This window comes from Lygodium microphyllum, chromosome 5 (assembly GCF_053477565.2).
Source record: "Lygodium microphyllum isolate KBCC chromosome 5, Lygodium_microphyllum_v1.1.10, whole genome shotgun sequence".
NCBI classification, from domain to species: domain Eukaryota; kingdom Viridiplantae; phylum Streptophyta; class Polypodiopsida; order Schizaeales; family Lygodiaceae; genus Lygodium; species Lygodium microphyllum.
This window is the reverse complement of record NC_141139.1, coordinates 145027856-145099944: the sequence shown is the minus strand read 5'-3', so window position 1 is coordinate 145099944 and position 72089 is coordinate 145027856. Positions and strand designations below refer to the sequence as shown.

General features: G+C 39.6%; 1 protein-coding gene across 2 annotated transcripts; it reads left to right on the top strand.

The window, feature by feature from the left end:
* The first annotated feature begins 36922 nt into the window (after positions 1 to 36922).
* On the top strand, positions 36923 to 45327 carry LOC148036492 (putative folate-biopterin transporter 3). 2 transcript variants are annotated; one of them, XM_087678484.1, is made up of 6 exons: positions 36923 to 38009; positions 41035 to 41294; positions 43112 to 43216; positions 43706 to 43876; positions 44325 to 44477; positions 44823 to 45327. In XM_087678484.1, exons 1-6 carry the CDS (start codon positions 37367 to 37369, stop codon positions 44928 to 44930), a joined length of 1440 nt encoding a protein of 479 aa, XP_087534610.1. In that variant the 5' UTR covers positions 36923 to 37366; the 3' UTR covers positions 44931 to 45327. The 2 variants fall into 2 exon arrangements, with proteins under 2 accessions (XP_087534610.1, XP_087534609.1); XM_087678483.1 differs by having other exon boundaries at positions 36925 to 38009; positions 44325 to 45327.
* The last annotated feature ends 26762 nt before the right edge of the window (positions 45328 to 72089 follow it).

The following is a 72089-nucleotide window of genomic DNA, read 5'->3' as shown; positions in this document are numbered from 1 at the left end:
CCAAAAAGCATGTAAGAGAACTCACTTTTAAACTATGCAAGTATAAGCTTTGGCCTGCAGCTCTTTCAATGAAAATAAGGAGCTTACATGAAGCTAACATGGAGTCTCTTAATCGAAGAGATGTAAAGAGATTTTGTAACAATATAATGGAAGCCCATAGATTGGGAAAATTTGGTGGAAAACCTACTCTATGGGACTTCTTGCAAGACATAGCTACAAATGTGTTACGATCAAAGGGAGACCAATGATATGGTGCAAATACCAAAGCTTTGTTTGAGGTTGCAAAGATGTGGGGTGGACCAAGGTTGCATTATTTCCTCACTACTAACCTCAATGGCCCTTCGCTCTCAACAACAAAGAGAGCCCATAGACAAGCCACCCACTTCATACCTAGTATACATGGATATATTTTTTACGCCATTGCTAAAATATATCGAAAGGAGAAAGAAAAACATGGCATTGTAGGAAAGATTCCCTTTATTTTGGTGGAAGATGAGACTACCATAAAGAAGTGAATAAGGTAAACATATTGCAAAATTTGTTTTTGGATCTTGTAAAAAATATTCTCGATCAGCTTTTAAATTTTATAACATTTGCTGTTTTGATTGTAGGTGGAACCCTAAAGATGATATGCTTATTGGATTTGATGGATACAAGTCTTTAGACCATGAGTGCGGGACTTCATGAATGATTAAAGTTGGAGAAGGAAAAGCAGCATATGATGTAATTGTTGATGCTTTTGAGACTTGTATCATTAGTTGTTATGCAAGAGTCTTTGTTGCAAATCCACTTCATGAAGCACTTCCATGCTTAGTTGTGGCTACTTATTGCACATGCAATCGATTTGATGCAAGTTTTGTCCAAAGACGATGGAGTGAAATCTCAACATTGTGGGATGAGAAGCTTCCCTCGACTATAGGTCCTATTATTGGACATGCATCAGATGGAGATAGTCAACGAAGAAAACTAATGTTAGCTGATTATGTTCACAAACATGGCACCAGATACAAGATTGAATGGGATGGATGGCCTCTCTAAGCCAAATTATCAAATGGAGAGGTTTCGGGTCTACATGATCAAGATTTTATACATAATGGAAAAAATCTTGTCAATATTCTTGACAAACCAAAGCATCAACTAGCTCTTGGTGATGTTTGGGTTACCTTGAATCATGTTGCCATTGTTTATGATTCCTTTTTAGTTGACAAGAATATGCTCAAGTAAGCCGATATCAAGCAAGATGATCGTCAAATTTGGGTTGCAGCACAAAGATTGTGTAGTAGGCAAGCCCAATGGTATTTGGGGGAGCTAGCAAATAATGGAAAACATAGAAAAGAGAGGAGCATGGTGGAAACACAAGCTTACCTTGAAATTGTAGGAGACTACATTGATATTTTCTTGTCTCCACACTTCAGCTTGGTGGAGAGAGTCCATTTAGCAACAAAAGTGGCATTCTTTTTTCAAGTTTAGAGATCTTGGATTATGAAACATGTCACATATACATTTTCAAAAAAAATTATTAGTAAGGAGGCATTCCTAGATGTACAACTCTCGTGCCACTTTGTTGTACTGCTTATAAAAGATTTTAAATACTTTCATTCAAATAAGATGCTTCCAATACATTTGACTGGATCTGGTGCAGTTGAAATCTTCTTTAGCAAAGTTGGGAGCATGGTTGGCAAGAGTGCACTTATGATTTGATGGGCATGCTACATAGTATAGGGATCTTGAATAGGCTTAAATCATATTTTGAGTGCAAGGAGAATAGTGTGAAATTTACACGTGCCCATAAGAAACAGGAGCATGTATGGAGAGAGTTGAATCTCAAGGAGACCATGGAAGAAGCAGATTTAGGTGATTACATATGTGTTTCGACTGATGAGAAGATAATTGATGCCTTGAAAAGGGGATTACAAAGTGCTCACAACATTTGTGAGCGTTTACAAATGAAACCAAAAGGTAAAAAGGATAAGCAATTGTGGTTGGAGCATTGGTCCAAATGTTTTTTTAATTCTTACATGAGTTAAAATTTCCAAGATTCCGATACAGATGAGGAATTTTTAGCTCCTACAAATGATGGAGTGGATTCAGAGGAGGATGTATCCACAAGTGAGATAAGACATGTAGTAGATTCTTTGTTAGACGAAAGGACAAAAGTAAATCCAGTAGTGGAGCTTGACAATAAAAGGTTTCTTTTTAAATCAACATTGGTAAGTCAACTCAATGGCAATCCCACATTGTCCAAAGATAGGCTTACAAGGGTGCAACAAGGAGTATACTATAGTAAGGAGGAGAAACATCATATTCAAACAAATGACAATCTATTTGGCATTGGTTCAGATTGTGTTGTGTTCTTCCAAGAAGAGCATACCAATGGGAAGATCACAAGGCCATTGATAAGATCTTCAAAAAGTATTTAAAAAAATAAAAGCCAAAGTGTGTGGTACTCAGGATGAGTTCAAAAGATGAGAAGAAAAGTTGGTGGTGCCTATGTGAAATACAAGAGAGGTTTTAGCCTCATAGATAGGCCCTTAGGAGTGGAAGTTCAACTTGGATGGTGTCAAAAAACAAAGGGAACACAGAGCTTTACATATGATTTGACAGACCTTGATATGATAGATATTGAAAGTATGATTGCTCTTGCAAACCTCGCATATGATTATAATAATAACAAATATGAGCTTGATGAAAATGATTGGAAGATCTTCAATGAACTCGTAAACGACCATTGAGGATAGGTAGGCAAGCATTATTTTTTCTCTTTTTTAGTATTATTTGCTATGTAAATTGAGTGAAGGAAAAAAGTCGTGTATAGTGATTTTTTGGCATTTTCCTTCATGTTAATGTTTTATATTTGTATGTATGCATCAGGAATGCGACTAGTGGATCATGATAATGCATCACTCCATGTCAGAATCAACATGGAGTCTAGCTTTGAAATTGCCAAGGTCTTGAGTAGAACACACTTATGGATTGGAGAAAATTTTTGTATATCACATTTTTTGTATAGCTATATCTACTTTGTAAAGGAATACAAAATAAATTTTGTATAAATGCAAAAATCAAAACCATATTTTTTCATTGAATTATCATGTGTATTTTGTATATTCATATTTTTTGTATAGTTATATTTACTTTATAAAGTAACACAAAATAAGTTTTCTACAAATGCAAAAATCAATTATGTGGATTATTCTAGATTTTATTTGTGGGCTATAGAAATACAAAATATTTCTAATTTTAATGTACCTACCTCCTTGAATTGCAAATCAAGCGTGGCTTCATTGTGTTGCTTGAATTATGGATTGAGTAGCATTCATCGCTTGTCATCTCCAAGAGAGAGAGAGAGAGAGAGAGAGAGAGAGAGAGAGAGAGAGAGAGAGAGAGAGAGAGAGAGAGAGAGAGAGAGAGAGAGAGTGTGTGTGTGTGTGTGTGTGTGTGTGTGTGTGTGTGTGTGTGTGTGTGCACATGCATGTATGTGCAACATATATGCCTTTGATCTAGAAAAGAGGAATGGTGGAGAGGATATTTTGAGATGAACTAGATACAACAAATATAATGATATACCTTGCTCAAGCCCTACTACCACCATAATAGTGCAACATCAAGATCAATATTGCAATGTAAGCGAGCCCTAAGATAGTAATAGGATGGTCAAAGTATTTGTTTTTGTATATTTTTATTAAAGGCCTCTAAGACTAACTCTCGGCTAGTCTAGCTTCCTAGTAATTGTGCAACATAGCTTTAGGCAATGCTAGCCATAAAGATACTAATGTGAATGCCCTTTGCTAATGGGTTGAGAATTGCATGCTCTAGTTATATACTTTATGTCTCTATCTAGAAATTATTTTAAAATATTACTTTTATTGATAAAAGTTTGCAATCTACCTTTGGATGTCGTATATTACAATGATATTTTCATAGTCACTAGAACTACTTAGAGATTTTTATGAACCATTGGGAGTTCCTTTGTGGTCAATTCTATATTGTGGTATATTGTATCTATTCTATTACATAAGGACCTATTAAATTCTAAACTTAACAGAATAAACTCACAATAAGGGATTTATAAATATTGCCAAAAAGTCACATAAGGGTCAATAAAATTTTACAAAATAGGTTACATAGGGATATATAAAACATGCTTTGAATGCACGTGATGCCTAGGATTTATACATAGTAACTTACACGAGCAAATTTATAAGATAGATAAAGAAAGAGAGAGTATGTGCACATCCATGATTAATCAATCAATCAACTTTTCTCTCACTCCCTCCCCTTCTTTCCCATATTTGACTAATTAATAATCTTCACCCATGTTGTCATCAATAATGATGAGTGAGTTCACTTTTAATTGGTGTACCTAAGTTTGTATGGTGCACACCATACAATATCCTTTCTTAGAAAATCATGGCCTAGGGATGCAATACTCCCCATTCTTGCCAATAAACCTATATCTCACACACTAAACAACTTCCTAAGTTTAAAAATGTAAATAATAGGTTTTTAATAATGCCCTACGAATCGCAATAAGGGAGGCAAAGGATAGTTCTATCTCTCAATAATGAAAGTCATGAGTAAATAAATAGTATTATAATTTAGCTCCACTCTGGTGCCTTTAGGGATTGACAATATAATACATATCTTAAAGTTATTACAGGATCTTCCACTGCATGTTTAAAAATCAACGTAAAAGTTATCTTCCACTCCATGTCTTAAAACACATATCCTAAAATGTTTGTTCCAATCCAATGTAGATCCTCGTATTTTAAAGTGCGTGGGTGGGTATTCTCTATACAAATCCAACATTAATAAAAAATCCCACAATTTCAAAAGCTGAGAATCACACACACACACATACGTACGTACGTACATAGAGCTTGCCTACAAAAACCAAATTTAAACCTTAAACTCAAATCAAAATTTCAAACAGTGGAGAGAGAGAGAGAGAGAGAGAGAGAGAGAGAGACGTGTCTCACACACTACCACCTATCTATTAGAGAGCAAGAGAGATAGATGTGCTCTCCCTCCCCTCTCCCTCTCTCTCCAACCAACCAACCTACTAACAAAACTAACCCACTTCATAACTTATCAACAACACAAACAAAACTAACCTACTTCATAACTTATCAACAGTACAAACTAACTAACCTATCAACAAAACTAACCTACCACCCCACCAATAACTAACCTACCAAATTATAAGATAGATAGAGAAAGGGAGAGCATGTACACGTCCATGATTAATTAATCAATCAACTTTTCTCTCACTTCCTCCCCTTATTTCCCATATTTGACTTATTAATAATCTTCGCCCACATTGTCATCAATAATGATGAGTGAGTTTGCTTTTTAATTGGTGTACCTAAGTTTTTATGGTGCACACCATACAATATCCTTTCTTAGAAAATCATGCCCTAGGGACAGAACACTCCGACTCCTGCCAGTAAAACTATATCTCACACACTAAATAACTTCCTAAGTTTAAAAACGTCAATAATAGGTTTTTAATAATGCCCCATGAATCGCAATGAGTGAGGCAAAGGATAGTTCTATCTCTCAATAATGAAATTCATGAGTAAATAAATAGTATTATAATTTAGCTCAACTCTAGTACCTTTAGGGGTTTACAATATAATACATATCTTAAAGTTACTACAGAATCTTCCACTCCATGTTTAAAAATCAAAGTAAAAGATATCTTCCACTCCATGTCTTAAAACACATCCTAAAACGTTTGTTCCAATCCAATGTAGATCCTCATATTTTAAAGTGTGTGGGTGGGTATTCTCTATATAAATCCAACATTAATGAAAAACCCCAGAATTTCAAAAGTCGAGAGAGAGACACACACACACACATACGTACGTACATAGAGTTTGCCCACAAAAATGAAGTTTAAACCTTAAACTCAAATCAAAATTTCAAACAGTGGAGGGAGAGAGAGAGAGAGCTACTTTCCTTACTCTAATGTATACAACATTTCACCATATCTATTTTTTTTCAAACATTGGAGAGAGAGAGAGAGAGGGAGAGGGAGAGGGAGAGAGAGAGACGTGTCTCATACACTATGACCTATCTATTAGAGAGCAAGAGAGACAGATGTGCTCTCCCCCCCCCCCCCTCTCTCTCTCTCTCTCTCTCTCTCTCTCTCTCTCTCTCTCTCTCTCTCTCTCTCTCTCTCTCTCTCTCTCTCTCTCTCTCTCTCTCTCTCTCTCTCTCTCTCTCTCTCCAACCAACCAACCTACTAACAAAACTAACCCACTTATCTGCAACACAAACAAAACTAACCTACCACCCCACCAATAACTAACTTACCAAATTATAGGATAGATAGAGAAAGGAAAAGCATGTGCACGTCCATGATTAATCAATGAATCAACTTTTCTCTCACTCCCTCCCCTTCTTTCCCATATTTGACTAATTGTTAACCTTCGCTCATGTTGTCATCAATAATGACGAGTGAGTTGGCTTATTAATTGGTGTATCTAAGTTTGTATGGTGCACACAATACAATATCCTTTCTTATAAAATCATGCCCAAGGATGCAACACTCCCCATTCCTTCCAATAAAACTATAGCTCACACACTAAATAACTTCCTAAGTGTGAAAACATCAATAATAGGTTTTTAATAATGCCCCATGAATTGCAATGAGTGAGGCAAATGATAGTTCTATCTCTCAATAATGAAATTCATGAGTAAATAAATAGTATTATAATTTAGCTCCACTCTGGTACCTTTAGGGGTTGACAATATAATACATATCTTAAAGTTACTACAAAATATTCCACTCCATGTTTAAAAATCAACGTAAAAGATATCTTCCACTCCATGTCTTAAAACACATATCCTAAAACGTTTGTTCCAGTCCAATGTAGATCCTCATATTTTAAAGTGTGTGTGTGGGTGTTCTCTATACAAATCCAAAATTAATGAAAAACCCCACAATTTCAAAAGCCGAGAGACACACACACACACACACACACGGACACACACATACATACGTACATAGAGTTTGCCTGCAAAAATGAAGTTTAAACGTTAAACTCAAATCAAAATTTCAAACAGTGGAGAGAGAGAGAGAGAGAGAGAGAGAGAGAGAGAGGGAGAGAGACATGTCTCATACACTACGACCTATCTATTAGAGAGCAAGAGAGACAAATGTGCTCTCCCCTCCTCTCTCTCTCTCTATAACCAACCGACGTGCTAAGAAAACTAACCCACTTCATAATTTATCAACAACACAAACAAAACTAACCTATTAACAAAACTAACCTACCTCCCCACCAATAACTAACCTACCAAATTATAAGATAGATAGAGAAAGAGAGATCATGTGCACATCCATGATTAATCAATCAATCAATTTTTCTCTCACTCCCTCCCCTTTTTTCCCCATAATTGACTGACTAATAATCTTCGCCCATGTTGTGGTCAAAATCAATAACATCAACATCAATATTATGTTAATTATTAATATATTTATTAATATATCAATACTAATTTTTATTTATTTATTTATCTACCCTCACATCTAGGTCAAAAGAAAGAGAGTCCACAAACAAGCAACAATCAACAAAAATAATAATTGATTATTGATTAAATAATAATCAATTATATTAATAATTAATAATTTCGCATTATCTCTTCCTCTACGCAATGAACCAACCCAGTAACAAAACCAATCAACATCAACCAACCTATTAGCTCTCTCTCTCTCTCTCTCTCTCTCTCTCTCTCTCTCTCTCTCTCTCTCTCTCTCTCTCTCTCTCTCTCTCTCTCTCTCTCTCTCTCTCTCTCTCTCTCTCTCTCTCTCTCTTTCTACCAATAACAGAAACCAACATTGAAGGAGATGTTGAGACTTCAAGCTCGTGTGTGTGACTGTCGATAGAGTCTTGGCTATGTCCAGCTATATCAGCAAGTGTGGGACATTAAATAAGTTGGTGAATTACAGCTATGTGTGAATGGTCTTACAGACCTTAGAGTATTGTAATCACTTTAGTTATATGGGTAATTGAATATGAAGAAAATGAGTGGAGAGCATATGGCTCCTCTCAGTGGCTCCAATCCTTCTATCTCTATCTCTCTCTCTTCTAACATGGTATCATAGCCATGAATGGGATCTCTATGAAGAGGAGCAGGCTACCATTACTCATGCTGAGTAAGTATCGGGTCATTTGTATTCCTTTTTTACTATTGGATTATGCCAAGGTCCTATTTGGAGCATTGGGAGGCTTCATTGGCCACAGTACAGAGAGTGTTAATCATCAGTGGGCTGAAGAATTGTTGAATATACCCCCTGACTGCATCATGTGAATTGCGCCTATTGTCCTAACTGCTCCCATGGTTGCAAATCAGTAAAGTAGTCACTGTTCAAGTGATCTACAGCTTGTATACCCATTCTGGAAGGTACTTGGAGATTCTAACATGCAAATGCTTGGTCTGGAGATGATATATGAGCTAGAACAATTAGTTATAGATCTAAAACTACTTATAATAGAGAATATATAGCATATGCTTTACATTGGAAAGGTTTTGGAGCTCTTGGACATGTCTAGAAAACCTCATTAGAGCATAGGTATGCTTGGGGAGACATATACATTGGTTGTCATGCCTATGGGTGGAAATTTGTTGACAAAAATACTCAGATTTGGAGGTATCTGACCTAGAATTTCCAGCACTACTATAGGGCACCATTTGATCCATACATGCCTTGGAATGCTGGTTATGACTAGCTAGAATGATGGGTGAATGTCTAGGCAATACCTGTATATCCTTAGGCATGATTAAAAGGATTAAAAATTTAGTTTTGGAATGCATTTACAGATTTGAAAATACATGCTAAAAACTATCATAAAACTGTGGACAACAAACATGATCTTTGCCTAAAGCACTACATGACATTGATTGGTCCCTATCAAATGTATGGTTTGGGATATGTCTGGGAATGTTTCGAGCATTAGGACAAGCATTGAATGCTATTGAAAACTGAAGTTTGGAGTTGAAAACAAATGCATTTAAAGTTTCTTGGCTGGTTACAAACAATAAATGCAATCCATGACATTGTTTCTTGAAGGCATAGTGTCTATGGTTGTATGAATGGTCAAGTATTGACCCCGACACACTGAAGAAAATGTATGAAGTGATTTGAAGACATTTTGGAGCTGGATAAACCTTGCGTTGCTGAATATTTGCTGACTGCAACCTAGAGGCAAGATATTTGACACTTGTACTTGATGTCTATGCACTAATATGTGCCTGAATGATCATGTATGGAACCCTACATGTACTAGCAGCTCTGTCTGTGAGCCGTTGGGACATGTATGACATGCATACACCTTATTTTTGGCTGTAAATTAGCTACTAGTCATTTACAATCTACAAATTTTAGATTGTATGTATGTACCCTGGCAATAAGGTTGCATGATACAGAGTTAAAGCAACTACATGGTCTATGTACTAGCTGATGTACCTACGAGTTATGCCACATGTTTGTGGGTGGTTTTGAGATGTTGATGGGCTGAAATACTCTAGTTTTAAAAATGAATTTGTTGCAGAAAACAGTCAGGGCATTGTTTGCAACATGGCAAATGTAGATATAACCAACAATATAACCCAAATAGTGGGGGAAAAGCTTGATAGCAATAATTATGCCATATGGAAGTTCCACATGGAGAACTTCCTAACAGGTAAAGGATATTGGGACTTGGTGACAGGTGTTGAAGCTAAACTTGAAATTCTAAAGAGGAATCCTACAGCTGATCAAAGACAAGCGCACCGAGCTTGGTTGGAAAGAGCTCGTAGGGTGCTACACTGTTTATCTTTTTGTATCTCAGATGCTATGGTAATGCTAATCATGAACTGTAAGTCACCAGCAGATGCATGGAACATATTGATTAGGTACTATGGCACAACTACCAGTGCCAGGAAGATACATTTAAAGCAAAAATTCAACAACATGGAGAGAAAAGGCAGAACTATACAGGATTATGTCACAGAGATTAATACTATTGCAGATCAGCTGGCATCCATTGGCACACGGGTTGAGGATGAAGACATGGTTGCAGTGACATAATTGGTTTGGGGTCTGAATATAAGTCATTTGATACTTCCATCTCTGTGCGGGCTGATATTGTGGATTTCAATTAGCTGGTTGCATTGCTTATTCATGAAGAGGTTAAACTTGGATTGGCTACAAGTTCTAGCAGCTCCAAGAACAAGGATTCTGTCTTTTATTCGAATCAAAGCGGCCATGGCAGCCATGGTAGAACTTATGGTTTTGGCAGAGGAGGCCAACAAAATGTCTCATATGGCAATAATAACCAGCAAGGTTCAAATGCACAAGGAGGTGGAAATTTCAAAGGCAGGGGGGGATCTAGCCCTAGGGACAGAGGCTCCTAGTAGCAGTAGTGTCCTTCTAACAATCCTAATAAGGATAAGGATTGTCACTACTATGGAAAGTATGGTCATATTGCCAAGGACTGCTGAAAGAAGCAGGGTAATCAAAGAAGCAAACAGCATGGACATTATGCATTGTCTAGTCAGGCAAAAGATGCGTTTGGGGATAGATTGTTTGCCATGACATATGTGAAAGACATGGCTATTGAGAAGTCTCATGAGGATGCAGTTTGGTACATTGATTCGAGGGCATCGAATCATATGACACCTCATGGTGACTAGTTTATTGACATGGTGCCTGAGAGGAAGCAGTGGGGAGTATGTGTCAAATGAGTTTGAGAGTTTTTTGACTGAAAATAGCATACGTAGGCAGCTTACATGCAGCTACACTCCACAGCAAAATGGGATAGTTGAACGAAAGAACATGGTATTGATGGAAGCTGCTTGGGCAATGATGAATGAGAAAAGTATAACGCTCTATTACTGGGTTGAGGCTGTTATGACAGCCATGTATATCTTGAACAGGACTCCCACTGCATGTATTCATGAGATGACACCATTGGAGAAACTTTATGGCTACTAGCCTGATGTCAATCACATGAAAGTATTTGGCTATCTTGCTTATGTGCATATCTCTGATGAGAAGAGGAAAAAGTTGGATCCGAAAGCACATAAGTGTATCTTTATTGGATATTCGCAGGAGAAGAAGGCATACAAATGCTATGATCCCTCCACTTGGGATACATTAGTAAGTAGAGATTTTATCTCTAATGAGATAGCCTCTTGGTATGCATCACCGACTACAATGCCATCGGATATGCCTTCTACACATGTTTCTACAGTTGATTCGCAGCAGAGTACTACAGTGATAGGCCCTAGTGGTACAACAGTATCTCCATGGATAAGGTGATTGTGGAGCTCTGGCTCACCGTCCCACTGACACCACTATGTTAGGGAGGGGGAGATATGATGTGGTGGGCAGCAAAGGAAAAGAAAAAGTTATTGATGATACATCTAGCGTGATGACACCTAGCAAGATGACTTCAGGTTATGACTCAACTGAAAGTCTAGACAGTGACCTTGGTATTCCTACCGTGTATACGCCTGGTACTAGGCAGAATAGGTACATTCCGCCTCATGAGAGAGGGGAATCGAGTAGTGCACCATAGCTTAGACAATCGCAGAGAGTCAAGTACCATGTGGATAGGCTAACTTACAGTGGTTACTCTGCAAAGTATTTTGCTTATATGACAAAGGTGATAGAGGTTAAAGAGCCTGCTACATTTGCTGAAGCAGTGATGGATAAAAATTGGTGCACATCTATGGATGAGGAGATAGATGCTTTGGCTAAAAATAGTACTTGGGATCTTGTGCCACTGCCAGAAGGAAAGAAGACCATTGGCTGCAAATGGGTCTACAAGATTAAATGCAAGTTAGATGGTAGTGTAGAGAGGTACAAAGCCAGGCTGGTTGCTAAAGGATATGCTCATCAGCAGTATGGGTTAGATTATGAGGAAACATTCAGCCCCTATTGCCAAGATGGCAACCATACGAACAGTGATCGCATTGGTTGTTGCTAAAGGCTGGAAATTGCAGCAGATGGATGTGAAAAATACTTTCCTCAATGGTGACTTGGAAGAGGTTGTTTATATGGATCAGCCTGAAGGGTATATACACCCTGATTTTTAGCATTATGTATGCAAACTGAAAAAAGCATTGTATGGGCTGAAGCAGGCTCCGAGAGCCTAGCATACAAGGATCATTAATTACTTGCAAAGTTTGGGATTCGCTATTGGCAAGGCTAATCATAGTTTGTTTGCGAAAAAGACAGGGTAATGCTTGTTATCTATGTTGATGATTTGATAATCACATGTGATGATGACTTTGGGATATAGCAATTTATGCAAATGTTGAAATCTGAATTTGACATGAAAGACTTAGGTGAATTGAAGTATTTCTTGGATATTGAGGTGATCAAGGCTGAAAATGGTTTATGGCTGATGCAAAAACACTATGCCATGGAAATGCTAAAGAAATATGGCATGGCTGAATGTAAACCATTGGATACACCTCTTGATCAGAATGTCAAGTTGGACATTAGCACTGGAGCTGAAATTGATGATGTGACTATATACAGGCAAATGGTTGGTAGTCTGATCTACTTGACTATCACTGGACTTGAGTTATGCAGTTGGGCTCATAAGTCAGTTCATACAGAAGCCCAGAAATCCACATTTGGATGCTGTTAGACAAATTATGCAGTATGTAAAGTCCACTGTAGATCATGGGCTAATACTATGAGAAGGATAAGGTCATGAAACTCATTGGTTACACATATGTGGATTGGGCAGGATGCTATGATCGTCGATCTACAAGTGGTTATGCCTTTGGATTTGGAAGTGGAATGATCAGTTGGAGCAGCAAGAAGCAACCAAAGGTTGCATTGTCTAGCACTGAGGCAGAGTACAGGGGTGTTGCATTGGCAGCATGTGAGATTGCATGGCTACTCAAGCTTATGGCTGATTTGGACATACAAGTGGATGCTCCAGTGACTTTGTTATGTGACAATCTCAGTAGTGTACTCCTGGCAACAAATCCACTATATCGTGCTAGGACTAAATACATTGAGGTACACTACCATTTTATCAAAGAGATGGTTCTTGCAGGGAGAGTAGATCTCATGCATGTGAAGACGAATGAGCAGGTAGTAGATATCTCTACCAAGTCTTTGGTTAAAGATAAGTTTAGTGTTTTTCGACAGTTACTTGGTGTGCAAAGGCTGTCTTGAGCTTGAGGGGGATTGTTAAGACTTCAAGCTCGTGTATGTGACCACCGACAGAGTCTTAAATGTGTCCAATTGTATCAGCAAGTGTGGGACATTAAATAAGTTGGTGGATAAAGGCTATGTGTGAATGGTCTTACACACCTTAGAGTATTGTAATCACTTTAGTTATATGGGTAATTGAACATGAAGAAAATGAGTGGAGAGCATACGGCTCCTCTCACTGGCTCCAATCCTTTTGTCTCTGTCTCTCTCTCTTCTAATTGGAAAGAGACCACCAACTTGAGCAATAACCACAAAAAAATCACCCGAAATACACATGGTCGCAAAAAATACTCGCATGCTCACAAATGTGCAACCAAAACACCAACAAAGACAACAACATCAACCAAAGCCTTAATCAAAATCACAAATATAAGTAATTATAAGTAAATATACATACGAATTAACAAAATAATTAAAAGTGGAGGAATTAAATTTAAAAAATATAAATTAGTCAATTAATCAACCAATTTTAATTTAATTACCTAAGTAAATTTAACTAATAATAATAATATATAAATGAATAATAAATATTTAAAATAATTAATTAATTAATTAATCTATTTAATTAAATAATATAATATATTTAATAAGTTAAAATAAAAAATTACCTATTATATTATATATATTATATTAATTTTTATTATTAATATTAATATAATTCAATTAATTAGTCAACTAATCAATTTATATAAGTAATTAACTAACTTATTTAACTAATAATTAATTAGCTCCTTATTAGCAATTCAACTAAGTAACTTGTTAGTAATTTAACTAATAAGTAATCAATATATATATATATATAACTATTATAACTATAACCCTATTATAATATTTATATTTATAATATAACTATGATTCATTCATTATTTTAATTAATTAATTAATTAACTTGACTATTATCACTAATATTAATATACTAATCCATCTAATAATAATAACTATTAATAAAAATTATTATTATTACTATAACTATATAATATTATAATATATATCCTCTTTATTTATTGATATTTAATTATTTATTAAATTAAAATTAAGTAATTAATAACTAATATTTATCATGTTAATTATAATATAATATAAATACTAATATATCTATCGTATTTAATTACTAATAAAATAAACTAATAATACATACAACTAATAATAATAAACTAAAAACTAATATCTATATCTAAATAAACTAATTTTAATAATACCAATAATTAAAAATAATATAATAAACTAATAATAATAATAATTCTTAATAAACTAAGTTGAATGAACATGAACAATAATAATAATAATAATAATAATAATAATAATAATAGAATTAAACTAACTAAATATATATATATCTATAACTAATTATTAGTTATAGTTTTATAATAACAAATAACAATAATAATAACTATAACCAATTATTATTAATTTGAGTAACAAAATAATAATTATTAAAGTTAATAATCTGAATAACAAAATAATAATAACAATAAATTAATATCTATATCTATATCTAAATAAATTGATATGAATATAATATAATCATAATCATAATAACAACGACAACAACAATAAACTAATAATACATACAAACATACAACTAATAATATAATATAACTATAACAAATAATATAATAATTATAACTAATTATTATTAATGTGAATGACAAAATAATAATTATAATTATTAAATATTAAATATTAAATATTAAAGATCAAGAAGTAGTATAGATAACAAAATAATAATAACAATAAACTAATAATACATACAACCAATAATAATAAACTAATAAAACAACTCATAATAATAATAAACAAATAACAACAACAATAATATAAAACTAATTGAGATCAATTAATTAATCTATATTCTATCTATATATATCTATACTAAGGTGAATGAACTATTATTATTATTATTATTATTATATTAATCTCATCATATTATCTGTTCTATATATATCTATACTAATAAAATAATAACAAATGACTAATAATACATACAACTAACAATATCTAAATAAACTAAGTTGAATGAATGAATTGAATAATACTGTAATAAAATAAAATAATAATAAACTAATAAAACAATCAACTAATAATAAATTGAATAACCAAAAATAAAATAATAATAACAATAAACTAATGCACATACAACTAATATACTATTTAAATAAACTAAGTTGAATAATACCATAGTAAAATAAAATAAAATAATAATACATATGAATGAATGAACTATAAAAATTAAAAAATATACTAATATTATATTATAGTATTAATCACATTATATATATATATATATATATATAAAATAACTAATAACTAATAATACATATAACTAATAATATCTACAAAAAAATAAGTTGATTTGAATAATACCATAATAAAATAAAAAATAATGGATACAACAACTAATAATAATAAACTAATAAAACAACCAACTAATAATAAACAAAATAACAATAATAAAATAAGTAATCTTCTAATATCTCTCTGAGATGGAGTGGAATTTCTCAAGCCCTCTTAGTTGAGGTAAGTCACCTATATGACCAACAAATTCCCTATGATAACTTGTGGAATAATGCTTATAGTAGGGAGAGAGAAAATGTCCAATTTACAGCATCAAAATTTGCACCAAATCTGCATTCTTCAACAATGTCGAGATGTATGTTGCACAATGTCAGGCAATTTTGGACTGAAAAAATGTGCCTTGACCTAAGGAACAAGTCTTGAGGAGAAAGCTCAAAAAGATATGGCTTAGTTGAAGAGATATGGCTACTCCAACAGAGGTAGGTAGGTGTTGTCTATGGCAACCAAGAGAGAGAGTGAAGATGGAGGTGGAAGATGAAGGGTTTATGTCAAGCTGAGCTAACCAAAGATTGAGAGGAGCTAAAGGAGTGATTTGTAGAGTTGAGCCATGCCCGATTGGGCTCTAATACCATGTAGAAAATGTTAGATCTAGAGCATGGCTATGGAGATTGAAAGAGGAAGAGTGAGCTCATGAGGTAACAGACGTCAAGACCAAATGTCACACAAGTGAATTAGGTTCCAAGATGGAAGCTTGGACTCATAAACACAATCTTGTGTAGTGGACTAGCAATGACACATACACTTTGCTAGAAGTACAAAAGTACTATGACATTGCATTCAAAATGAGAGCAAGTACAATGCTTTATAAGAATAGACTAGGCTACACTTTCCACCACTATGCAAATGGGATTTTGCATCCTAAGCTCACACTGCTCCATACAAAGAGGCTAAGCTGAGAGTGATTGCCAATATCTCAACATAATGTCACCCTAGCCAAAGGAATGAAAGTGCGGCCATTTGGAGTATTAAATAATGGGCCATTGAAGATCACAGTGTTCCAATTCTCTATTGACTTTATAGTCATAAAGGAAGTGGACTATGACATCTTGTTAGGCCGGTCCTGGATGTGTAATGCACGGGTCATAGAAGATTGGGGTAACGATCTAATCATCTTAGGCAATCGAACGGAGGCAATAAAAGTAGAGATGGATACATGGAAGACCATACGAGTCGACCTAGATGCCATCTCCACCATGATGAAGGGTGATATGCAAGTTAGGAAATAGTACGGGCAACTCACCAAGTACATTCCTTGTCCTAAGGACACTACTCCAACAATGTCCCCAAACTTACCCATACCAAGTCATGTGACAGAAAAGACACCAATGCCACAAACAACTCAAACTACAAAAGGCATGGAGCCTCAAATATAGGAGCTGATGGAGACTAAACAAGTCTATCGACTAGAGCCGCTGCACTGCCTCAACCCTGCCTCACTAGAACTAATCAGTCCAACCCAAAGATTAGACCCACAATGGTCACCTTTTTGCCATCCGGTCACATAGACCTCATCTGATATACAAGTTAGGACTCAACTAATGTCCGGGCTCACATTTGGCTTCTCCTCATAATGGGGGCCTTACAACTTTGAGCACCATGGATCATTGGTGGCACCTAATGAGGGTGGGGCATTGAGCATATCTAACAAATCTCCTCCTATAGCAAGAGCAGAGTTACTGCCACAAGCCAAAAGCAAGCTCCACATGCTAGTTAATAATGACTCATCCTTCTTGAGGAAGTGGTATGCTCTCAGACTCCAGTGGGAACAAGAAGGCTATCAAATCATGAACAATGCTGAGCAGCAACGTGCCATTAAGACCTCTCTGAATATAATCACACTTATGTAGCTCCAACCTCCTATAGGGTGGCGTTGACCACCATTCATAAAATCGACCCCTAGAAGAGCACATCATGGCTCACCCACATTTAGATAGAATTCTGATTGAGGAAGAGTTACACATTGCTAGCAGGATCGACTCCGGTGACTTCCTCATGGATGTTCTCACCTACATCACTTAAGTGGCATCCGTCCTTTCGATATGGACCGCTATGCCAATCTAGAATATAATCCAAACTTCTATGCTTGGCTCATGTGGAAGTGAAATGTCACAAGCCATTGCTAAATGCCCTTGACCTCTCAACCCTTAATGATAGAAAGGATTTTGAGGCAAGGTGAAATCAAACATGGAAACAAGTAAGGTGAATGAAACGTATGGATAAACCACCATTAATGTCCAAGAGCAGAAGAAAGCGAATAAAAATCAACTCACGATTGAGAAAAAGTCATAAAGTTTTGAAATGAATGGATTGCTTGAAGGGAAAAATGCTCTTTTTGTACTTTAACATGTTATTCTTCCTAAGAAAGCATAATCAAATCTTGCTTACTTTTTCCAGTAAGAAGTTACTTTAAGGACACTAATGGTGAACTATGGCATCATTACAGGTACCCACAATGGTAGGTCAAGAGAAAAGCAGGAAACTTCCATTCTCGGAGGAGGAGCAGGCAAAGTACGGCCTCTCATTGGAAACGAGGGCTTACAATCAATTCAGATTCCAACATATCCTAAAATTAGAAGACCTGGTCATGGAAGAGCCTGCCATCATGCAATTGGTGAAGCAGTGCAAGCTGCAGAAGTACATGGAGAAGGTGGACCAAGCCATCAAGTATGAGAAGTGTGCCAAGTTCCTTCAGACCTTCAACAAAAACTGCGAGACACTATTATGGTGCACCTAGAAAATGAAGTGGACGTCAAACCAAGCCCTAAGCTGGTACAAAAACCACGAGGCACTGTCACAGTGCACCTAGAAAATGAAGCTTGCCAAGTGGACGTCGAACCAAGCCCTAAGTTGGTACAAAAATCATTGGGCCTACCAAACAAAGTGGAGAGACGACCAAGAAGGTGTTGAGATATCGAGCTCCACTCGTGATATACCAAGGTGACCGTTGTGCATTTATGTCACCGACTTGTTAGCTGCAGATGTGGTTGGTACACCGCCCATGAATAATAGCTAGATGACAGCTATCCTTATCTACTCTAGTTCGTGGCTCAGTTAGTATGCCACCTTAGTTAGTTGAGTTTGGTTTGAGACTCATATATAGGGTTCTTCTATTTCTTTGTACTAGAGTTCTTTTGGCTTACACAACTAAGAAGAGGAAAACTGTTTTCAGCCTCCACTTTTGTGTGTATTCCCCCATTATGTAAGCGAGAAAGCTACAAGTGAGACTCCTTCCTTCTCTCCCACAATCTTGACATGGTATCAGAGCCTGGTTCGTGGTAAGGAGCTCAAGAAATCAAACCAAGTTCGCGGCGTTCTGGTAAGAGGACCAGTGTTGCTTTCATTTTTCGAGTTTGGGAGCAAGTCTCTGCAGGTAGCATAGCCGAAAAGTGCAAGAGTGCATTGTCTCAGATTGAGACGCCCTTCGCAGTGTAGCAAGAGGGCAATATATGCTGCGGGAGAGGGCTTTAGTCCTAGGTTGCCTTGTTTTTTTTATTCGAGGCCATTTCGGGGCCTGTTTTGGAGGCGGAAGTTTTCCGTACGCACTCAGGAAAAGGCCCTGTTTTTTGCTGTGCGACCACTATTCTACAGGTCAGTGAAAAGTTACCATAAAAATTGCATCGTATGCCTGTGCGCAGAGACATTGGGAGTTATAGAATCATCCTTGTTGCCTGTTGATGCAAAATCGTCACTAGGAAGTGACTGTGTGGTCAAATACCACTTTCGTCAGTTTTGTAAATTTGCCCTTGTGAGGCTGAAGCTATGTTTTTTGCAATGACAGAATTCTTTGCAGTGTTTTTAATGGAGTCTGATTCTCTTTCACAGATTGTCACTGAAAATCTTGACAAGAACAACTTCCAAGCATGGAAGTTTAGAATAACGAATTTCCTTATGGGAAAAGGATATTGGGAATTCGTTACAGGAAACGAAGAAGAACCAGTTCTTCCTGATGTTCCCAATCAACAACAAATGCAGGCATTTAAAGGATGGCATGAGAGAGCCAGAAAAGTTATGTACTGGCTGTCTATCAGTATTTCAGACTCTATGATTGTGCATATTCAAGATGCAAGTACGCCAAAGGAGGCATGGGATACTTTGTCAAAAATTTATAGCATAAATACGCAAGCCAGGAAAATGCAGCTCAAGCAAGAGTTGCACAGTGTGCAAAGAGAAAGTATGAGCATCAATGACTACCACATGAAGGTGAAGAAGATTGCAGATGCACTTGCTTCCATTGGGTCGCCAGTGGAAGATGATGATTTACTTTCTATGACCTTGAATGGTCTAGGAAAGGATTATGCACAGTTTCGAACATCGATTTCTATCCGTGAAAGATTTCCTGATTTTGAGGAGTTGATTGCTCTTCTAATTTCTAAGGAGCAGAGAAATGGTGGCGCATCTTCTTCAGGAGGAACTTCAAAAGAAGCTGTCTTCTACTCAAATGCTGGAAGAGGTAGAGGCAGAGGTAGAGAAGGCCGATCTGGAGGCCGTGGTAGAAATCAGAATATGTAGCAAACTCAAGAAAACCAGTCCTATGGAGGAGGACGTGGTAACTCTAGAGGCAGGGGGAGCCAAAGAGGTCGTGGTGGATGGCAAAGAGGCCAAAATGCAAACAACAATATTGAATGCTACTACTGTGGTAAAATGGGTCATATGGCTAAAGACTACTATAAAAAGCAGAATGACATCATGAATGGAAAATTGCAACAAGGGAATTATGCATCTTCTAGTAGACTGGGTGATGATAGAAATGAGCATTTGTTTATGGTGCAGCACATGACCAATTCTCTGACAAGTGCAAAAGAAAGCAACGATGTGTGGTATGTTGACTCAGGTGCATCAAACCACATGACAAGTCATGCAGAATGGATGTAGGATGCAAGGAAAATGGAAAAACCAGGATTTGTGGAGATTGGTGATGATACTGCACATCCTATTGTGTAGATTGGAAAAATTCCTTTGTCTATGAAGGATGGGAAAAAGAAATACCTGTCGAATGTATTTCATGTCCTGAATATCACCAAGAACTTGGTTTCTGTTGGTCAAATGGTTGAGCAGGGCTTGTAGGTCAAATTTAATTCTCATGGATGCTTTGTTGAGGATATGAAAAATAAAGGTCGCTTGATAGAAAAAGGAAAGAAGAAGGGCAGAATGTTTACATTGGATGCAGACATGCCTGAATTGAGTACAACAATGTTTGCACATGGGACCAGTGTAGTTGCAGATATTGATATCTGGCATAAACGCATTGGTCATGTTAATATACAACAACTTAAATCAATGCAAGCCCAAAATATTGTTGCAGGATTGCCTAAATTCAAGGTTGCAGAAATGCATAAGGTATGTGAAGCCTGTCAATTTGGAAAACAGGCAAGGAAACCATTTCCTAGACATGTTCAAGAGAGTAAGAAGCCATTGGAATTAATCCACTCTGATGTGTGGACTACTAAAGCTGCATCTATTGGAGGCTGTCATTATTTTGTCACTTTTATTGATGACTATAGCAAAAAAGTTTAGGTGTATTTTATGAAAAAGAAAAGTGAAGTGTTTGGGCATTTCAAAACTCTTAAAGCTATGGTTGAAAAAGAAACAGGCCTGCAAATAAAATACCTAAGGTCAAATGGAGGGGGAAAGTACCTCTCAAATGAGTTTGCAAGGTTCCTGCAGGAGCATGGCATAAAGCAGCAATATTCATGCAGTCATACCCCACAACAAAATGGAATTGCAGAAAGGAAAAACAGGCATATTGGAGAGGTATCTCGTGCCATGCTCAATGAAAAAGACTTGCCAGATTTTTACTGGGCTGAAGTAGTTGCTACAGCAGTCTACATAATGAACAGGACTTCCACTGCAGCAATACATGGGATGACTCCAGAGGAGAGGTATACTGGTAGGAAACCAGATATTTCTCATTTGAAGATTTTTGGTTGCATTGCCTATGTTCATGTGCCAGATGAGTTGAGATCCAAGTTGGATCCAAAAGCTGAGAAGTGCATCTTTATTGGTTACTCTCTGTAGAAGCAGAAAGGGTATAGATGCTATAACCCTTCTACTCGTAAGTTTACAGTGAGCAGAGATGTTGTTTTTGATGAGATGAGCAGCTGGTATAAACCAGTAAATGTGATTGATGATGTAGATGCACAAAATGGTAATGTTGCACAGAATTCACAGTAGCAGTCACAAAATATTAGTGGACATGGAGCGTCTTCTAGCAGTGGTTCACATTCTTCGCCATAGACAGGCAGATTGAGATCAGGAGAATCTCCTCAAAACAATGCAGATAGTGGTATGCAGGTTTCACGAAAAGGAAAAGATAAGGTAGATCAGCCCATGTTTGTTGTGAATGCAGGTCACTCTTATGTGGATGGTGAATCCAGTGGCTCAGAACAGAGCATTGATGATGAGTTGGGTATTCCTTCTATTGTTACACCTGGAGTAAGGAAGACCAGGGATGTTTTGAGAGCACCTGGGAGTGAACCTACTTTGCGCAGGTCTACCAGAGCTAGGTATCCTGTGGATAGGCTAAAATATGATGGATTTACAGCCATTCACTATGGCTATATGGTCAAAGTGATACAGGAACCAGAACCCACTTCTTTTGAGCAAGCCATGGGAAAAGAAAAATGGTAGAAAGCCATGGATGAAGAAATGGATGCCTTGGAAGCAAATGCTACATGGGAATTGGTACCTTTGCCTAAAGATAAGAATGCAATTGGTTGTAAGTGGGTTTATAAGGTGAAACACAATGCAGATGGTTCTGTGAATAGATACAAGGCAAGATTAGTAGTCAAGGGGTATGCACAAACATATGGCATTGATTATGAAGAAACATTCAGTCCGGTTGCAAGGATGGCAACCGTAAGAGCAATCATTGCTATGGCTGCATCAAAGGGATGGTCTTTACATCAGATGGATGTAAAGAATGCCTTCTTGCATGGTGATTTGCAAGAAGAGGTCTATATAGAGCAGCCACCAAGTTATGTGCATGTTGTTCATCCTGAGTTTGTTTGTAGGTTGAAGAAAGCCTTGTATGGCTTGAAGCAAGCACCTAGAGCATGGTCTTACAAGATAGGACACTATCTTGTCACTATTGGCTTTCAGATTTCCAAGGCAGATTTCTCACTTTATGTGAAAAAAATAGAGAAAGGTATTATGCTACTTGTCATTTATGTTGATGATTTGATTATGATAGGTGATAGTGATGAAGATATCCTTCATGTGAAAATGCTATTGAAGCAGAAGTTTGAGATGAAGGATTTGGGAGAGCTGCGTTATTTCCTGGGCATTGAGGTGATTAGATCATCAAGTGGGATACAGCTCTTACAGAGGCAGTATGGATTGGACATGCTATCCAAATATGGGATGATAGGCTGTAAGCCTATTTCAGTTCCTTTGGAGCAAAATGTGAAGCTGAGCGCAGATGCAGGTGAGCTTTTAGAAGACCCTACTATGTACAGACGCATAGTAGGAAGTTTGATTTATATGACTATTACCAGGCCAGATTTGAGCTATGCTGTTGGATTGGTAAGTCAGTTTATGCAGGCTCCAAGGAAACTGCATTTGGATGCGACTAGACGCATACTCAGGTATGTGAAGTCCACTTTGCAGTATGGACTATTTTATGAAACTGGGGTTCAGATACAGTTGCATGGATACACTGATGCTGATTGGCCTGGTAGTATTTTTGATAGACGATCTACCAGTGGATATGTGTTCTCTTTTGGGAGTGCTGCAGTCACTTGGAGCAGCAAGAAATAGCCTATAGTTGCCTTGTCGAGCACAGAGGCTGAGTACATGGGTGCAACAATGGCTGCATGTGAGGTAGCTTGGTTGCATAAGCTACTTTATGATATGCATCAGCCTACAGATGGGCCAATTGTCATTTATTGTGACAACATGAGCAGTATACACTTGGCAAATAACCCAGTCTATCATGCTAGAACAAAGCACATTGAGGTGCATTATCACTATGTGCGGGAGAGGGTTTTACTAGGTCTTATTGATCTAGTTTATGTCAGCACAGAGGATCAAGTAGCTGACATTTTCACGAAGGCATTGGGCGCAGAGAAGCTGCGAAAGTTCAGAGACCTGCTTGGTGTGCAAGAATTGGAATTGAGCTTGAGGGGGAGTGTTGAGATATCGAGCTCCACTCGTGATATGTCGGGGTGACCGTTGTGCATTTATGTCACCGACTTGTTAGCTGCAGATGTGGTTGGTACACCGCCCATGAATAATAGCTAGATGACAGCTATCCTTATCTACTCTAGTTCGTGGCTCAGTTAGTATGCCACCTTAGTTAGTTGAGTTTGGTTTGAGACCCATATATAGGGTTCTTCTATTTCTTTGTACTAGAGTTGTTTTGGCTTACATAATTAAGAAGAGGAAAACTATTTTCAGCCTCCACCTTTGTGTGTATTCCCCCATTGTGTAAGCAAGAAAGCTACAAGTGAGACTCCTTCCTTCTCTCCCACAATCTTGATAGAAGGGATGTATACGACATGTTGGGAATGGACAAAGTGATTGTCCACACCAATGATGACATTAGCCTGGCTGACATTCCTAACCTCGAGGTTTAGATCCAGGCCAAAATGGTGCATGCCCTGTTCTATAGTAAACAACATAATGCATTGATGAACAGAATCAACGTGCCAATGCGGGAGAGCATCATTGCATGTTCCTTCAACGAGGTAAATCTAAATGGCTTCGTAAGGAAAACGATAGAGATGTCGGCAAAGGCATTAGCCACTAGCGGAAGACCTGTGAATGGGGGGAGAGTCCCCAGTCTCCAAAGCTAGGAAATCGTCATTCTCAAAGACATCCACCATTGGCTTCGGAGGAATCTTGACAGCCATCATAAGAGAGGCACTCAGGAAAGCACAAGTCGACAAGGCAGTCGGTGTGAGGCCAAACATATCCCCTTTGCACTGAGGATAGGAGCAGTCCAGCAAGAGGATTGTGAGTGAGGACAAGGAGAGCAAGAGGAAAAATCTGGCCAAGGAAGGGCCAAGAAGTCAAAGAAAGAGACTCCGCAAAAGAAGGCCAAAGAGGATATGGGGAAGAAGGAGAAAACAGACCTACACAGAGTACAATGAGAGCCCAAAAGCACAAAAGAAAGAAGAAAGGGACGAGGCAAAGAGAATAAAAGAGGAATCCAGAAGAGCTGAGGATGAGAGAAAGAGAAAAATTGAGGAGGAAGACATAGCTCTCACTATTCGCCTCTCAATGGAGCAACCTTCAAGACAAGAAGACTCCAAAAAGTTTCTATACTTTTCCGTGCCAAAACTTGGACATAACCATTTGATTCCTATATCTCTGAAAGCTTGTAAAAATGAGCTAGCAGCCACCATGAGGCCACCCCGACACGAATGTCCAAGCACCAGCTCCAAGACACCCAAAAGCCTACCACCCCCAGTGAGACCGAGGGAAAGGGCAAGGGTTTAATCCACCCGTCCTATTGCCCACCACCCCAAACAATGTACCCACCCAACATTCCTCTACTGCGGTAGATGCCAGCAATCTTGTGTTGGAAGAGAGGGAGAGAGACAGAGTGGAGTGGAAGATGAGCCTCAGCTCATTGTTGTTCTTCTTTCATTCTTCTTTCATCATACTAACTGAAAGAGACTTACACACATAGGTATGGCTAACCATGACTAACTGTGGTTAAGTCACTGCTAACTACACCGACTTGTTGAATGTCACACACGTGTACAACTGTATCCAGCTAATGTCGGTCACACACATAAAGATAGACTGATTGAAGAGTAATAGGAGCTTGATATTCTAACACCCCCCTTAAGCTCAAACCATCTGATAAACTCCAAGTAGCTGTCTGAAGTATATGAACTTTTCTTTACCAAGAGACTTGGTAAATATATCTGCTACCTGGTCTTCAATCTTCACATGAATTAAGTCAATCTGCCCTATAAGAACCATTTCTCTAATGAAATGGCAGTGAACCTCAATATGTTTGGTCCTAGCATGGTAAACAGGATCGCTAGTCAACATAACACTGCTAAGGTTATCATAATGCAATCTCACTCTGCTTTCCAGCTATATTCCCAAGTCTCTCAGTAGTTTCATTAACCAAACTGGTTCGCAAGCTGCTAAGGCAGGTCCTCTATACTCAACTTCTGTACTAGACAATGCAACAATAGGTTGTTTCTTACTCTGCCAAACTGATCATACTATTGCCCAATCCAAATGCATAACCACTGGTTGACCTCATGTCATAGGCACAACCACCCGAATCAACATCAGTAAACCCTGTCAAGTCAAGAGATTTTCCATATACACGAAACAATCCATAATCTGTAGTACCCTTTACATATCTCATGATCCTCTTGACTACATCTAAATGTGGTTTGCAAGGCTTCTGCATGAACTGACTAATCAGCCCCATTGCATAACATAAGTCAAGACGGGTAATAGTCAAGTATATCAAGCTACCCACCATCTGTCAATACATGGTCACATTCTCTATGTCATTCCCAATATCAACCTGTAGCTTGACATTTTGATCAAGAGGTGTCTCCATAGGCTTGCATTCAACCATACAATACTTCTGTAACATGTCATGAGCATACTGCTTCTGTAACAGCCATATACCTTGAGGTGTAGACACTACCTCAATCCCAAGAAAATACTTTAGTTCACCATCTTTGACTTTGAATTCAGCCTGTAAACACGATTTAATTTCAACAATGCCCTCTTCATCATCTCCAATGATTATAAGATCATCTACATAAACCACTAGAAACACATATCCATGATCAGTCTTCTTCGTGAACAAACTGTGATCTGCATCACCCAATCTAAATCCATGTAGCTGTAAATAACTGCTAATCCGAGCATTCCATGCTCTAGGTGCCTGTTTCAATCCATATAAAGCCTTTTTCAACTTACATATATGTGTAGAAAAGTCCGTGTGAACATAGCCTTCAAGCTGCTCCATATATACTTCCTCAACCAAATCATTGTTCAAGAAAGCATTCTTGACATCCATTTGCCATAATTTCCAGCCTTTGCATGCTGCCAAAGCAATGACAGTTCTGACTATTGCCATTTTAGCCACCGAACTGAAAGTCTCCTCATAGTCAATGCCATATTGTTGTGCATACCCTTTTGCAATCAGCCTAGACTTATAGTGTTCTAATGAACCATTTGACTTGCACTTAACCTTGTACACCCATTTGCAGCCAATGGGGACTTTGCCTTCAGGCAATTCAACCAATTCCCATGTCTCATTTTCAACCAGGGCTGCATACTCCTCATCCTCCATGGCAGCACACTAGTTATCATCTGTAACTACATCATCAAACTTTGTAGGTTCTTTGTAACCTGTCACACTAGCCATATATGCATAATGGCGCGCTGAATAACCAATGTATGTAAACCTATCAATTGGTTTTCTGACTCTCTTAGATCTCCGTAGCTGGCTCACATGAGGCAGTACATAATGACTCTGCCTTGCTCCAGGCGTCGTAATAGATGGAATGCCCAACTCACTATCCAAACTGTCACTATTAGATGACTCATAACGTGTTGTAAGTGGACTTGTCACATCCTCAAGCATCTTTTCTTTTCCCTTATCCAATCTCCCCCTCACTGACATATACGTGTCAGTGGACGTAGGAGTATGACTCTACAAGCGTCCTGACCAAGGACTTACTATAGGTGACCCATCACCTGTAGGACCACTCATAGATGTACTCACTGTAGGTGTATTTTCAGTATTACTAATGCTGGCTGATCCATCAGTAGCAACTACAATAGGATTACCATACCATGATGCCAGCTCATCAAAAACAACATCTTTGCTGATCAATGTCTCATGTGTAAATGGTACATAACACTTGTAAGCTTTCCGGTCTTGTGCATAACCAAGGAACACACTCTTGACAACTTTAGGATCCAATTTCTTCCTCTTTTTATAAGGAACATGCACATATGCAATGCTGCCAAATACCTTCAAGTGTGAAATGTTAGGTTTATGACCATACAACCTCTTATGTGGAGTTACATCATGAATCCCTCCTCTAGGAGTTCTATTTAGCACATAGACAATAGTCACTACTGCTTCAACCCAATAACCATTTGGCAAACTCTTCTCATTTGGTATAGCTCTTGCCAATTCCATCAGTATCCTATTTTTCCTTTCTACTACACCATTTTGTTGTGGTGTATAGCTGTAAGTTAACTGTCTTCTGATCCCATGTTTAGCAAGGTACCTGTCAAAGTAATTAGAGACATATTCTCCACCTCCATTTGATCTAAGACATGAAATTTTACAACTCAACTCATTTTCAACATGCTTCTTGAAGTCCTTGAATGCATCAAACACATCATCCTTATGTTTTAGTATGTAAAGCCAAGTATATGCTGAAATCATCAATGAAGGATACATAGTATTGAGCACCACGAAATGAAGCATTATGAGACGGACCCCATACATCTAAATGTACCAACTGCAAGGGTCGTGAGCTATTCCGTACATGTCTCATAAATGGAAACCGTGCTTGCTTTCCAAACTGACATGCATCACATACATGTCCAAAGTCATGATACTTGAACTTAGGTAGTCCAAGCACAATATCCTTATGTTGCATAGATTTCAGCTTTTGTACATTCACATGGCCAATCCATTTATGCCATATCTCAACATCCCGTATAGCACTATCATCATGTGCAAACATGGTTGCTTTCAATTTTGGAACTGACGTATCAAGAGTAAACATTCTACGATCTCTTCAGCCTCTAGCCATCAATTTGCAGCCATTACCATATTCTTCAACAAAGCATCCATCTATATTAAATCTCACTTGCAGATTCTGTTATGCCATCTGTCCAACTGACAAAAGATTCTTGGTTATTGTAGATACATGCAGTACATTTTGCAGGCTCTTTTTCTTGCCATTAGGCATCAACAACGGAACAATTCCTGTGTGTTGAATGTCATGTTGGGTGTCCTCCCCAGAGCACACATAACCATGTGAGCCTGCAACCATCTCATCAAACCATTCTCCATGGGGTGTCATATGATTTGAAGCCCTTGAATCAATGCGCCATCTCTCATCTCTGTTCTGTCTAGATGCATTTTTAGACACATGTTGCATGGCAAACAACCTGCCAACCTGCATCCTTTGCAATGTGTCCATAGCTAGCACAATAATGAAAATCCTTATCTCTATTTGACTAATCATTTGACTGCCATCATGAACCAGATCCACCACCTCTACCATGGGGTGATCTCCCCCTACCTCTAAAGCCACCAGATCCACATTGGCCATGTGTATTTATGCCATGCCAAGCATTCTGCTGATGCTGTCCATAAGTGTTTCAAGTGTCTCCTTGACCTCGAAAAGAGCCACGGCCTCTGCCACCTCTACCATGCTGGCTAGAGTAAAGAACAATGTCTCTACTTTGAGATGTACTAGAACCTGTATTCAACCCAAGCTTATTAACTTCCTCATGCAACAGCAAAGCAGTCAACTCATCCCAATTAGGGGATTCATCTCTCACAGAAATAGACGTATCAAATGCTTTATACTCTTTGCCAAGTCCATTCAATGTCACTGCAATCATGTCATCCTCAGACATTGAAGATCCAACGGTGCCAAGCCGATCCGCTATGTTCTTGATCTCCGTAGTGTAGGCCTGAATGCTTCTGCCATTCTTAGACATGTTATTGAACTGTTGCTTTAGCTGAATCTTCCTTGCATGTGTTACATTTCCATAATTCTTCGTAAGTATGTCCCATGCATCCTTTGGAGAAGTACATCCAGTAATCTGTATAACCATAGCATCTAATATACATAAGGAAAACCAATGTAACACCAACATGCTCTCTCAATCCATAGCTTATGATCCCTTTTCTGATCATTTGTTGGATTCCTTTCATGTATTTCAAGTTCAGCCTCATCACCTATACATAAGTCCCAATAACCTCTGCTAACCAAAAAATTCTTCATATGGAACTTCCATAAAGTAAAATTTTTGTTTTCCAGCTTTTCTCCCGCAATTTGAGTGATATTGTCAGTGCCTTGAGCATTTTCCATAGTTGCAGCTTAGGTATTCAGTGATGTATACAACCTGTAAGTATCTGACTCCTTTTCCTATAGTTTAGGACCAGTTTCCTGCTATTCAGGACAGTTTCCTGTAATTCGGGACAGTTTTCCAGACAACCTACTTGCTGTAAACTGTATTCCAACAATGAAAAAACACAGTCAACTAAGCATAAACCAAGCTCAAATCAGTTCAAAACATTCTATGGTAGTGGCAAAACATCCAACTAGCTTTGGTTTTCTTTCTTCCTAGCTTTTGCCTTTTTCCTTGGTAATTATTTACCCTTCTTGGCGTCACCTTTACAGCCCACTGCTATAACCAGTAGTATTTTCTTTGTTAAAACAAGAGTATTTAGACCTCAAAACAACCCCAAAACATCTCATTCAATTGCCACTCTATGTAGGAGTTGATACATGTCCAACCGGTCAAAACATATTGCATGTATGTCAAGTGAAGATGATAGGTATCCTTCCTGCAGACAATAACCAGTCAATACTTGGTATAACCAGCAATAAATCAGTCCAAACTTTGGACTTTCAACACTCACAATATCCCAAAAAACATCTACCACTCAAGCGGTACGATCCAAGCATTTGTCAGTAGCAAATAAGCATCACAGATACTTCAACCTTGTAGGTATATTGTTTCCAAATTCAAGACAGCAACCAGTTCACTGTTTCCAGCCTACAAATAAGCTCCAAAACTAAGCATTTAACACTCCAATATCATGCTCAAATGCATGATAATAAGGGCATATACATTGTTAGGATGAAAGCCACCAATGCCTTGGAATCACCTGTTGTTTACTGCAATAAATAGCCAGTCTGCACAGGTCTGTGCTGAATATCTCAAAATCTGTGAGGAATTTGAAAAACTTTATTCTATAAAGTTGTAGACCACGTCGAAATGGTCAGGAGTACAGGGCCATTTCTCCAAAAACCGTTTCATAGCAAGACATAGCTTCTGTAAAAAAAAGGGCTACATGGACAGTCTCCTTTGATGACGTTTTCTTCAAATCTGATGTCTTGATGTCAAATGGCTACTGCCAAGTCTTTAGGCTTCAGGTGTTCAACTCTGATAACATGTTGGAAGAGAGGGTGAGAGATAGAGTGGAGTGGAAGATGATCCTTAGCTCATTGTTGTTGTTCTTCCATCATACAACTGAAAGAGACTTGCACACATAGGTATGACTAACCAAGACTAACTGTGGTTAAGTCACTAACTACACCAAATTATTGAATGTTATACATGTGTACAGTTGTATTCAGCTAATGTCGGTCACACACATAAAGATAGACTGATTGAAGAGTAATGGGAGCTTGATATTCTAACATCTTGTGGCTTGGGTGCAATTCCTGGTTAACAAAGAGGAAACTCGAGGTGTGAGTGCAGGAACCCCTGTAACGGGAGCAAGAAGACATGTAGCTGCTGCAGATGTGGAATTTAGACCTGGGACCTCAAACGGACGAAGATAGAGGCATCTACAACCACAAGTCCCTCTGCAAGCACTATTGTTGTCCACAACCTATTATGCCTATGTGCAGGAACTCCTATCATAGCTCGAACGGGCAAAGAAAGACAATAAGATAGCCATAGTTGAGCTTGAGACCACCGAAAGGGAGACTATGGCAACCTCTCAATTAGAGAGAACCCGTCAAGTGGCCATCTATCAAAGAGAGATCAAGGAGGTAAAAGATAATCTCAAGACCAAGGGAGGAGAAGACGAGAGATGGCAAGCAAAACTCACGGCAAAAACACATAGTCTCATGAGCCTACAACGCAATTTTGATGAGCTAGTGGTATTGTACAAGGATTTGCAAAAAGAAAATGAAAAGATCTGACATGCCGTAGGGTAGCTAGAAACGGTAGAAAAAGAGAGAAGCCAATGGCACCAAAATCATATAACAAATTTGGAGCAAAGGCTAGCCTCAAAGCTTGATGAACAATAGCACCTGGAAAGAGAAATCGAAGAGCAGGAGAGGAGGCTAAGGGCGTTAGCCTGCAAGCACAATGAAAGCCTGGAAGATATGAAAGAAAAAAGTAGATGACTAGGTGAACAGGAGCAAAGAAAGAGTGAGCACCTTAGTGCGCCAACTAGCCCTTGCAAAAGGAGATAAGGAGCTCGCAGAGAGCAGAGCAGAGGCCGCACAGGTGACCTTGGAAGCCCAACAACGTGCCTTCCTCCGCACTCTCTTGGATGCTATAAAATCTGAGAAAGAGGAGCCTGTTGAATCCTTAAGGAAAAAGCTGGAGATCACCCAGAGGGCTCTAAGGCATGGGCTATATGCCCAAATGCAATTTGCGGGGCCCATAGACGCAGAGCAAGAGAGGCAAAGGCTGACTAAAGACGTTGGGCCAAGTTTTGAAAGGGGATAGCAAGCGGCGGCTCCTTAGTGGGAGGTTTTTACAACAAGAATGCCCCCCACCACTCTTTTTGACCTCAAAAGCCGGCATAGATATCTATGCAATGGCTAGATCAATGTGTTTAAAAATAAAAATCATAGGCAAAAGCAGTTAGCTCCACATTGTTCACAGTCACTGCACCTAGGGGTCCTCAAGTTAGGCGCCTCCGGTGGCCTCAGTCAGCAAGCTTTGTCCCTAGCCCCCTAGCCCATTTTTGCTTCCCCATCCCACGCTTAAGGCACCTCAAGGGCAAAACTTCCAAACCTATCTCCCTAAGCTGCACATTGCACCACACCTCTAATGATGCACGAACTAGGTCCTCAAGTGTGGGACAACACCCAAGCTCGTCCCAACTCCTAGTTCCACTAGCACGAGCACAATGCACCATATGGTAAGGTAGACATGCTCCCAGAAAGTGCACCTTCTTTTCTTTTTAGGTAAATACAAATGCTGCAACCCAGCAACTTCGAGGCCCCATCATCCACTCAATTCACTCTCGGCCCCTAGGATCCATTCCCTTGAAATCCTATCACCATCAACTTCCACAACTGCAATCACACGATGTGTCACCATGCAGTTGAAACAAAGCAAAGCAAGACCAAGGAATCCCAAGTCAAAAAGTGAATGAAGAAGCTCATTCTACTCAGGTAGGGAAAAAGGCAGGAGATGGAAACCGTAGAAACAACATGGGGGAAGCTCTGCCTCTTTTGAAAAGGTCCCCTCAAGAATGAGCAAAGTCCTATCAAGGATAAAGGATGCTCTCTCAAGGACGGAAGAAAGCACCGAATATTCTAGCAACGCTCTCTCAAGGATGAGGGAGCACCTCTGAAGGCTCTTGCAAGGAAAGTGCGAGGTGCAATGTAATTCATTTCATAAAAAGTGCCAGGTTTCCTTCTATGTAAGTAGTCAAGTCTAAACAACCACCACGATGAAGGGATAAGGCAACTTGCAGGGAATAGAGAAAAGCCATGTTAAGCTCCCAGGGTGCGTGGAGGATCCGTCCAACACCATCGTTAATTTCAAAGACAAATCCACCCACCTGCCAACCTCTTGGAGGGATCTACCCCAACACCATATTCAATTTCAAGGGCCGGTCCAGCCAACACCATCCCCTGCAAGGGCTTATATACAAACTCAAAAAAGCCATACGGCTACACCCATCCCACCTTCCAATTCCTGCACATCAGCACCATGGGAGTGGCACTAGGCTAGGAGGGGGGTAATGTTAATCATAGCACAACAAAAGAAGTAGAAAGGAAAATGGCCAAAAGCACAAGGGCAGCCTCAAAAGCTAAGGCAAGGGCAAAAGTGCATTTTTAAATGCAAGGAGCCCCTAAAATTTTTTGTAAAAGAGTGCCAAGCTCCCTCTTGTGCAAACTGTAAAGGTAGATGGGGATAGGAAGGAAGCTAGGAAGATAGGAGGACAATGGGAAAAATGGCCCCCCAACCTGGCCATGTAAAAAAGGGGATAAGGGGATGACAGCCCAAAAGGGATTTAGGGTTTTGTATATAAAGTTGAAAAGTGAATGAGGAGCTCATTCTTTAGTGTGTGGCAAAGTGGACTCATCTTCTTCTCTCCTTCTTGCTTGCTTGTGTGTGCTTGAGAGAGGGAGTGAGTGTGTGAGGGTGAGGGATCAAGGAGAAGAAGCTCTCCATCATCTCCTCTCTTCTTCTCTTCTCTTGTCTCGCGCGCGGCCATGGAGGATGGAGCTTGAAGGTGGAAGCTTGAGGTTGCTTGAGCTCACATCACGAATTGTGGAGCTACCAGTGTGCTTGAGGGAGGAGGCAACTCGTTTAGGCATCAAGGCAAGCTCACTACACCCCGGTAGGATTGAAGGTGCGTCAACTAGGTGAGAGATAGCCATAGGTGTTCACTTAAAATGCTTGAACAATAAGTGGTCCGTGGGTCTTGGTGGTTGAGTGTGAGCTCGCCTCTATAGTCCTACTAAGTATCTTGTGTTGTCTTTGTTGAGGCTGAGTTGTAGATGTTATGTTTTTTGGAGGAGGATTGTTCCATTAGAATGTCTTAGTTTTTAGTGACTTAGTTGGTTAAGAATTCTTACTATCTATATTAGTTTGTGATCTTGTAATAAGAGACCCAATGAATTGCTTTTTTCAATGGGGTGGGCCCTTCTAGTGTGCCGACATTGTCATTTAGTACTCATTTTAGTTACAAGGTGTCATACTAAGTTTGAATCACGTGTGATTTGGAAAATTGCTAGTGGATATATAAATAGAAACTACCTTCTAGATCCTAATTTTGAGGAAAGAGTATCCTATAACTAGTGGAAGTATAATGAAATAAAATACTCCAAATGTTTCATAGACCAAGTGCATTGGCATTGGGCCACATTTAGAGCCTTATATATCTTTTTCCACATTTACTTTATAAATGATTACTTATAGTTGCTCAAAAAATAGTATTAAACTTTGTTATTACATGGCAAATAATCACCAACTACTGCATGGTTTGTTGGGCTAATTACCTCGATATTGTCAAAGCTTATTGGCTATAAACAATAAAAACTAGAATAGAAAGAAGTAAGACTTTGTTATTACATGGTTGATCCCAACTAGTGCTTGGTTTGTTGGGCTAATGGCCTTGATATCATCGAAGTTTATTTGCTAAACTCAATAAAAACTAGAATAGAAAGAAGTAAGACTTTGTTTAGATTATAGTACTATCTTCTTTGATTTTGATATGCAAGCTCTTCAAGCTTACATCATAACATTGTCAAGTCCAAGATTCTTGAGTGTGGTTGATTGAGAGGTACTCCTTGAGGAGGTAGACCCATATGGTGGAGGTGTTGAGTAGCATGCGCTTTTACAAATATATATTGAATATGACATTAGTAATCAATTTCTTTTGTATAATTCAAGTACAACTTTTAAAGGTTACGTAGAACGTGGGGTCAAGGTCTTATGTTTTGATATAAGTACAAGGTTCAAGAGGAAGTTGTGATAGCCAAACCCCTTATTATATTGACATCATTAATATACATGTAAAGCCTTAGGCTTCTCATGCTTACACAGAACTCAAATACATTATCTTTTTCCTTTGTAAATAGTCTTTTACTATCTATCCAAACTTGAGGAAATAAATGTCACTCCAATGTTTTATTGCACTTTTGCTCAGTACATTTGCAAGTCCAATATTGAGTTTTCATAAAAAAAAGTGGATATTGCAAGTAAAAAATCCACACGCTAAGCAGTTACTAAGTAGTTACTCTGAGTTAAAAATCCACACAACAATGTAAATTCGTTCGCAAAAAGAAGGTCATCCAATGGCACATTTCAAACTATCACATTTTGAATCAACCTCCACATTTACTTACTTTTCTTATCTTGAAATGCATTTAACATGGGCCAAAAGTATGTAGGTATGACAAAGTTGTGGAACATCTACCCCATCTAAATGTAACATCATTCCACCATCCATGGAGGGCTCAAAATCATGGACTAAAGGCCTCACTTGGATATTGACCATGTGCACCTAAGAGTAAAGGAGTTTGCATGCAACATTGTTCAAAACGATGTGTACTAATGGGGTTCACGACCACATCAAATTGACATGCATTCCATTGACCCCTCCATCCTTGCAATTGATTTGTATGCTTGAGGTGTTACACTTAAATACATTTAAGCAGGGCCTAAGCTCGGTTGAAGTGTTAGGGCAAAGAAATGACAAGTCAAGGTTTTACTATTGATGGTGCACCTTAACGAAAGAAGTTTCCAATAGTTAAAGCACTTGGCTTTGGAGAGGAGGGACCAATCTTCTATTGTTGATGTTTTTTCTCACCTCCATATGAAATTGGCAATATAACTAAGAGTTGATTAAAGTTTTGGACAGGTATGGTTGCATGCAAATCTAAATAAAAAGTAACTTTGACCTCTTGTAATTCTAGTGTGGCCATAGATACTTTTTGGACTTGAAAGTAACCCTTGAGAATTTTTATATTTGTGAACAAATGGGGTTTCTCATGTGGAAAACACAATAGTGGTTTTGAATTAGTGCTTGAACTAGTTTGGAACCACCAAAGGGGATGGTAACAAGTTGCATGAGTGTGTGTGTGCGTGCCATGCATGTGATGTGGTGCTCATTTTTAAAGATGTGCATTGTGATGGATCTTAAGATACAATCCTTTGATATCAACTTGCAAACAATTCTCTTTGATTAACTTCATGCCCAAATGGTAAAACACTAGCTTGGTGGCTAGGTCATAACAATATTGCTTGGGGTGCCAAGAACCGCTAGCTCAAGTAGTAGCAAAATGGTGTAATAAACCGAACGTCGTGGATTCCATTCTCACGGGCAGTGGTGCGGCACCTTGAATGATGTATGACATAAGAAGTTGATTATGGTTGTCACTTGCAAGATAGATGTTGTAGTGTGACCACTTGTAAAATGCATGGACAAAGGTTTGGGTGCCCAGTGACCACAAGTATCTATGTCAGCTCTGATATTCAATTAATATAAGCTCTGATATTCAATTAATATAAAATCATTTTGCGTCTGGCAATATTGCTTGGGATGATTTTGTAAAGATGTAGCATCAAGTTGAGTGGAAACGACAAAGTTAGAAGATCAGGTATACTTGCTTAAAAAAAATTCATCCATAAGCCAAGTTTTTAAATGTTGCGTTAAAGAAAAAGAGGACCTTGCTGTAATATTTCAGCAGGAAAGCTCATGTGCATGCACGTCGTTCAAGAGGGGGTGCAATTTTTTAAATGCAGAAAAGAAATTAAGAAATTGAAAGCTGGCCATTTTTTATGTGGGGGGGGGGGGGGGATGCGATATTAAAATTATAAAAATTCAAAATTGGCTTCCTCGTTTGTCTCCTTTTGTTTTTCTCGTTCGTGTATTGCTGTAATAACAATGGGCCGAGAGCCGATGCGCCGATGATGACGATGACTATCATCTCTTTGGCAATGGTTACCCACCGACAGCCAATCGCACCCCAGCCAGCATCACCAACGTCCTCTAGCTCACCTGGCTGTTTATCCCCCATTATAATGTGGACTTTGGCAGGGCAGATACTGAGCTCTTAATCAGATTCATTAACGAGGCTAATCATGAGATAATGGGCACTTAATCAGAGCCATTAACAGATTCAGATCATTAGCCCAAACACAAGCCGGGGATGTAGAGTATCAGAAGGCATCTAGAAGCTCATCTGCCCATTGTCTCCCGTGGAATGGGCTCTAGAGCACAGTCAATAGCAGAGACTAATGACATGCCATTACAAATAGCATCATTAGAAAGCATTTGAAAGTTGATCTGACTGTAGTATACCACAGCAGAACTACTGGGCAGTGCATACAATGGGCAGTCAATCACATCCAAAGACAGAGGCAAATCATATGGTAAGATATGCAGCAGCGGCGGCAGCAGCATCAGAAAGCACGAATGGTAACTCTGGCATGGGGAAGATGAAGTATGTGCAAGGGGAGGAAGGGGAAGGGGGGTCAGAAGACCACATCACAAGGAAGCTTCCACAAGAGGGGGAAGGAGGAGGAGGAGCTGGAGGAGAAGAAGAGGCACTGGTCTATGTCAGAAGGAAGCTGTTACAGGGAGAAGGAGGGGAAGAAGAAGAGGAGGAGGAGGAGGAGGAGGAATTAATCCAGAAGAAAGGCATGCAGCAGGGATGGGAGCATGGGCTGATGGTAATGTTGACGATGGTGATGAGGCCTGTGAGATGGGCTGGGATGCTGTCAAGGGAGGTGAATGGGAGCTTTGTGTTTGGGGTGATGGTGACCTATGGGGTGAGCCAAGGGTTTGGGGGTGCCCTGTACAGGATTGCAGGCAACTACTACTGGAAGGATGAGCAGGGGGTGCAGCCCTCTGTGTCGCAGGTCTACCATGCCATCATTGCCAGTGTCTGGGACTGGAAGCCTGTCTGGGGCGTCCTCACTGACATCCTCCCCATTGCTGGGTACTACAGGAGACCTTACTTCATCCTCTCAGGTATGCCCTGCCCACTTCCTTCTCTCTCTCTCACCCACCATCACCATCTCATTCTTCTTAGAGCAAATTCCTCCTGTGGGTTCTCAATGACAAGCAGTTTTTTATTCCCTGGTTTTGTGTGTGCGGATCCTATAGGTAGAAACTGTGTATTTTGTCTTCCACTGGGCTCTCAACTGAAGGGATTGTTGTGTCCCTGCATATCTCGATCTTGTGAATTGGGAAAACCGGTTTGCGTAAGGAATTGTTTGCGAAGAGAAATGTAATATCCATCGCTGGATGTTCAGTTCGGGAGTGTTTGCGATGGATTGTATAATGGGTGAGGTGATTTTCGGGAAGGGGGGGGGGGGGGGGGGGTTTAGGGCAGGTTCTTCGTGGAAAGATGATCCCAGGGTGTGTGAGAAGGTCACAGAGGGAGATGGGAGGGGGAGGGGGAGAGGGAGAGTGGGTGATTAGTCGGTGAGACACAGTGTCGAACCCCAGACTCCAGAGAGAGACACACACGTGCGAGAGACACACACACGCACGTGCGTGTCTCTCTCTCTGGTGCGTGTGTGTGTCTCTCTCTCTCTCGCTACTCGCCTCTCTTTCCTGTCTCTCGCATTCTTACATGGTGGCCTTTTTCAGCGACAAATTTGAATTTTATGGGGCCCACATATTTGACAAATTTTTTTATGACGTCATTTTCTTCATCACACACCCGTTTGACCTTTCGTTCATGCTCCATCATCCATGGAAATAGTAATCCCCAAGAGTCCAAGACGTGTGAGTTTTCTACTTCTCATGGTGTCCGGCCACCTCAAGGGCTCATAACTCCCAAATGATTCTCCTAGTTGTTCCATGCCCAAGCGAATCTCACATCATGTTGATAATGGGTGTCATTCAATGGAACATGTGTGCACACCTACCACAAACTCCTAAGAGCTATGTCCCGCGAGGTATAATGGTGGTACGAGGAAGACACCAAAGGTGTAAGCTTTCATTCAATGATGCAAGGTGTTCAAGGTAGCTAGAGTGTTTGCATCTGTTAAGCACAATAAATGGTAGCTATGAAGATTCTTCACGTTGCCAAATTTTCATTGCTTTCTTCATGTTTGCTGATAGTCGATCCTTCCTCTCAATTGCTAGAGTTGCCAAAGTTTTCTTAAAATTTCCCTTTTGCATTGATTCTAGCAATGCCTATGGGGTTTCCTAAAACCCCACTCGCCCTAGTTTGTCTCTATGTGACCCCTCCCCCCAAAAAGGTTTTCCTTGGGGCAAACCATTAAAAAGAGCACCCACATTTGAGGGGGTAACTCTTGTGATCAGCTTGAGTTAACAATGACATGGCACATGGCTATTGAGGGCTCATGCCACTAATCCTTTCACCACCTCAATTGGATGGGGTCCATAGTTGTTTGAACTTACTCATGGACTACTTAGATATAAATGGCCTAGGTGAGTGGACTTACCCAGGGGCACACTCACCAAGACAATCACTTCAAATTAATAAACTTGTGATCAAACAAATTTTGAAAGATAGAGTGGCCATCCAACATGTTCTAGTTTGAGAAAGGTTTTTATCCTTGAAAGTATGATGGCATAGATCCAAGTAAAACTTAAAAGAGGCATGCTTGTGATGAGATGCAATGATTTGGCACTATTTAACTAACATAGGTAAATGGATATGCTTTGGGTAATGTGCCATTGATTCAAGTAAAGATGATATGGCTATGGTCAAACCTGATTATGTGGTGCCTTTAAGGAAAGAGCCAAGGAGGTAGTAGTAGTGGAACACTAAACCATGGCTAAGGGCATAGTTGCTTTGCTCTTGCTTTGATGGAGAGGTCAACAATATGTAAGGACATCATTGTGATCATAATGTTGATGTATTGGAACATCTTCTCAACTCCATTTTCTCATTAGTGATTCATATTACTTGCCATATGAAAACAACATTTTGAGAATGCCCCCATGGTCCATCAATGAGTGAGAAATGGATGTTTGTGAAGGTGACATGACATGTAGTCACCTAGGACATTTTTATTTGTGAGTGTAACACAAGTTCGTTGTACTACAATTGGGCTTTCTTCTCAAAAAAGAATCTTTTGAGGATGCAATAATTTGGGTAAAGAATTTACCTAATGTAAGATGATGAGTTTCAAGTTAGGACCTACATAGAAGGTATGTTAAACCCTTAGAAAAGTGTACAAAGTACTTTTTTTTTTTTTGGGGGGGGGGGGGGTAAACAAACACAAATGAGTGTAGACTGTATTGTTCTTACTCAAAACCTTGAAAACATGACTTTGATGGTGCTATTTAACATTTCCCAAAGCTAGAGTTAAATGTTTCAACTTCATCATTTGGCTTTCCTCACGAATTGAACCTTAATGAGGGTGTGTTTACCTTGATTTTTGGCGTTTGTGTGAATGATTTACTCATTATGTTCAAATGCATGTGTTCACCACAAAATGTAGTATGATGAGATGAGCTTGCATAGTATATGTTTCCAAATTTATAATGTAACATTCAAATTGACAAGTACTAAGGGATAGATATTTGCATGGCTTTAGGAAGTGATATAGATAAATACTAAATAATGCTCAATTGCAAGGCTATCAATTTGCATGGCTTCGACTACTACGCAATTGTTGACTATACATTAAAGGATTTAGATCGCAATAAGACACAAGTTGCAATTGATGTGAATTGGTAAAGAGAATATTTGTCATATCACCAAAATGCAAAGCCTAGAGAAGCCTTTCAACAAATAGATTGTCATCTTGATTAGTTTTTAAACGCGCATGAAAAGATATCCAAAAATTAAATATTGGGGGAATCATGTTGTGTGTTGTAAGAAGGTAAGTAATCCAAGCATTGAGCCTGAAGAGGAACTCAAATAGGATGCAAAAATCTTCTTAAAGTGGCTAACATTTTCATTAAGTTCTTTGAAGTTTTTGTGAACCATTTATAATTTCTTGAATTCAAAGCACTCTTATTATTATGTTCTCAAGAGATCAATTACCTACAATATTGCAATTGAATGCAGGGCTTTTATCCTTTGTCTCTCTCATGGTTTTGATGGTTCAAGCCAAGGTGCATGATGCAGTTGCGGTTATATTATTTCTCTTCTACATGCTAGGGATTACGATAGCGGATGTGACAATAGATGCTGAAATTGCAAAGCAAAGTCGTGAAAAGCCAAATCTTGGAGCAGATATTCAATCATTATGCTCCATAAGTGCATCAGTGGGGTCATTCATAGGCTTTTCCACAAGTGGTTTCATTGTCCACATGATGGGAGCAAAGGTAAGACATATTGTTCCCTGTACATAATAATCCATTGTTGCACCACATATCAACTCAAGCATTAAATTACAAATCACATATACGTGTCTTCTCTAATTCTCTCCTCCTCAATCTTCCATGCACCCATTGAACCATACATGATGAAACATATGGAATCGGGATTGAACTTTCGATATACAAGGTAATTCTAATGTCATTTTGATAACTATTAGTAGTGACGTAATACAAATTTTTGTCTCATGCTTCTTAAGACATATTACTTGAAAGACATCCAGATTGAATGTTGTTGGTTTCCCATACAATGCTAGTACACCAAAACATAGGCAACTTTTATACTTACTGTTGAAAGCCATAGGCCTAGAGGTGTTTTAATGAGTCCCTTTTTCAGGAATCCCCATGGGTAGTTAGTATATTATGTGAAATGTCTGGTGTAATGCAACCTTAGGTTTGTACTTGTTCCCTTGCTTTGTAATTCGTAGGGAATGTGCAATGTGTAGGCATAGTATTGCGAAATGACCTTTTATAGTTACTATGCTTAGTTCTTATTCAAGCACCATTGTTAGCCTTTAAGATTGAACAAAGATGAGAGAGTGGGTCAATTTAGGTGGGATCCAACTACTAGAGGTGATTGGGAGTTGCTTGGCATTTTCTAAGGCCACATAGACCTTGGCAAGAAGTATGGGTGATTGGGAGGTGCTTGGCATTTTCTAAGGCCACATAGACCTTGTGCTTGCAAGTAAGCTTGCAATCACTCCACCAAAATTTTAAAGGGAGGAGGCCTACCCAAAATATCCTTGCTAAGGAGTAGGTCAAAAGGCAATTAGTAATCAATTTGCAAGTAGTTTGAGATATGGCTTGGGCCGAATAACTGATACTCATGCCTTGCCATGCATACGTCCATCATTTATATCTATGATACCTTTTGATGGATTCGGAAAACTCGAGCTTTTAGTGGTTTGAGTGAAATGCCTTCTAATCTACAAATAGTAGGAATATCAAATCCAATGTTCATGTCATATCAAGGTTTAGTGTTAAGTGGATTGTTAAATTCGGAAAAAAAAAACATCGAACTCTCGAAGAGAAGGTTTTGTTCATTTTTAGGATACGTGGTCATTCTAATTATAGTAGAACTATGGAACCTACAAAACCTAAGAAAATACTTGCAAACGGGCAAAAATGAAAGTTTTTGTATTGGCTGCAAGAGTCGTGTTTCGTGAACACTTATCAAATCTTAGAATAGTAGGAAAACAACATTAAAACATTTAAGTTGAATGTTATGAGCTTGTGGCCCATGTAAGACTCTCCACTTCAATAGGTTTTGGGTAATTTAAGCAATTGAGCCCTTTATTGTCACTAAAGTTTGTAGAGAAGAATTTTTGGTAACGGATATAAAAACCTTCAACTTACAATTTTGGAGCGATTTATTGAATGAAATTGCACATATGTCTCAATTTTATAACTAAAAAAAGTTGCAAATTTCAAGGTTTTAAACCTTCTTTGTTTAAATTTAGAAGTATTTTTCTTTGAAATCTTTGCAATTTATTATTTTACATTAAACCTGGGTATTCAGGGAACATTGAAGTTTTTACAAAAATGGTTTTTGGTAGCAAATTTGAAGACCTTTTAACTTAAAATTTCGGAGGGATTTTCGAGTCTATTTCATACAGTATTTTTATTTGAGAAAGAAATTCTTTTTTCAGACCTTAATTCTTTGTAAGGTCGAAGCTTTTGGAGATAAAAAAATAAAGTATTCAGCCGAGTTTGCTGCTGTGCTTCTGCTGAGAGTGAATATTGACATGCCAATCTCTTTGGAATAGAATGCGTTAGGGGTTTTGCTGGTGAGTGGAGCACTGTTTCTGTTGCTTGGGTTCATCTTGCATGAGGCCAGGCGATCCTCGAGCCAAGTATTTCTATACAGTCAGGTATGCTCGCTCGCAGACAAGAACCCACTTTGCTTCATTTCATGATCTTTCATAACCCTTTCATATAGTGTTAAGTATGAGACCCTGTGTATCTATGGTTTTGACCCACCTGCGGCATCATGTATGTATACCAGCAAGTGTTGTCAAAACACATCACAATCTGTTGTATATATATGGGTAATAATATGCACATGGCATGTCTTGTGTATTTATGGTTTTTGTTCCCCAGGTATGGTCTTTGGCCCACCCCAGGCATCATAAGTGTATTGTAGCTAATGCCTTTGAGAACAATTATACAATCTTTTTTCAATCTATGGCTAAGTGATGTGCACATGGTATGTGCCGTAGTAGTGTCTTGTGTATTTCCATCTCCATGCCAATGCGCACCAATGGCTGGAATTTGGGTAATCTTTCTGCACATATTGCATGTATGGGCGGAAGAGAGACATATTCAGGGGCAAGTAGGCTTACATTTCTGTGTTTTAACAGGTGGGCAAGAAGTTTGAGAGAAGCTGCAAATACATATGGAAGACAATAAGCTGCCCTCAAGTTTGGAGGCCTACTTTGTACATGTTCATATCTTGGGCCACATCTCCATCAATTGCAGAAGGGAAATTCTACTGGTATACAGATCAAAAACGCGGCCTTGGGTTCAGCCAGGTCAAGCTTTCACCCTCATCTGTATTGCATGTCACATCATCATTTCGAGTCAGCCTTAATATAATAATCAGTAGAACAAGGTCAAATAGAAACTGACCAGTAAAAAGGTCAACATGTGGTTGCCTGGGATGTATCAAGTCCATGCTTAATATAGCCAAATATTAGTCCCTTCTGGTTTAGGCAAATTCGGTACACAACGAAGTTGTATGTCGAGATAGGATGAATCATCAGAGGAGGTCTGTTTAACAGTAGCTCCGGCCCGAAAGATCGAGCGTTTCTCATCACAACGGTTTTTTGTAGCAGTAGTCTTTACTGGGTCTCCAGGCAATTATGTTAGTTTGGTAGAAACCATTAAAGGATTTCAAATGATTCTTTCTGGAGAATCAGATACCTCTCTAAAGTTGGATAGGTATGCACTAATACCTGTTTTTGTTTGCTTGTTTGACAGGAATTTGTGGGAATGTCTTTTGCCATAGGTTCTGTGGGGTCATTCTTGGGCACAGTGGCCTACCAAAATTTTTTGAAGAAATGCTCCTTCCGCAAAATATTGTTCTGGGCTCAGCTACTTGTCTTCTTTGGTGGCACAATTGATTTGTTTCTGGTACTACGATGGAACCGTAAACTGCACCTATCAGACTCTCTGTTCTTTCTCATAGATGAGATCTTGATTCAATCAGTGAGCAGGCTCAAATGGATACCGCAACTAGTCCTTTGTGCTAAGCTATGTCCTGCAGGCATTGAGGGGACCTTCTTTGCCCTCCTGATGTCTGTAGACAATTTGGGGCTCCTTACTGCATCTTGGAGTGGAGCACTCCTACAGCATAGCCTAGGAATCACCAGGGATAATTTTGATAATCTATGGTTGGCAGCAGTTATCAGAAACATATTAAGACTGTTGCCATTAGCGGTGTTGTTTCTTGTGCCTGATACAGATCCTTCATCACAGGTGGTTCCAGATGAGCTGATCATACTGGAGGAGAATCAGGTAGAAGCTGGTGAAGAAGAGGATCAGATAGAGCTTGTTGAGAAAGGTCAAGAAAAATCAAGTGGGTGACAGTTCATGAAATGGCAAAATGGGTTTTGCCACCTCCAAATATCAAGGCAGCCTCTTGATAAAGTGGTCATTGAATGCAGCATTGTGTGTATTTGTCAGCCTTGTAACCCATCATGCCTTTCTCCTCCCAAAACCCTTAGTGTACACTGAGGTAGAAGTCAGGAGCAACATGTAACAAACAGATACAATACAAGTTCCTGTTCTCTCAAACCATGCAATTCAGAAAGGGAAGAACCAGATGTGTACGTACAGGGTTACTGCAACTTGACCACATCCCACCATAGGTGAGGAAAAAAGAGAGCAACCTCCATTTTATAACCCAACATTCATGTGATCCCATTTCCATGTTAGTCCACTATTTTTATTCTGGATGTGCATTTGATGACATTAACCTTCAGAGCTATGGCATGTTTTCTGGATATGCATTTGATTACATTAGCCTTTAGCTATGGCTTGATCGCCGAAGAAAAACAAAAATATCAACCTGCAATGGTAAATATGATACAAGACCATGTAAGTTGGCCAAATGGTCTGAATGAACTAAAAATTTGTCCATGAAAGACATCATCATTATGACAAACCATCTGGTGCCTCTTTCCTTCAAATGTGCTCTTGTTCACATGACATTCATGTGTGAAGTGTTCTTTCTTGCTATCTATTGGTAGTAGCATGACATATTTATGCTTCTTAGACTCTGGAGATCTATTTGGCAGGACCATTTGCAAGTTACAACTCATAATTTCTTGAGTATATGGTGTTGTCATCTTTCTTCTTTCAGATATGGAGTGGCTACCCTACTGGTAAGCCATTGAGTTATCAAATTTTAGAGCTGCTTTTCTTTTTATTCCTATTACTAGATGACCGAATGGATATGGAACTGAACTCAAGACCTCTCTCTCTCTCACACACACACACACACACACACACACACACACACACACACACACACACACACACACACACACACACACACACACACACACACACACACATGTACAGAGGAATAGTTCATACCATGTAAAAAGCTCTATTCTCTAAAAAGTGTGTATTCAATTTCACAAAAACCAAATAGAAGAGAGGATAGGAGGTGGTATAAATAAAAAGAGAACCTTGCAGCACACATTTCTAATTTTCAAGTTTGAATACACAAGGTTTGGCATATTGGAATTGTTCTTGTTGAGTAAAAGCACTCCTTTGCAATGGTTGTGTATATAAGTGCCTCTATCAAAACTAGAGATTTTATAAGGGTCCAAAGCATAGGATTGTGGGATATGCCTTAATGCATCTTGGGATTGTTCCTACCACCTTAAACTCTCTCTCTCTCTCATGTCACTGAAAAAAGGGATATTCATGGTGAGGCTTAGGGATAAAGAGGCTAGTACTAGTATTGTGGAAGGCTAGCTTTTTGTCAAATATATGGATTTGATCCTAGTGATGGTGGTTGCCAAAATTGTAATCTCATTGATGCCATCAAGTACTTAGCTTGCTATTCCATAGTTTTTTGTTTGGCTGACAATTTTTCTTAATGTAGAAGATAGAATAAAAGTATAATAACAATTTTTATTTCTTACTAACAATTGGTGATTTTGAATAGTTGCAACTGTGTGTGTGTGTGTGTGTGTGTGTGTGTAATGGGCAATTATATTTGTAATCACATGAAAAATACAAAGAGGCACGGCATTTGAGGAAAGGAGTTTGCCATATGCCAAGAAATTAAGTCCTTAGGGAGAAGACCAATGTGTGGAAGAAGATCCATTTTCCAATGGAAAAGACCCTTTAGTCTAGCAAGATGACTTTGAACCTTGGAGGTAGAATAAAGGATAAAGGATGAAAGCATTTCAAGTGACCCAATTGTGCTAGTAGTCTCAAAAACTAAGAAAATGAAATTATTGGCCTTGTTGGAGACCCAATTCAACGGATGAAGGGAAGGTCACACTAAATCCCTCCAAATGTCATACAACATGGATCAAGTCATATTCTTTCAATGTTGCTCTTTCTCAATCCTACTCTTCCCATGTAGAATCTCAACATGGAGCAAGGACGGAATTGGTTCCATCACATCATAGATGGAGGTTGAGGCTTTTGTTTCTCAAATAGAGAAGCAATGTAGTTGGTTTGGTGTGAGGCGTTTTGAAAAGATATGATCCACAATGCTTAAGAAAAATGTCTTTTCTTCCATGGACTACTAAATAATCTTTCCACCCTCTCTCTCTCTCTCTCTCTATGAAGATACATACAAGGCGTTAGCAAAAGAGCTTCTTGATGAATCTTCTTCCTTAGGGTAGAGGAGCTAGTGGAAAAATAGTTGCTTGATGAATATTATTCTTTAGGGTAGAAGAGCTAGTACAAAACAATTACTAGATATGTGGCACTTTATGGGTATTAGTGGGAGCTCATAATAGAGCATACTCAGACCATTGAAATGACACGATTGAGTTATTTCCCTTGTAGTTCATGTGATGTGTCTTGAAATAGAGGCCCCTTGGTAGATAGGGGTTCAATCCTACCATTGGGAAATTTTATAAGGTGCCAATTTGTAACTCTTTTAACAACCCTTTTCTTTTACACATTAATGAAAATATGTGGTTTGATCATAGTATATCATGCATGAATCTTCAAATTGTTATATCACCAAGAAGAGAACATCAATGTGCATTGTGATACATAATCTTTTTGGTAGGTCAATGCAATCATTTATTAAGCGACATACCATGAGTTAAGTGCCATTTTATTGGTTCCTCTATCCCACTTCTTTCTGCCTTTTGCTTTACACTTTGCCCATTCCCCTAATGTACTTACTTATTTGAAAATGAATCTTTTTGATATTGCTATCAATTTCCTAAAAGATGGAGGTAACTCATCAGTCATCTATTTTCTATCATTTTGAACTCCTTCATGATCTGGCTAATTTTAATGTCTAATCCCCACCTTTGTCCTTTTGGTTCATTGATTTGCCACAATGTTACTCTAGATGACTCCTTGAGATACATCTTTCTGAGTTTGCTAGTATTACATGTTCAAAAGAGTGGACTAGTAGTGTTAGACAAACATATATTGTAACTTTATTATCCTAAGAGTTAAGTTGGATAGCTAAAAATAAACTTCCCTTTTAGACTCCTTTTTGCCTAAATTTTGCTTAAAAACGACATCATGAGGCTGCAATAGAAGACATGAAGAATAAGATGTATTTTGCCTTACTTCAATTCTTCTTGAAGGATACTCCAGATTGTTGGAGTAGCTTATCATGCTTATTATATTGATTGCTACTCAAAGAAGATGCTAGAGATCATAGGGTACCTTTTGCTAGTTGTGAAAGCTCTTTAACTTTGGTTGGAGTCGAAGTATTGCTTTCATCAAAAGTAATCTAGACCATGTAAGTTCCATGAATGTTAGGGAGAAATTATGCATTATAGCTTGTGAAGTAAGTACTAATGGTAAATTTTTTTGCACTCTTGAGATTGCTTTATATGTATATTGTGAAGCAAATACACAAATACTTTGTGTTGCATTCACATTCGACAACTATTACACAAATACTTTCCATTGCATTCATATTCGGAAACTTTTAATGGAATTAATGGATTATAGGCCAGAATAGTGCACAAAGAAATTTTAAGAAACTCTTCTATTGCTTCTTGTATTTCCCCTCATTCTCCATACAATTTTGTGAGGGCATGCATGACTAAAATGTAAGATATGTATGTACTATTTTCAAATATGATATAATGTCATTTACCTTTTATTGCATACTCAACCACTTTACAAATAAAGTGAATGAATTGATGCAAATTGCATTTTGTAAAAGCCAATATCTCCTTACTTTGGGAGTTCCATTATACCACAACTTGTTGAAAGATTGTATAAATGCAATTACAAAGTCATGCAGACTTCTATATTTGAAGTACATGTTCACATGGACCATGCAATTGCAACATCATGATGGACTTCTAATTAATTATTGCCAAAGTGAAATTTTTGATCTCCTTCTAAGGCTTTCGTCATTATGCATGATCAAGTAGGGAGATAGAGGGAATTAAATTTTTAGTTGACAATATTGAGTGCTACCTCTAACGTGCATTAATAACACAAACTTGATTAGGCTTTAGTTTATTAAATTGCACCTAATTAAAAAGTTGTAGTGAGTTTTCATGGCACCAAAAGGGCACTTTGGGGTTATTGAATTCCACTTGTGTGAACTGCTAGAACCAACGGCTTGCATCAAACACATAATAGTAAGTAAACTGACAAGGGCATTTCCCAATCTCAGATCGTGCTCCACATTGCCGAGTTGCGATAGGAATAAATGTTTCGACCTTCTATCAAAGTTGCCAAATTTTTGTATTCCTCTAACATAGAAATAAAAAAGATTGTGATCTAGGTAGCATTATTCAGCTTGAATAATGATTTCTAAACATATAGTAGGCTATTACTCCAAATTTTTATCAAATAATGCACATGTATACAAATAAAAAGTCTTTCCATAGAAAAATCTTTAGACAAAATAGTAAATACCTGTGATATGACACAAGAAGGAAATTTTAACTGTTATAAACTTTTGCATTTCGATCAAAGTCTTTTCAATCAAAATGTAAGCACTATTTAGCTATTTCTTGAAATAGTGACATGTCTCTAAATAATACACCTAAAATTTGATCTAATGTAAAATCTGACCATTATTCACATAAAAAACACTTTTTGAATAACATAAAATGCAACCTAAATTGTGTATTGGTTGCACATTTTAGCACAATATAAATCTAGTGGCTCCAAATATCATTTTTACGCTCATTTACACCATCTATAATCAAAACCCTCCAAGATATCACATACCTCTTTAAGTATTTGCACAAATGTGTCTCTATATCATTTGAGCTTTTACATTGCTTTTCCTGTATATGCCGACCAAAGAATTTCCCAATGGCTATATTTGCACTCTTTAGGGGTGATGATTGCTACATGGATTCTGTTAACCCTCAGACGAACAAGGTGGAAAATTTGGAAAAGCTAAAGCAGAAGACAAAGGCCACCCTCAGACGAACAAGGTGGAAAATCTGGAAAAGCTAAAGCAAAAGACAAAGGCCACCCTCAGACGAACAAGGTGGAAAATATAGAAAAGCTAAAGCAGAAGACAAAGGCCAAGGCAAAGTGAAACAGAAGACAAAGACGCACAAGGAGAAGAGTCCTAAATAAGGGAGAAAGGCGCACAAGGAAAAGCACAAGTCACTACTTTTGTAAAAGAGCGCAAGCGCATCATGATTTAATTTAAGGAGCACCGGGCTCTCACCCGTGCAATTTGTAAATGTAGATGGGTGGTGGAAAGGAAGCTAGGAAGATAAAAGGACAATGAGAAAAAGGGCCTAGGCCATGGCCGGCCATGTAAAAAAGGGGATAAGGAGATGACCGCCCAAAATGGATTTAGGGTTTTGTATATAAAGTTAAAAAGTGAATGAGAAGCTCATTCTTGTGTGTGGCCAAAAGTGGCTCTCCTCTTCTTCTTGTTCTTGTTCTTGTTCTTGCTTGCTTGAGCTTGTGCTTGAGGGAGGGAGTGTGAGAGTGTGAGGGAGTGAGTGTGTGAGGATGAGGGACCGGGGAGGAGAAGCTCTCCATCTTCTCCTCTCTTCTTCTCTTCTCTTCTCTTCTCTTGTCTTGCTCGCGGCAATGGAGCTTGGAGCGTGGAGCTTGAGGATGGAGCTTGCTTGAAGCTTGCACTTGGATCATGGAGCTACTGGATTGCGCGAGAGGAGGTAACTCGATTGGCATGGAGGTAAGCTCACTACACCCGTAGATATGAATGGCGCGTCGTCTATGTGAGAGGTAGCCATTAGTGCTCGGCTTGGAACGCTTGAACAATAAGCGGTCCGTGGTCTTGGCAGTTGAGCGAAAGCTCCCACATTTTGGTTCCGTTGCCGGGACCAACGGATTCAAGCCTTGAGCGCTTGTGCGCTTCGAATCAAGCATTGGAGTAGGTTTTTCCCCGAACCGGTGCTTGAGGTAGATAGGTAGGAAGCAAGGGAGTTTGAAGAGGTATTCGATCTCCTTAGCAAGTAGGTTTTTGATTTGTTGTTGAATATTAGAGTAGGACCATCCATCTCCATCTCTGGTCTTGATTTTTGTTGCATTAGGTTAAGGTTAGGATAGGAAAAAAGAAGGAAAACAGTAGGGTTTTCTGTTGATGCATAATAGGATAAAATAGGGAAATAGGGGCACAGATTCAGATTTTTGGCTGGAAGAGTATGGGGGACTAACCTCTGAGGTCACAGCAGGCTGGGATGGGGCAATAAGAGGCCCAAGGAACCAGGAAAGGCCACATTTGACATCCTGCCCTCTGAGAAGAGAGTGAGCTTGAGAGCCAGGGAGGGAGAGAGAGAGAGAGAGAGAGAGAGAGAGAGAGAGAGAGAGAGAGAGAGAGAGAGAGAGAGAGAGAGAGAGAGAGAGAGGGAGCTGCGGGGAGATCATCGACGTGTTGATCGATTCGAGCACCACACCGTTTTCAGGTACGTCAGGTGTTTCCCTCTGTTGCTTTGCATCCAATTAGATGGCACGGCACGATTCGGTGAAGTAGATGTCAGCCTAGAGGCATCGCGTGCAACTCGTGGGCCATTGGCCGTGCAGTCGGACTAGTTTGTCCGAGTCCCAGAATAGGATTGCCCTATCTCTGGAGTCGAACCGTCCGACTCTGAAAATCGGACCTCTCAAAAAATCAGACCACTTTTCCGATCTGATTCCCAGAATCGGACCAGTCCTAGAATCGGACTAGTCCCAGAATCGGACCAATCCCCAGAATCTGACCGGACACTCGACCGTCCGATTTTGAAAATCGGACACTCGGACCTTGGAAATTGGACACAAGGAATCGGATGGCCCAGAATCGCGGACGCCTGTCAAAATCAGACATCCAATTCCAGAAATCGGACGTGACCAAAATCAGACCACTGGGCCAATCGAACCAACCAAAATTAGACGTCCGATTTTGATAATCGGACTCCTGAAAATCGGACATATGAGAATCGGACAAAAAAACTGTTAAAATCAGAGAGGTATCTAGAACACAAATTTTGACGCATCTAAGCCCCGAAATTGACCCCAAAGGCTACGTAGAGCTAAAGGCACATAACAGGTCCATTATTGGGCTGAAACTTAGAGCAAGTAGTCTAACATTTGGCTATAAACGGTCCTCCAAATCGCACATGGTGTTTACCGTAACGGCCATGCAGGTCGGGGGGGAACCCCCCCCCCCCGGACCCCTGCTGAGGGAGCTCTGCCCCCTCCGCACCTCCCCCAAGTAGGTTGGAGAGAAAACGAGCATCGTGACAGGTCCTCTAAATTGGACCCTAGTATAGTAATGGCTCTACACGAGCATGGATTCTCACTTGCAAAAGAGACCAAACCAAAAGCCCATACCCAAACAGAGAGAAACAGAGACCTTAGAACATCAATGGGCAAATCTAGCCAACAAGGGAAAAAAGGCTACACCACGAGAACACAAAGACATTGTGTTCAGACCGTGTCTAGTCGGAGCAAAATGCAACATCAGCAGATGACTAGACATGACACTCTTGACGAGAGATGTACCTTGAGCAACACTGCACAAACGACCCAAGACATTGGTGGAGAATCCACATCTGGTCGTGCAATTGGGGACTCAAGGGCATCTGTCAGAAGGCTTGAATTTACAAGCCAAGACCCGGAAGATAAAGACATAGTACCACCTGCTTATCTTAGGGTCAAACTCACCACGAAAAGAGAGTATACTATCGATGCTCTGATTAATGAAGGAGCAGATTTTAATATCTTGACCTATGAATCATGGACCCTACTAGGCCAACCAGAGCTCACACCGACTAATGCAACTCTTAGCCCTTACGGGGGACACCCACAAGCACTCATAGGGAAGTGCAAAATCCTTGCGAAAATTGAAACTGAAAGCTTGCCTATCCTATTTCATGTTCCTCCAAATAGTGCTAGCTGCGGGAAAGAAACCCTCCTAGGAAGACCCTTCAAAAGGGCGACCAAGTGTGAGGCTGACTATGTAGCACATAGGATACACTTGACACTACCGGGTGTGAGGATAGTCACAACCTTTAGCAAGGGTGACCTTGTCAAACCTTGAGGGAAAGGCAAGGAAGGTGCTAACATAGTAGTCAAGCCTACTAACGAGAGCAAGGACTTGTTGGAAGAGCTGATACAAGCACAGGTCGAACAACGAGAACCAGTGAGTGAGGCCATGCCTGAAACAAGAAGGTTAAGAGACAATGCCAAGGACGGGCTTTGGACTTACAAATATCATAGAAGACCCCAAAAGAAGCCCAAGCCTTATAGACGAAGGCATCGATGGAGGGTCAGCACAACGCCACGATGGATATCCAAAGCATTGCTATGTGCTCAAGGGTATTAAGCAGGTAACCGATGGATTTGGATACCAAAACCCCCTGCTAAACCATCTCTATCAGTTGAAGGCCAGATTTCACCAAAAGCAACGAGGCACATGAGGAAACCTAAGAGAAACTCCAGGTCTCGAGGCAAGAAACCAAACATGAGTGTTTGAAAGAAAGAGCCTCAGCCTAGCATGCTTAATAAGCACATGTCATATGTAACCATTGAGCGTGCACAAAGACCATTAGTGCTCAAGGAGCTTCTGGCTTCCCAAGAGGATAATGAGCACCAGAGGCACAATGTCGCTCGTGAGAAGGCTGATTGCTCAACAAAGCAAATAGCACAATTGTCTAAAAGCCTCGAGCAAATTATTCAGCCACTTACAGTGTCGGAGTCACTTAAGAGTCCCAAGTCTCCTACACCCTCTTTTTCCAAATGGACACATGAAGCACAACAACAGTCATCAAGTGCGGATGCTCACTCCCAATCTCTATCTCCATCTGAGCTTCCAAATGTCCAAGAGGTGGGACATGACACTAGCCGTAGCTCTCGGCCCAAGGATATGCCTGTGCAACCTAATGTGACTAGATCAACTCATGCTCGATCTACACAGATGAAGACTCAAAGGACAACAAAAGACACGACCACTTCTGATCGCCCTAGGGACCTGACACCGCAATCCACCAAGAGTAGCTAGGCCATTGCACTAGCCGCTACTACATCCAACCAGGGATCACAACAGTCACAGCCCTTGGCCGTGACAATGCCCCTTGCGGAACGTGTCCTTAGTAGTTTACCTATGGAGGAGGTGTCGCAACCAACTTCCTTGACAACTCCAGCACTTCCAAAGTGCCTAAAGCCTAGGCTAGAGAAGTTAAACACAAGGGATTTGGCTGAAGAGCCAGACTCTTCAAAAAGAGAGGCAGTTGTACCCTCACAGGCTACCAAGGCTATTTAGCAGGCCGCAGGTATGTCCCATGAGGACACACTAGAGAGAGAGACTACTGAGGCCCAACCAAGCACATCAACAGTTGACCTAGTCCAGGGTCCTGAGTCGTTGAGAGATGCACCTTCACTGACCAAGAAAAAGAGGAGAAAACAACGAAAACAATAGCAGTTAGAGGTGGTTGTGGACCTCAAGAACATTGAGATGAAGAGAGCCGGAGAGCTGAGGAATAAAGCATCGAGTCCATTCACCACTGAACCAATTGATGCCTCTCCTAATAATGGTGAAACCTCAGACACATTCGTGTGCTTTGAAAAATCAAAGCAGTCGTTACCATCAACGGCTACTTGCAACACTCTATCCACCGACAATAGAACTTGCATTGATCAATCAAGAGTGGATACAACGCTGTCACAACAGGATGACAAATCTATACCAGTCACATCCAAAGGGAACCATGATGCAATAACGAAGCCCCAAGAGCATAGGAAATCCTAGCGTTGGCCAAACTTGCCCTTCTAGGCCTGAGCCCCTAGCTATGCTAAGGCCCATGCAAACTCCTAGAACCTTGCATGAGATGGCAACTGAGAAAGCCCTCGTTGAACATAGAAGTGTCACAGAATGCTTAACCGAGTTGGATGGTAAGCTCAAAGTGTTCGCACGTGTCTATGTCTTGGCAGACATGGGCGCATTTCCTAAAGAGTAGCTTGAAGAATACTTGCCATTTCCCTTATCCTGGGAAGAGCAAGAACATCTTGATGAGCACTATAACAGGCTCCTGTATATGAACGCATGCGACTTATCTCTGACTAGGAAGCCGATGAATTACGCTTAACTATAACATTCAATGATGTGCTCTGCCAACCAAATCTCTTAGAGATAGAGCAACTAAAGCGACTATCAGAGGGTCAAAGTCAATTTGAACAACGTTCGTGTGAAAATCGTGTTGTAATGGTCGAACTAGGAGCCTAGGTCATGACAGTCTCAGAGGAGCGATTGGCCAAATGGCGGTCTCAAAGAGACCCAACCTATGTGGCACCAACTTCCTTTCAAGTGCTGACTGCCATTCGAGGTACGGACTTAGCTGAAACTTGCCAAGAGAACTCTCTATCTGATAAGGTTCTCACTAAGGAGGAGTTACATGTTGCCAGTAGACTTGGACAAGGTTCCATGCTACTCGATGTTGCAAAATATCTATCGGTATTGAGTAAGCTGCCATGAGTACTAGATGCGTGTGCCATGCTCCAGTACAATCCGGAGTTCTACAATTTGCTTTTATCCTCGTGAAGTGACATGGATTCATAGATATGTATATAAATAAACAATGACTTTTGTGACCCTGTATAGACACTATCAACACACAAGCAATAATAGTCAAGCGCAGGGAGAAGAGTTGGGTTCAACAGGCTAAGCTCCTCAGGTCCTCCTCTCACCACACATTTAGAAGTTGTGTGACCATTCCCACCTCCAGGCAGAGGGCATGCAACCCTCATTACTGTCAAGATTGTGGGAGAAAAGGGAGGAGTCTCACTTGTAGCTTTCTTGCTTGCACAATGGGGGAATACACACAAAGGTGGAGGCTGAAAACAGTTTTCCTCTTCTTAGTTGTGTAAGCCAAAAAGAACTCTCATACAAAGAAATAGGATATATGGGTCTCAAACCAAACTCAACTAACTAAGGTGGCATACTAACTGAACCATGAACTAGAGTAGATAAGGATAGCTGTCATCTAGCTATTAATCATAGGTGGTGTACCAACCGCATCTGCAACTAACAAGTCAGTGACACAAATGCACAACGGTCACCCTGGCATATCACGAGTGGAGCTCGATATCTCAACACTCCCCCTCGAGCTCAATCCCAATTCCTGCACACCAAGCAGGTCTCTGAACTTGCGCAGCTTCTCTGCGCCCAATGCCTTCGTAAATACGTCAGCTACCTGATCCTCTGTGCCGACATAAACTAGAGACCAAGTAAAACTCTCTGTCGCACATAGTGATAATGCACCTCAATGTGCTTTGTTCTAGCATGATAGACTGGGTTATTTGCCAAGTGTATACTATGTTGTCACAATAAATGACAACTGGCCCATCTGTAGACTGATGCATATCATAAAGTAGCTTATGCAGCCAAGCTACCTCACAAGCAGCCATTGCTGCACCCTGTACTCAGCCTCTGTGCTTGACAAGGCAACTATAGGTTGTTTCTTACTGCTCCAAGTGACTGCATCACTCCCAAAAGAGAACACATATCCACCACTGGTAGATCGTCTATCAGAAATACTACCAGCCCAATCAGCATCAGTGTATCCATGCAACTGTATCTGAACCCTAGTCTCATAAAATAGTCCATACTGCAATGTGGACTTCACATACCTGAGTATGCGTCTAGCTGCATCCAAATGTGGTTTCCTTGGAGCCTGCATAAACTGAGTTACCAATCCAACATCATAGCTCAAATTTGGCCTAGTAATAGTCATATAAATCAAACTTCCTACTATGCGTCTGTACATAGTAGGGTCTTCGAGAAGCTCACCTGCATCTACTCTCAACTTCACATTCTGCTCCAAAGGAACTGAAATAGGCTTACAGCCTGTCATCCCATATTTGGACAGCATGTCCAATCCATACTGCCTCTGCAAGAGCCATATCCCACTTGGTGATCTAATCACCTCAATGCCCAAGAAATAACGCAGCTCTCCCAAATCCTTCATCTCAAACTTCTGCTTCAATAGCATTTTCACATGAAGGATATCTTCATCACTATCACCTGTGATAATCAAATCATCAACATAAATGACAAGCATCATAATACATTTCTCTATTTTTCTCACATAAAGTGAGAAATCTGCCTTGGAAATCTGAAAGCCAATAGTGACAAGATACTGTCCTATCTTGTCGGACCATTCTCTAGGTGCTTGCTTCAAGCCATACAAGGCTTTCTTCAACTTGCAAACAAACTCAGGATGAACAGCATGCACATAACCTGGTGGCTGCTCCATATAGACCTCTTCTTGCAAATCACCATGCAAGAAGGCATTCTTTACATCCATCTGATGTAAAGACCATCCCTTTGATGCAGCCATAGCAATGACTGCTCTTACGGTTGCCATCCTTGCAACCGGATTGAATGTTTCTTCATAATCAATGCCATATGTTTGTGCATACCCCTTGACTACTAATCTTGCCTTGTATCTGTTCACAGAACCATCTGCATTGTGCTTCACCTTATAAACCCACTTACAACCAATTGCATTCTTATCTTTAGGCAAAGGTACCAATTCCCATGTAGCATTTGCTTCCAAAGCATCCATTTCTTCATCCATGGATTTCTCCCATTTTTCTTTTCCCATGGCTTGCTCAAAAGAAGTGGGTTCTGGTTCCTGTATCACTTTGACTATATAGGCATAGTGAATGGCTGTAAATTCATCATATTTCAGCCTATCCACAAGATACCTAGCTCAGGTAGACCTACGCAAAGTAGGCTCACTTCCAGATGCTCTCAAAACATCCCTGGTCTTCCTTACTCCAGGTGTAACAACAAAAGGAATACCCAACTCATCATCAATGCTCTGTTCTGAGCCACTGGATTCACCATCCACATAAGAGTGACCTGCATTCACATTAAACATGGGCTGATCTGCCTTCTCTTTTCCTTTTCGTGATACCTGCATACCACTATCTACATTGCTTTGAGAAGATTCTCCTGATCTCAATCTGCCTGTCCATGGCGAAGAATGTGAACCACTACTAGAGGACACTCCAGGTCCACTAATATCTTGTGACTGTTGCTGTGAATTCTGTGTAGCATTACCATTTTGTGCATCTACATTATCAATCACATTTACTGGTTTACACCAGCTACTCATCTCATCATAAACAACATCTCTGCTCACTGTAAACTTACGAGTAGAAGGGTTATAGCATCTATACCCTTTTTGCTGCAGAGAGTAACCAATAAAGATGACTTCTCAGCTTTTGGATCCAACTTGGATCTCAACTCATCTGGCACATGAACATAGGCAATGCAATAAAAAATTTTCAAATGAGAAATATCTGGTTTCCTACCAGTATACCTCTCCTCTGGAGTCATGCCATGTATTGCTGTAGTGGGAGTCCTGTTCATTATGTAGACTGCTGTAGCAAGTGCTTCAGCCCAATAAAAATCTGGCAGGTCTTTTTCATTGAGCATGGCACGAGATACCTCTCCAATATGCCTATTTTTCCTTTTTTCAATTCCACTTTGTTGTGGGGTATGATTGCAAGAATATTGCTGCTTTATGCCATGCTCCTGCAGGAACCATCCAAACTCATTTGAGAGGTACTCTCCCCCTCCATTTGACCTTAGGCATTTTATTTGCAGGCTTGTTTCTTTTTCAACCATAGCTTTAAGAGTTTTGAAATGCCCAAACACTTCACTTTTCTTTTTCATAAAATACACCCACACTTTTCTGCTATAGTCATAAATAAAAGTGACAAAATAATGACAGCCTCCAATAGATGCAGCTTTAGTAGTCCACACATCAGAGTGGATTAATTCCAATGGCTTCTTACTCTCTTGAACATGTTTAGGAAATGGTTTCCTTGCATGTTTTTCAAATTGACAGGCTTCACATACCTTATACATTTCTGCAACCTTGAATTTAGGCAATCCTACAACAATATTTTGGGCCTGCATTGATTTAAGTCACTGTACATTAACATGACCAATGCGTTTATGCCAGATATCAATATCTGCAACTACACCGGTCCCATGTGCAAACATTGCTGCACTCAATTTAGGCATGTCTGCATCGAATGTAAACATTCTGCCCTTCTTCTTTCCTTTTGCTATCAAGCGACCTTTATTTTTCATATCCTCAACAAAGCATCCATGAGGATTAAATCTGACCTGCAAGCCCTGCTCAACCATTTGACCAACAGAAACCAAGTTCTTGGTGATATTCGGGACATGAAATACATCTGATAGGTATTTCTTTTTCCCATCCTGTATAGACAAAGGAATTTTTCCAATCTGCACAATAGGATGTGCAGTATCATCACCAGTCTCCACAAATCCTAGTTTTTCCATTTTCCTTGCATCCTGTATCCATTCTGCATGACCTATCATGTGGTTTGACGCACTTGAGTCAACATACCACACTTCGTTGCTTTCTTTTGCACTTGTCACAGAATTGTTCATGTGCTGCACCATAAATAAATGCTCATTTTTGTCATCACCCTGTCTAGTAGAAGATGCATAATTTCCTCGTTGCAATTTTCCATTCATGATGTCATTCTGCTTTTTATAGCAATCTTTAGCCATATGACCCATTTTACCACAGTAGTAGCATTCAACATTGCTGTTTGCATTTTGGCCTCTTTTCCATCCACCACGACCTCTTTGGCTCCCCTTGCCTCTAGAGTTACCACGTCCTCCTCCATAGGACTGGTTTTCTTGAGTTTGCTGCATATTCTGATTTCTACCACCACGGCCTCCAGATCGGCCTCCTTTACCTCTGCATCTACCTCTTCCAGCATTTGAGTAGAAGACAGTTTCCTTTGAAGTTCCTCTTGAAGAAGATGCACCACCATTTCTTTGCTCCTCAGAAATTACAAGAGCAATCAACTCCTCAAAACCAGGAAATCTTTCACGAACGGAAATGGATGTTTGAAACTGTGCATAATCCTTTCCTAGACCATTCAAGGCCACAGAAACTAAATCATCATCTTCCACTGACGACCCAATGGAAGCAAGTGCATCTGCAATCTTCTTCACCTTCATGTGGTAGTCATTGATGCTCATACTTTCTCTTTGCACATTGTGCAACTCTTGCTTGAGCTGCATTTTCCTGGCTTGCGTATTTGTGCTATACATTTTTGACAAAGTATCCCATGCCTTCTTTGGCGTGCTTGCATCCTGAATATGCACAATCATAGAGTCTGAAATACTAATAGACAGCCAGTACATAACTTTTCTGGCTCTCTCATGCCATCCTTTAAATGCATGCATTTGTTGTTGATTGGGAACATCAAGAAGAACTGGTTATTCTTCATTTCCTGCAATAAATTCCCAATATCCTTTTCCCATAAGGAAATTTGTCATTCTAAACTTCCATGCTTGGAAGTTGTTCTTGTCAAGCTTTTCAGTGACAATTTGTGAAAGAGAATCAAATGCCATTATAGAACACTGCAAAAAATTCTGTCATTGTAAAAAACACAGCTTCAGCCTCACAAGGGCAAATCTGCAAAACTGACGAAAGTGGTATTTGACCACATAGTCACTTCCTAGTGACAATTTTGCATCAACAGGCAACAAGGATGTTTTTGTACCTCCCAATGTCTCTGCGCATAGGTATACAATGCAATTTCTACGGTAACTTTTCACCGACCTATAGAACAGTGGTTGCACAGCAAAAAACAGGGCCTTTTCCTGAGTGCTTGTTGCGGAAAACTTCCGCCTCCAAAACAGGCCTCGAAATGGCCTCAAATAAAAAAAACAGAGCAAGCTATGGGCTAAAGTCCTTTCCCGCAGCATATACTGCCCTCTTGCTATACCGCGAAGGGCGTCTCAATCTGAGACAATGCACTCTTGCACTTTCCGGCTATGCTACCTGTAGAGACTTGCTCCCAAAATAGAAAAATGAAAGCAACACTGGTCCTCTTACCAGAACACTGCGAACTTGGTTTGCTTTCTTGAGCTCCTTACCACGAAAAAGGCTCTGATACCATGTCAAGATTGTGGGAGAGAAGGAAGGAGTCTCACTTGTAGCTTTCTTGCTTGCACAATGGGGGAATACACACAAAGGTGGAGGCTGAAAACAGTTTTCCTCTTCTTAGTTGTGTAAGCAAAAAAGAACTCTCATACAAAGAAATAGAAGAACCCTATATATGGGTCTCAAACCAAACTCAACTAACTAAGGTGGTATACTAACTGAACCACGAACTAGAGTAGATAAGGATAGCTGTCATCTAGCTATTATTCATGGGCGATGTACCAACTGCATCTGCAAACAAGTCGGTGACATAAATGCACAATGGTCACCCTGGCATATCACGAGTGGAGCTCGATATCTCAACAATTACCACCATAGGAAGCCCTGACTAACATCTCTGATGGTGTAGACAGGGTACAGTCCCTTTCTATACACCTTTCCCCCTTTCGGTCTATCCTTCTGAGGATGAGCCCTGCCCCACTCCATGACAACCAGTCCCTTTTTATACACCTTTCCCCCTTCCGGTCTATCCTTCTGAAGATGAGCCCTGCCCCACTCCATGACAACCAGTCCACGTAACTTAGCATGAGCCAAGATCTGCCAATGACTGGAGGCCAAATGAACATCATCATGGGGGCCATCCCTCTACAACAAAGACTGCACACCTCACCCCTCCCCTTCACGTCATATGCGCTTGATAACCCACACTATAATCCCTTTCATGCGAATGGTTTTATCCTATATCAAAGCCTAATCCTTGGTTCACATTTTGCAGGTCCCCCTGCGTGGAAGACATGGAGCACTTAGGGCAGCTGGCTTGCAAAGAAACTCTCCGGTGTCGAAGGGAACATGCGGCACAAGCTCCTTCGCCGGTGTGCTACATGCCAAAAGGTATGCAAAGAAACGAGGTCCCAAGCGACACCGCCCCGGATGTAGGCCAAAGAATCCCCAGGCCAGGGGAGTAGAAGCTCAAAGAAGCACACAAGGTGTGGCAACATTGGTTGTGCAAGCCCCCAACAGAAGCTCAGGCACCAGGTGCTCCAAGGCAGAAAGGGCAGCTCGAGACAAGGAAGAATTCGATACATTGTTCAAAAGCATTTTGGAAATGGTTGCGGCTAGAGACTATACCATTCAGGTCTCGACCGACATCTTCCCTGCCCAACCTCACAGGAGCCTCTCACCAACAGAGTCTCAGTCGCCTGACCACCCCTGGACTTACCCCGCCTCGTACAAATCGAGTAGCCCCTATGATATACAAGCAACTTAACAAGCCATCCTGCCATAACTTTTTGTCTTTTGATGATTAAAGGGGCATGCTCCACACTTGTACACACTTCCCTTACCTATCGCTAATATATGCCACGTCTTTAACAAACACTGGAATAGGCATCGCAATCAGCATCATAGGATTTTGAAAAAGTTATATCTTGACATGATTGCATTTGTTCGTTGTACTTGACGCATGCGACTTGCACATACTCTCATGAAGTGACAAGTGGATGCATGATGACACAGGTCTTCGTGCAAACATGTTCAATGCCCAAGCCACCGCAAGACCACCAACTTCACAAAGAACCGCGACAAAGCCACGCTGTCGAACACGAAAAATCACCCTTGCGAGTGCCCACATCGCACGAACCAAAGCATAGTCATGGGCTACGCTCTCTTCCTGGGTCAAGCTCTACAGTGGGCTCACGATGGTTGTTACCTCAATTGTACCAACATCGCATGTCGCAAAGAGGTTTGTAGTATCTCAAGTGTATCTCCCCATCTCAACAACTGCTTCTATAACAACGAGGCTAGGGCACAATCATCATTGTAGTATCCATTTCTTGAGCCTTCGAAGCTTGACATTTCCCAACCCATTGAAAAACTGATAGCCTCAATATATTGCAATGGTTGTACTCAGGCAAGTCAAAAAAAAAAGAAAAAAAAGAGAAAAAAACATAAGAAAAAGAAACAAAAAAGAACACATAAAAAAAAGGAAAAAAAAGAAAAGAAAAGAACGAAACGATAAGAAGCACCCATGATCACAGCACAACACCTAGGGGTCCTCAAATTAGGTACGTCCAGTGACCTTGGTCGGCTGGCTCTGTCCCTAGTCCCCTAGCCCCCTAGCATCACCCACAATAGTTCAGGGCACATCAAGGGTAGGACATACCTAGGGAGCTTGTCTCGCCTATGGTTAGACCTGTCACCCTGACCCATTCACACGATTCCCTCTTGCACTCTGCCTTAATACCATTGCAATCAATTATGGTAAGCACTGCACAAAAATGGCCATGAAAAGTACATTGTCTTCATCACACAGGTTCAATAACTACCAGCTACTGATAGTGCAGTGTCCCTTTGTTCAATTATGCTACGTCGTGCAGTCACAATGCAAAGGATGTCGCATACACCTTCACGTGTACTTCTTCTCAACATGGACAACTTTGCTTCATCCACACATCTTTATGAGAAACAAGCCCGCGGTCTTCTAACTACGTAATACCTAAGTATGCACGAGCACTCACATAATATATGCACCAAAATATATACACAGTTTGGGTCCTCAAGTGCAGGACAATACTCTCAGCTTGCTTAGAGTTTGACCTGTCTTCCAAACTAATTAAGCTATGTCTTGTGCACGATAGAGAAGACTAGCACTACCCCTAGGGAGAGACCACTTAGGAGAGGTTTTCAATTGCAGGTATTGAAGACTCCAATGAAAGTGTCGTTCGCTCTTCATTGACACTCAGCTCTGAATTCCTATCCTTTATCATCCTACAAGCCCGCCAAGAATCGTCATGTGCAGAATCCCCAACAAACTGCCACTTGTACTCCATTAGTGCAATTCCCACAAAGAACAGCCCTACCACTAGCCACCTAGGCCCCCAATGACCTTCCTCTCCACCACTATCAACACTCCTCCATGGCAACCACAGATGTCCTTGCCACCCACGTCTTCGGTGCACGCTAAAGCCTGCAACCTACGACGGTGAGTGCCATGGGACTGACACTCGTCTAGGAGGGGGGTAATGTTAACCCTCAGACGAACAAGGTGGAAAATCTGGAAAAGCTAAAGCAGAAGACAAAGGCCACCCTCAGACGAACAAGGTGGAAAAATCTAGAAAAGCTAAAGCAGAAGACAAAGACCAAGGCAAAGTGAAACGGAAGACAAAGACGCACAAGGAGAAGAGTCCTAAATAAGGGAGAAAGGCACACAAGGAAAAGCGCAAGTCACTACTTTTGTAAAAGAGCGCAAGCGCATCATGATTTAATTTAAGGAGCGCTGGGCTCTCACCCGTTGTAAATGTAGATGGGCGATGGAAAGGAAGCTAGGAAGATAAAAGGACAATGGGAAAAAGGGCCTAGGCCATGGCCGGCCATGTAAAAAAGGGGATAAGGGGATGACCGCCCAAAAGGGATTTAGGGTGTATATAAAGTTGAAAAGTGAATGAGAAGCTCATTCTTGTGTGTGGCCAAAAGTGGCTCTCCTCTTCTTCTTCTTCTTCTTCTTCTTCTTCTTTCTTGCTTGAGCTTGTGCTTGAGGGAGGGAGTGTGAGAGTGTGAGGGAGTGAGTGTGTGAGGATGAGGGACCGGGGAGGAGAAGCTCTCCATCTTCTCCTCTCTTCTTCTCTTCTCTTCTCTTCTCTTGTCTTTCTCGTGGCAATGGAGCTTGCACTTGGATCATGGAGCTACCGGAGTGTGCGAGAGAGGAGGTAACTTAATCGGCATGGAGGTAAGCTCACTACACACGTAGATATGGATGGTGCGTCGGCTATGTGAGAGGTAGCCATTAGTGCTCGGCTTGGAACGCTTGAACAATAAGCGGTCCGTGGGTCTTGGCGGTTGAGCGAAAGCTCCCACAGATTCAATGGTAAAGATCCGAGTTGGTAACACTAGAACATGCATTAAAATGACAAAAAATGTGCATAGCTTCACTTGATGTCACACTGGCATTGCCCATGGAAAGTGAATGTTAAGTGTGAGGATGATATAGCTTTATGGGGTCCAATCTTATGACACTTTGGTACTAGCATCTACTATTAGTATCAACCAATCTAGAGACCTACACAAATTATTTATTTCATACTTTCTCTTCCATAAAGTAGCTATTGTCTTTGGATCAAGAAAACCAAAAAAATGGAGAATACGAGCCTTTCAAAATTGATAGTTAGCTAAAAATTCACTTTGGTGAAAATATCTTGTTTGAATTATGCAATATTTGCATGTATTCTAGTCATGGATTTAGCTTATAACAAATGATTGGTCATACTTTGAATCCCATAATTCATTATTTGTGCATTACAAAATAGCGAAGCTCTTTTTTAACATTTTGCAGACTCATCTAATTTACTCCTAGCTTGATAATTATCTCCATGCCACCAAATTAACATGTATTTACAATCACCCATTAAAAAAAGCTCACAAATAATTTCTACTAGTATGTCTTACATATGGATTACAAAAGAACGTGTCAAAATGAATACAAGAACATATTTACCTATTTTAATGAGAACAAAACGACCAAGCTAGATTAAACTAAAAAAACTATCAAGCACCTAGTTTGATAACATCTAGAACCAACATGTATCCACCATGCCAATACAAAGATATGACAAAATTTCCTAGGCTGTTGCAAGGCCTTACCAAACCTCATTCCTTTTTTGTAAACCTTGATTTTAGCACTTTTTAAAAGGACCATTAGAAAGCCAAAACATTTTCAATGATATACCAATGAAGCATATGACTTTGAGAAAACATGCATCTATCATCATGTGTCAAAGTGTAAGTTCAACTTACTTTCACTACAATAGATAGCAACAATATTGATGCAAATAGGTGTGAAAACACTAGGCCTTGCCATCGAAATGATAATTGATAGCTTCGATCTCTATATATCGATTTATGAATCATAAGAAATTGTCAATATAAGCGTAAAAAGTTCAGCCATTGTATACCAATGTTTTTTGTGATGCAAATCTCAATGGTTATCATCATGTGATGCAAAGAAAATATATCGACACTCATACTGATGATTATGGAGCATTTTTCTTGGAAGGATTTGGATCCCTATTGTTCATGTCCGCTATCTTATTAAACATGTAATCATATTTGAATTTGTATTAAACCCAATGATAGTATGCAAAAAAAATATTACTTGTCACAATTGTTAGAAGTGGTCATATCATAGGTTCGTGGGCGCCCACAACCTAATTTATGGGCACTCTCTCTATTCTTTATTTGGTTATTGGCCAACCTATTTTGTGGCAGGACAACTCCATTATTTTTGTTTATAAAAGGAGAGAGTGTGGCCATAGTCCATTATCCATTCATGTACTTGTAGATTCTTGGTGTGGAAAGGGATCTTGTGGAGTGTGTGAGTTGGAACTCAACCATTGTATTCTTGTTATAGTGGATGCCTATTCCTAGGTTACATCTTGTTCATCATCTCTTTCAGTGATCCTGTGTTCCTTTATTATTCCCCTGTTTGATTTTTTTTCCCTCTTTTAACATGGTATCAGACATAAAGATTTGTTGAATGAGATGTTTGCATATTTTTGTTTTAATTGTCATGGGGCCCGAGTCAAGTTAATGAACTGTTAGAAAAGGCGTGATTCAACCCAACTCATTTTCTTTTTTCTCCCTAATGCTTTTGCCATAGAAAAAGGATGGTTCATGGCATATGTGCATTGAATATTATGCTTCTCAAATAAAATCACAATAAATATATGTTTTTTGATCCCATAGATCAATGATATTTTGGATAGATTGTAAGGGGTAGCAATATTCAACCACATTGATTTGAATAGTGGATATCATTAGATTCATAGTAGCCAAAAGGTGTATTGAAGACACTTAAGGACATATTTTGGATTGTATGAGTATCTTGTCATGCAATTTGGGCTTACGAATGCTCCTACCATGGTTAATCAAATGGCCATATTTAATTAGATGGTGGATTGCATCTTTAGACCACATAGAGCATTTGTGGAGATTTTCTTTGATGATCATACTTTTCAAAGAATGGGGCAAAGCATAGGAAACATTTGGCAATAGTGTTTGATGATTTATGTAAGCATCAATGACAAGAAAGATGGGTGTTTCTTGCATGAAATCCACTTATTAGGTCACATTGTAGTGGTTGATGGGATACACATGGCTCTTGCAAATGTTGAGACAATGCACTCATAGCTACATTTTAGAAATGTGCACAAGATCCAAAGTCTCAAGGATATATGTTGTTATTATAGGAATTATGCATGTAAATTCGTTGAAATTGCATCCTCATTGCATGATTTGTAGAAGAAGTATGTGCCATTGAAGTGGATAATAATGGAAATTTCAGCCTCTGATAAGTTAAAGGAAAAGATGATTTCAAATCTTGTGCTTGTATTGCCCAATCTAAGGAAGTCATTTTTTCTATAGTGTGATGCATTTGGAAACAACATTGGGGATATTTTAATGCAATAGCATGTGAAAGTTGTGTTCTCCATGGTGTAGTGAAGGATTCGCACATCTATGAGAAGGAACTATTGGCTATGACTCATTCACTTTTGACGTGGAAATACTATCTTTTAGGGGGTGAATCATGCATGTTTGACATGAAAATATAACCTTTTAGGGATTGACTTTATAGTATAGATAGATAATAAGACATTGTATTATTTTTTGAGTTGGGCTAAATTGTTTGAGAACCATATGAGATGGGGTAAAATTTCATCTCTAGGTTTCACTTCCAAATTGTATACATAGATGGAAAAAAGAATGTAGTGGTGGGCTGATGCATTGTCTTGGAAGCCTTAGACTTCAACTATCAATCTTGTTTATCACATTGTGTTTGATACCATGAAGGATTAGTATGCTAGTGGTTTTTGAACTTTGCCAATGTGCATGATTAGCTTTGTAGTGGCCACATGCATGAGCATTAAGTGCTTAGAGATGGCTTTTTGATGATGCATGGATGCCTAGCATAACAAAGTAGTTGAGGCCTAAGGTGATAAGATTGAGAGTCATGGTCTCCCTTATGTAGGGCATAGAGATATAGATGCTACTATTACGACAATTGAACACTTTTTCTATTGGCATGCTTTATAGCATGATATTGAGCAATTTTCTAAGACATGCATTGTATGCCAAAAGGTTAAGTATGATAGGTAGACGATGCTAAGTTTATTACAACCCTCACATGTACTTGATAGGCCTTGGTAGAGCATTGCGATGGATTTCATTTTTTGATCTTCCTAGGACGCCTATAAGGAATAATGGGATTTGTACTATCATTTACATGTTTAATAAGTAGGCCCATTTTATTTCGATGAGCAAGAAAATAAAGGAGGCCAATCGTATGGCATTGATTGTTTATGGAGCATGATGGCATGCCACAACCGATCATCAATGATCAAGATCCTAGAATAAAGAGTGTGTTTTAGAAGGGGCTATTTAAAAACGTGGACAACATGCTAATTTTTTCTTCATCCTTCCATTCGTAAATAGATGGTTAATCCAAAGGATTTGATTCCTCATTTTTAGATCTTTTGAGGTGCTATGTGCTAGATCATAAGACGCAATGGGACCAATACTTGTCTTTGGTTGAGTTTGCATATATAATAGTATAGTGCGTAGTTTCACAAGTAATGTGCAATTTGAATTCGTGAAAGGAAAGAAAGTGCCTCCTATTTTGCATACTAAGGATAAGATCTTTGAGATTGATTGCTATGTAGAGAACATGGATGCAACTTCTTATGATAAGGTTAAGTATGCACTTCAGAGATTGCAAGAAAAGTAAAAGAGGGTAACTCATAGCCATATACATGCTTTGTAGTTTGCAAAGGGTGATTATGTATTGCTGCATTTTAAAAAGGAGATTGAAAAAGAAAATTGCATTCGCAAGTCTACTAGCGAATACATAATGCCTTTCATGTGAGTTTGTTAGGGCCTTTCTATGGTGATGTGTTAGAGGATGTGTCTGATATGCGATTCAAATAGAGGTCAAGGAGTAGATGAGACATTAGTATGCAAGTAGATTGTTTTGCACATAAAGAGAGAAAGATCAAATGTAAAGTCTCCAAAAGATATTTTGTGACATTTCAAAATTATTCACCAATGGATGCTAAATGGGTGTAAGAGGATGTCTTGGCAGAACATGCTTAGTGAAAGGTGGAGCTTGAGTGGAAGTAAACAAGTGGAAGAAAGAGTAAAGCAAGAGCTATGGCAGATGGATTAAGAGAGCAAGAGAGAGACATCTATGTGGAAAATCCAATAATAATGTGTGATTAGCCTTCCCTTATTCAATAGTCACTAAAAGAATAAAGGAATGAAGTGATAGTGATGGGTGCCTATAACCTAAAATATACATGCATGTAGGTATAGTGTACAGTGAGTAAATGAGAGTGGCTAGGCATAGGTACCTTTACCCCCAACAATCTCCCACTTAAAGCTGAATGTGCTTTAATGGCAATGAGTAAAATAAAAAAAGAGAGAAAAGTATAACATGTATATAGAGTACAATAGGATGAGAAAAGATGTCATCTCATCCCATACCCATCAACGTCCTAAGGAAGGCATATCATTCCATTGGGAGAGTTTTAGTGAGAAAATCAGTAGGATTTGTATCTATATGTAACTTGACAAGCTCAATGGACTCATCCTCTATCACCTTTGTTAAAGTGATATCACACCTTGATATGCTTTTTCTTTCCATGGAAGACCCGTAGATTATGGGTCAATTGAATGGCACTCATAGAATCCAAATGTAGTGTAGGGGTCATAGGCATACCCTGATATGCAACCAAATGTCCTTTAACATACTCAGCATCTATAGTAGACAATGCCATGCATTTTTGCACCTTGGACATCCAAAGGGATAGCACCTCCAACATAGGTAAAGACATATCCAGAGATGGACTTCTTATTATTTGCATGTCTTAAATAATGTGAGTAACTGTAACCCATGACTCCTATATCCTGGCCACTATAGAAAATGCACATATCTATTGTGCCTTTCAGGTATCTAATGATACCCTTCACAATGTCCCAATGTTGCCTGTCACGTGTACCCATATAGCGTGCCACAGCTTTCATTACAAGTGCTATGTTAGGATGAGTGGCTACCATACTTCAAACTACCCATTGTAGATGCATAAAGAACCTTGGATATCTCAGCCCTATCATCATTCAATTGTGGATAATTAGCATGAATAACATTCAAAACATGAGAAGGTAAATGACAAAAAATAGGCTTACTATCTTACATATGAAACTGCTCAAGTACTCACAGTGTATATACTTTTTTGGGACAAGTAGGGAAGTTTCTTGGAGAGATTGCATGTAATAAGCATACCAAGTATGTGTGATACCTATCCCATGTCCTTCATTTCAAAGCTCTTCCTACGCTAAGTCTATAAAGCATCCAACGCCCAACATGAGCACTCCCAGCTATAAGCATATCATTAACATAAAGCACAAAGATAATAAGGCTACCATAATAAGCCTTCTTTATGTATAAATATAGATCCATATCACCACGGGAATATCTGTGTGAATGCATAAAAGCATCAAACTTATGGTACTGCTCCCTAGGTACCTACTTAAGGCCATAAAGACTCTTCTTCAATTTGTACACTAGGTGTTTCTTGCCTTTCTCTACAAAGCCCTTAAACTATTGCATATACATCTCATCATGCAAGTCCCCATGTAAGAAAGCTATCTTTACACCCATATGATAAAGATCCAAATTCAATCAAGCAACCAAGGCCAAGACCAAGACCAAGTGTAGGGTAGTCACCTTGACTACAAGAGAAAAGACTTCATCAAAGTCAACACCATGCTCCTATCTAAAACCCTTTTCAACCAATTTAGCCTTATATGCTAGCTTAGGGTGACTAGGGATACTCTAACTTGTACATCCACTTGAATGGCAATATACATCAAATTGAGCAAGCAAAGATCAAGACATATATATCAAAGCATCGAGGAAGCCCAAGCACATTACAAATACATCCAAAAGCATAATTGTCAAATGAAGCTTCAATAACCATAAGTAAGTAAGCATGGAAGCTCAAAGCAACTAAACAAAGCCTAAAACTATCAAATGTAGCTCAAATCCAAGTGCCAAAGCATGTCATAACCATATTTGTGCTCATACATCAATATTAGGCATTGCTATAGACATGTATCATATCTGAAATACCATTTAGGCATAATAGGCATTCAAAACATGAAGCTTAATATTGTATGCTTGTTTTTCCAAAATTTATCATGGTAATAAATAGTCCATTGATAGAGCGAATCAAGCTCTAGTAAGCCCAAAATCCTTTTTGGAGCATCAATGCATCATTTAGACTTTACAAACTTTTCCCATAAGCATCATAGAGCATAAACCAATCAAATGCTTGTTGTCCAAAATATTTTTTTTAATTTTGTGTAAAATAGAGAAATAAAAATTGCATAGAATCAAAATTTTGAGTGGTTAAATCTATAGCTCTCATTACACTTCGTTTCTAGCTACAATACTTGAATCTGATATCTTATGCAAAAGTTATGACCAAAATACAAAAGTGTTGTTAAGCTATCATAGCTATCCATGACTTCTGCTGCATGATCTATATCCACTCAAAATGGATAGAATGGTTTCTTCTTAGCTAAATAAGCACTCAATAAGGCTAAGTTGGGAATCTCCTCAATAAGTCGGGAGTTACAAGCTAGAACAAGCTGGGAGATGGAAGAACTCAATGCATATATTGGGGAGAAGAAGCTATGCTTACTGTGAGGCCTTGAGCTAAAGCTTTAAATCCAAGTTGAAGCAAATGATGAACAAGCTCATCGAATATTCATGTTGATACCAGTTGAAATGTAGACTTGAGTGGAAGCACATAAGTGGAAGCAAGAGCTATGGAGGATAGAGCAAGATAGCAAGAGAGAGAGAGATATGGTATGCGGAAACTCCAATAGTCACAATGTGTGACTAGTCTTCTCTTATTCAATAGCCATTTAAAGAATAAATAATGAACTGGCAATGATGGGCACTTGACACTTGTATTTTACATGTATACGACTATAGTGTACAATGAGTAAGTGTGGGTGCTAGGCACAAGGACCTTTACCCCCAACACTTAGGTGTTGCAACATTTATCCCAATGCTTTCTAGTTAGAGCCAACT

Excerpts from the sequence above, each read along its gene's own strand:
- LOC148036492 (XM_087678483.1), top strand. The coding sequence starts at position 37,367 with ATGGGCAGTCAATCACATCCAAAGACAGAGGCAAATCATATGGTAAGA. Across the intron at positions 38,010-41,034 it reads ACCTTACTTCATCCTCTCAG|GGCTTTTATCCTTTGTCTCT; the intron begins GTATGCCCTGCC and ends AATTGAATGCAG. Across the intron at positions 43,877-44,324 it reads GCGGCCTTGGGTTCAGCCAG|GAATTTGTGGGAATGTCTTT; the intron begins GTCAAGCTTTCA and ends CTTGTTTGACAG.